This window comes from Pyrus communis, chromosome 3 (assembly GCF_041283825.1).
Source record: "Pyrus communis isolate YQ-2024b chromosome 3, ASM4128382v1, whole genome shotgun sequence".
Classification (NCBI taxonomy): domain Eukaryota; kingdom Viridiplantae; phylum Streptophyta; class Magnoliopsida; order Rosales; family Rosaceae; genus Pyrus; species Pyrus communis.
This window is the reverse complement of record NC_142567.1, coordinates 21,585,421-21,656,430: the sequence shown is the minus strand read 5'-3', so window position 1 is coordinate 21,656,430 and position 71,010 is coordinate 21,585,421. Positions and strand designations below refer to the sequence as shown.

At 37.0% G+C, this 71,010-nt stretch overlaps 8 protein-coding genes across 20 annotated transcripts; 6 read left to right on the top strand and 2 right to left on the bottom strand.

Annotated features, from left to right (window-relative positions):
* The first annotated feature begins 2,717 nt into the window (after positions 1-2,717).
* LOC137714325 (uncharacterized) lies at positions 2,718-3,257 on the top strand. The gene has a single exon (XM_068453566.1). It carries the CDS (start codon positions 2,718-2,720, stop codon positions 3,255-3,257), a length of 540 nt encoding a protein of 179 aa, XP_068309667.1.
* A 5,825-nt stretch (positions 3,258-9,082) lies between these two features.
* On the top strand, positions 9,083-9,736 carry LOC137714326 (uncharacterized). Its single transcript, XM_068453567.2, has one exon. The coding sequence runs from the start codon at positions 9,083-9,085 to the stop codon at positions 9,734-9,736; it is 654 nt and encodes a 217-aa protein (XP_068309668.2).
* A 3,519-nt stretch (positions 9,737-13,255) lies between these two features.
* On the top strand, positions 13,256-13,909 carry LOC137714327 (uncharacterized). The gene has a single exon (XM_068453568.2). The coding sequence runs from the start codon at positions 13,256-13,258 to the stop codon at positions 13,907-13,909; it is 654 nt and encodes a 217-aa protein (XP_068309669.2).
* Positions 13,910-23,678: 9,769 nt separating this feature from the next.
* LOC137714329 (uncharacterized) lies at positions 23,679-24,332 on the top strand. Its single transcript, XM_068453569.2, has one exon. It carries the CDS (start codon positions 23,679-23,681, stop codon positions 24,330-24,332), a length of 654 nt encoding a protein of 217 aa, XP_068309670.2.
* An 11,477-nt stretch (positions 24,333-35,809) lies between these two features.
* Positions 35,810-37,390, top strand: LOC137716334 (lysM domain receptor-like kinase 3). Its single transcript, XM_068455774.2, has one exon. It carries the CDS (start codon positions 35,965-35,967, stop codon positions 37,255-37,257), a length of 1,293 nt encoding a protein of 430 aa, XP_068311875.2. The 5' UTR covers positions 35,810-35,964; the 3' UTR covers positions 37,258-37,390.
* A 1,239-nt stretch (positions 37,391-38,629) lies between these two features.
* Positions 38,630-45,605, bottom strand: LOC137714756 (uncharacterized). Its single transcript, XM_088691296.1, has 10 exons — positions 45,255-45,605; positions 45,032-45,082; positions 43,345-43,464; positions 40,804-41,304; positions 40,046-40,485; positions 39,847-39,946; positions 39,659-39,718; positions 39,420-39,509; positions 39,227-39,340; positions 38,630-39,137 (listed from the first exon to the last, which is right to left on the bottom strand). Exons 1-10 carry the CDS (start codon positions 45,588-45,590, stop codon positions 38,826-38,828), a joined length of 2,124 nt encoding a protein of 707 aa, XP_088547422.1. The 5' UTR covers positions 45,591-45,605; the 3' UTR covers positions 38,630-38,825.
* A 1,906-nt stretch (positions 45,606-47,511) lies between these two features.
* Positions 47,512-57,929, bottom strand: LOC137715872 (ABC transporter G family member 28-like). 12 transcript variants are annotated; one of them, XM_068455225.2, is made up of 14 exons: positions 57,425-57,929; positions 57,273-57,349; positions 56,634-56,909; positions 55,697-55,760; positions 55,438-55,584; positions 55,070-55,104; positions 53,460-53,533; positions 52,260-53,191; positions 50,794-51,090; positions 49,727-50,218; positions 49,126-49,274; positions 48,325-48,614; positions 48,089-48,219; positions 47,512-48,001 (listed from the first exon to the last, which is right to left on the bottom strand). In XM_068455225.2, the coding sequence occupies exons 1-14, from the start codon at positions 57,649-57,651 to the stop codon at positions 47,845-47,847; spliced, it is 3,348 nt and encodes a 1,115-aa protein (XP_068311326.1). In that variant the 5' UTR covers positions 57,652-57,929; the 3' UTR covers positions 47,512-47,844. The 12 variants fall into 12 exon arrangements, with proteins under 12 accessions (XP_068311326.1, XP_088547410.1, XP_088547411.1 ...); XM_088691284.1 differs by having other exon boundaries at positions 55,438-55,578; positions 57,425-57,905; XM_088691285.1 differs by having other exon boundaries at positions 57,305-57,349; positions 57,425-57,892.
* A 4,524-nt stretch (positions 57,930-62,453) lies between these two features.
* Positions 62,454-65,696, top strand: LOC137714710 (ruBisCO large subunit-binding protein subunit alpha). Of its 2 annotated transcripts, none has more exons than XM_068453856.2 (8): positions 62,454-62,693; positions 63,118-63,298; positions 63,464-63,585; positions 63,710-63,917; positions 64,012-64,157; positions 64,252-64,558; positions 64,685-65,136; positions 65,263-65,696. In XM_068453856.2, exons 1-8 carry the CDS (start codon positions 62,640-62,642, stop codon positions 65,548-65,550), a joined length of 1,758 nt encoding a protein of 585 aa, XP_068309957.2. In that variant the 5' UTR covers positions 62,454-62,639; the 3' UTR covers positions 65,551-65,696. The 2 variants fall into 2 exon arrangements, with proteins under 2 accessions (XP_068309957.2, XP_068309956.2); XM_068453855.2 differs by having other exon boundaries at positions 62,464-62,693; positions 63,115-63,298.
* The last annotated feature ends 5,314 nt before the right edge of the window (positions 65,697-71,010 follow it).

Here is a 71,010-nt window from a genome sequence, read left to right as displayed (position 1 = left end):
CTTACTCCAACTATTTCTACTTTTAACTTAAAACACTTCAAAAATTTTGCCAAACCATAATTTTTCACATGTAAGCGCTTTTAACTATTTAAAAGCATCTCTCAAACAAGGCCCCGTAATTCAAGTGCTTGGTTGTGGGGTACTATAAAAAGTGAGGTTGGGTGAAATTAAAGTTGGCCATAAGTGTTCCTAACAGTGTGAGTTTGCTTGCCATTTTTTTTACAAACAATAGGATAATTTACATTAAATTCATCCAAATTACGAAAAGGGAGAGAAAGGGATTGTTAAACCTGAGGTGTAGTGAGTTGATTCTTTAAAACTAGGGCAATCCAGCACTTGGAAGTTTATTAGTTGTGATTCTTTTTAGTTAGGGAGCATCTCCACCCATCACCAATTGCAAGGGTGAAATTGCCTTCTTGCCCAAAAGAAGTTGCTCCACCGGTGAAAAATGGGAAGGGCAATTGTCTGAAAGCCAGGTGTTTTGGTAGCTGCCTTGCCAATTATTACAGGGGCTTGCGCCCGGTTGATGAAGCAACGGACAGGGGGGTCCACCCCACGTGAAGGAGATAGAACCAAACGACTCAAACGTGATGCAATAACAGCAGTTGGATTTACCAACGGTCTATTGTTGGGTTTAATTCGAGGTGGTTTAGTAGTTGTGACAAATCTAGATTGAGCCCTTGCTTCTTTTTGGTGTCTCAAAATTATAAACATAAAGTCGTCCGTCGTTGCTAAACAGAAAAAGGAGAGAGAGTGCTTCTATCATCACATCCTTAGCAAGCGGCCGTTGGATTTCCAATAGTAAAAAAATATATAAAAAAATTAGATGTTGCGTCACGTGGCGCATTGTGATGCGCCAAATTCTAAAAATTTGAACGGCTAGGATTAATTCAACTCCAAAAAAAAATTATTCAAAAATTCTAAAAAATTGCTTTTTAAAAAAAAAAATTATTAAAAAAAAAACTTACAAAGTTCATACTTAAAAAATCTTACAAAGTTCAATATACTTGCAAATTAAACATTATTTTTGTTGTTGTAAACAAACGATATTATCTTCTAAAGAGGTGGGGGTATAGGCTAAGCCTCACAATAAGCTAGTACAATGTGGTTCAATTTCACATTTGATAAGAATCAAACCTAAGACCTTTCAATTACAAGTGAAGAAGAATACGACTAAACTGTATTACTAAGTGACAATTAAACATTTAAAATTAAACAAAAATCTACGGCGATAATGTCATGTAGGAATAAGATGACGAAAATATTGTAAAAATTAAAATATATATTTGTGAATAGTAATTGCTCTTGCTCTTGCCCTTGCCTTCCTTCTTCCCAACGTGTAGACTTACACAAAGGGAATTGAAGTGAATAATACGGACAATTTTGTTGTCCTTACCTTCCAATTGTCATTGCTTTCCACCAATAGAGGAAAATGCTCTTAGGGCTAGTTTTGAGATTTTAATGCCTAAACTGGAGCGACAACGGAAATGCCTCTTAACTATTTATGCCTAATTACAGATGCACACAAAAAAAATCTTTGAGTATTTTGTTTTCACTTTTGGGGGAATGTAATTATATCTTGATTATTTTGTTTTGACTCTTATAGCAGTCAATGCAATAAAAAAAAATCTTGATTATTTTGATGGATTATGCTAGGAAGACTAAATTTATAAACCAAATTTTGTAAACTAACCGAGCCCATAGAGTTGGCCGGACTCGATTCTTCAAAAGTAGATGGACAATCATACTCCAGACACTTTGAAGCTCTTGGGAAATGACCTTGCCTTGGCTTCCTTTAGTTGGGAATAGCATAATGGAAATGCAAAGGAAGTTCTGCTGGACCCTGAGAATGTCTAGAAGACGAATTCCAACTCTGCAAAGGAGGTTCCTGTCTAGAAGACGGACTCCAACTCTAAATCGAGGGTTTAGCGGATTGTGCTTCTTATCTAAGTTTTGCTCATGATTCGTATTTGGACATGCAACTAGCACAATCGGAGTTTATTTTAGGGCCAAGAAAACTTCAATTCAAGATAGCTTTAGGACCAAGAAAGCATTGTAGTGTTATTAAACGCCCCATTCGGTTACTATTTAAATGAGGCCGAAAAAGTAAACTTCAGTACCGGTTAATTTTGAGGAAAACTAATGAAAAGGGAATGAAAACTTTGAGTTTTAACGAAAAAGATAAAATAAAGGGTAAAGTGAATAGTACCATGATTGACTTTTTAGTGTAAAAATGTGATTTTTCGTTAAAGTGAATAGTACCAGGAGCTTTTCGTTAAAATTCCCTTAATTTTAATCAATTCTCAATCCGGAAAGGAAAAGGATTCCTAGACAAATAAGGAAATCTAGTCCACCATGTCCTACACGATTTAGGTTTTCCTAATTTAACCCTATTTCAACTCACCATGAATGCCTGACCCAAAAAAAAAAAAAAAAAAGAAAAAAAAAAAACCTAACTCAGAATCTCTATATATTCCTCCACCCTACACGATTTAAATCAATTCCCAATCTGGAAAGGAAAAGGATTCCTTGACAAATAAGGAAATCTAGTCCGCCACGTCCTACACGAATTTGGTTTTCCTAATTTAACCCTAATTCAACTCACCATGAATGCCTGACCCAAAAAAAAAAAAAACTCACTTAGAATCTCTATATATTCCTCCACCCTCGTAAGTTCACACCTCAAATTGTCAAGTTCTCTTACGCGCCTCGACAACATGAAGCTCATCGAGAAATTGAGGCGTAGGCTTTTCAACGGGGCTTTCGACTCCACAAAATGCGACAAAACAACAGTGTTGGCGGTGGATAGGATACGCAAGTTAAGGAAGAGGAAAGAGGAGGACATTGCGAAGATGAGGAACAAAATTTGTGCTCTCTTGCAGTGTGGTCAGGACCCAATTAATAAAACTTGCACTGCTCGTATTTTGATCGAAGATCTGATAAGAGAAGAAAACATTTTGGAGGCGTACGTGTTGATCAAGGGTTTTTGTAACTTAGTTAGGGGTAGGCTCTCAGTCATTCAAGTGCAGAGGGAATGCCCTGAAAATTTAAAACAAGCGATTAGTAGTTTAATTTTTGCAGCTAAAAAATGCTTCCACGAGATTCCAGAATTATTGACACTTGAGAAATTTTTTAAGAAGAAGTATGGAAGTGATTTTGTGCTTGCGGTTACTCAAACCAACTGTGTTGCTCCCGTGATGGTTGAGAAGCTCTCAAATAGAAACTCTACAGACGAAGAAATAGAGAAGATTATTTAGCAAATAACCAAGCCATGCAACATAAATGGAGAACAAGCAGCGTGGAACTGTCATCCCACATCACCATACTTATATGATGGAGTTGCGTACAATGCTTTTATCAATTATAAGTGAAGAAGTTGTAGTATCCAATTTGGACTAGTTTACTCTTTGCAAAAGAAATTGGCGGTTTACTATAATGTAGCTAGGAATCATTTATGACAGCAGTGCTTATTACCAATTTTTTTTTAGAGTAATGTTATTCTTACTATCTAAATATATCACAATTTCATACCAACTTATACAGAAATTGAAGTGGACTAACACATCAATTTAAAAAAGATCTTGTACCAGTAGAGGTGAATAATCACATTAATTAAAAGAATGATCTTTTTTCTTTTTTTTTCTTTTCAAAGGGAACAATTGGTGGCAAGTCACAGTTATCCACCCTTTTTGAGGGACGAGAAGACTCATAGAGGCATTTTAACCCTTTTTTTTTTTTTTTTTTAAAGAAATTGATGAAACCCTAATGTTCAAGTTTTCTAGGCTCACAGTTGCCTCTTCCTTCCTCTCATCTCTCCATCGTCATTTTGCTTTTTCGATGACTGATGGTACCCCTCCACCTCTGCCGACAACTGATCAAACCTCCACAATCACAAGTGAGAGGCTCAAGGTAAGAAGACAGTTCATCCCAAAGATCTTTGAGTTTGGTGTAGTATGCGAAGATTGACCGCTGTCCCTGGCGACATTAGCCAATTTCTTGTTGAATCTGATAAATCCTTGAATTATTGCCTTGTAAGAATCGATCCTCAAGATCCTTCTGTTTCCTACCTATGTTCGCCATGGGCCTCGCGGGCATTTCGAAACTTTACTCAAACAATAAACTGGTGGGTGCAAGCCTGCCACTACTAGATGCCGCTAGTGGACGGGATTTGAATGATTGAGATTGTGCCTGAGTACGACTTATAACCAAGAGGTTGTGCCATTGAGTGGGAGTGGCTCCAATCAAGGTTCTTTCTTTGCCTTAAAGATAAGGACTTCACTTATGTGGAGAAATGTAACAATATGTAAATGACAAATGAAAGTGAAAAATATAAAAAAGGGTAAATTACATTTTCATACATTAGGTTTGGGGTCTATTTCAATTCCTTACAACATCTTCAAAGCATTTCACTTTCATACCTTAAGTACTATTTTATTTCAAAATAATACCTTCCATACATTTTCCATCCACATGGCAAAAAAATAATTAAAATTTTTTTTTTTAAAAAACCTGAATTTTCTCAACACAAAAAAAAAAAAAAAGAAGCCATCCCATCTCCCCGCAACCACCCCCCACATCCCTAAACCTGCAACAACAACAACAAGAAGCAGGAGGAGGAGAAGGAAAAAAAAAAATGCCTGAACCGAGTTCGTCCCTCCACACCCAAAAACCTACAACCTAGAAGAAGAAGAAGAATGCAACTGTAGCTCCCATTCTCCCACCCCAACCACCAACCAGTCGCTGTCGTTTGAGTCAAAACCCAGGTCCTCTTTCGTCCACCCAAGAAACCCCAACCACCATCTATGTTCGAACGCCACCCAAAACCACCAAAGACAAAAAAGGGGGATTAAGACAGAGAGATGAGAGTGAGAAATGGATTTCAATTTCAACTCCAACAGAGCGGAGGTGGCTGGTTCGCGGTCCCCCCGGGGGGGGGGAGGGGAAGGCAGCTGGGTCACCGCGGGGGGAGGGGGGAAAGGCAGCTGGGTCGCATGCCGGCGACTTCTTCTTCATCTTCTTCGACTGGGTTTGGGCTGCTTTTTTTCCTTCATTCTTCTTATTGTTGTTGTTGTTGTTGTTGCAGGTTTAGGGATGTGGGGGGTGGTTTCGGGAGTTGGGATGGATGGGTTTCAAGGTTTTTGTTTTTTTTTTTTTCCCTTCCTTCCTTCTTCTTGTTGTTGTTGTTGCAGGTTTAGAGGTGTGGGGGGTGGTTGCGGGGAGATGGGATGGGTTTCTTTTTTGTTTTTGTGTGTTGAGAAAATTCAGGTTTTTAAAAAAAAATATTAAATTTTTTTTTTTGCCACGTGGTAGACATTTGGCGGCCATGTGGCATATATGTGGCAGCTACGTCAGCACTTAACGAATCAATGGATGGAAAATGTAACGGAGGTTTTATTTTGAAATAAAATAGTACTTAAGGTATGAAAGTGAAATGTTTTGAAGATGTAAGGAATTGAAATATACCTCAAACCTGATGTATGAAAATGTAATTTACCCTATAAAAAATTTTGATGTTACACCACGTGGTGCATTGTGGTGCGTCTGATTCTAAATATTTGAACGGCTAGGATTAATCCAACTCTAAAAAATTCTAAAAAATCTACAAAATCGCTATTTAAAAAAAATTATTAAAAAACATTAAAAAAAACTTATAAAGTTCATACTTAAAAAATCTTACAAAGTTCAATATACTTGCAAATTAAACATTATTTTTGTTGTTGTAAACAAACGATATTATCTTCTAAAGATGTGGGGGTGTAGGTTAAGTCTCACAATGAGCTAATAACAATGTGGTTCAATTTTATATTTGGCAAGAATCAAACCTAAGGCCTTTCCATTACAAGTGAAGAGGAATACGATTAGACTGTATTACTAAGTGACAATTAAACATTTAAAATTAAACAAAAACCTACGGCGACAATGTCAAGTAGGAATAAGATGAAGAAAATATTGTAAAAATTAAAAAATATATTTGTGAATAGTAATTACTCTTGCCCTTGCCTTCTTTCTTCCAAACATGTAGACTTGCACAAAGGGAATTGAAGTGAATAATACGGACAATTTTGCTGCCCTTGCCTTCCAATTGTCATTGCCCTCCACCAACGGATGAAGATGCTCTTAGGGCAAGTTTTGAGATTTTAATGCCTAGACTGGAGTGACAACAGAAAAGCCTCTTAACTACTTATGCCTAATTATAGATGCACACAAAAAAAACTTTGAGTGTTGCAGTCCTATTAGAATAGGAATGTGATTGTGTAAATCCTAGTAGATATGAGAATATATCTTATATTCCTATTAGGAGTAAATTACCTATTAAATGTTGTAATCCTAAAGGGTAAGGAATTAACCTTCCCTACTACTATAAATAAAGGCAATGGGGTGGAATAACACACACACCCACAAATACACATCTCTTTCTTTCTCTCTAATATTGCCGCACCTCTCTCTCTCTCTCTATGGCCTCCATAATTGTTCAGTAAATTATGCCTACAACAAGTTATCAGCACGCCCTTGACGCTGCGCTAAAGAGAGTTTATTCTTCAATAAGGGGATTATTACGTTTTAATCATTCTTTTTATGATTAATTTATTATTTTGAATTGATCTACATGCTATTGATTCAATTTAATTTTTTTTCTGTGTTGAACGTGATACAACGCATTGAAGATGCAATTCTGGCTTACAGAGAAAGATCTTCTACAAATTCAAAGGCTATTATTTGTTTTTTGCCAATCAGGTACTTTTAAAATAAAGTAAGATATTTGAAACAACCATGAAGCATGAAAACATTCCTCATGATGCATGAACCCCCCTATGTTTATACTTTCCTTCTGATATATATATATATATATATATTGTATATGTTCATATATTTGTCAATATATATATATATATATTTGTTTCATGCATCACACAATTAAATTGTTATGTGGAATATGTGAGTCAAAGTATCAAATTAAATTAGAAGCAATTCTAGGGTTTCTTAAACCCTACATATGTTGAAAAAAAATTTGGGAATGGTATGGCACCACCCATTGCGGCACAAACTGGGCAGCATCTCTCTTGGCTTTGCTGCTCCCACATGGACCTTGACTGCAGCTTTGCAGCAAGCATATACACACCCTAGGCCTTTGGCCTGGTTGGGTTGTCTCAGGCTCGTACTCCCCAATCACGAAGGAAGCTTGCAACTTTCCTTTTGAACCTCCCTCTGCTCTCGGCCCCTGCCAGCAAGCTGTCATGCTTGCTGGGTTACTGTCTCGCATGCACTAAGGCTTATAGCCTGCTCCAGTATCAGCCCATATACATGGGTTTGGTCCTTAAATAACGCCAGCCCACTGTGGCTGGGCTCCCGTGCATTAATAGGCTAGCAAATCTGCTGGGTTTTGTCCCATGCCATCCCCGAGGCCCAACCTTGAAACCCAGTTGCGGCTGGGGTTTCTCCCTCACCCGATGACGAGAAGTTCACACCCGAGGTTCTTTTTTGGGCCATGCCTTTTACTCAAGGTACCCAACCCAAGCCCAATTATCTTTTGGGCAATTTTTTCGACCCACATGCTATTATTTTAGCATTCTAAATAGTATTAGCCCGTATGTTAACATTATTTAGCTTCTACAATCGACCCTGTTTCGTCCTGATCTATTGAATTAATTAAAAGTGACCTGTAGTCCATTAATCTGATAATGAATCCAAAATTATTGACCTGAATATCACTTTTGGATATTAACGATTCAATAATTTATTTTTATACTTTGAACCATTGACATGCTTTCGTAATAACGAAATAAAGGCACAATGGAGTGGAATAACACACACCCACAATTACACATCTCTCTCTCTTTCTCTCTCTTTCTCTCTATTATTGCTGCACCTTTCTCTCTCTCTATGGCATCCATAATTGTTCAGTAAAATATGCCTACAACATTGAGTATTTTGTTTTCACTTTTTCGGGAATGGAATTAAATCTTGATTATTTTGTTTTGACTCTTATAGCAGTCAATGCAATAAAAAAAATCTTGATTATTTTGAAGGGTAATACTAGGGAGACTAAATTTATAGACCAAATTTTGTAAACTAATTGAGCCCATAGAGTTGGCCAGACCCGATTCTTCAAAAGTAGATGGACAATCATACTCCAGATACTTTGAAGCTCCTGAGAAATGGCCTTGCCTTGGCTTCCTTTAGTTGGGAATAATAGAATGACCACAACAGCTGAAGTGCAAAGGAAGTTCTGCTGGACCCTGCGATCGTCTAGAAGATGGATTCCAACTCTGCAAAGGAGGTTCTTGTCTGGAAGACGGACTCCAACTCTGAATCGAGGGTTTAGCGGATTGTGCTTCTTATCTAAGTGTTGCTAATGATTCGTATTTGGACATGCAACTAGCACAATCAGAGCTTATTTTAGGGCCAAGAAAGCATTGTAGTGTTATTAAACGCCCCATCCGGTTACTATTTAAATGAGGCCGAAAAAGTAAACTTCAGTACCAGTTAATTTTAAAGAAAACTAATGAAAATGGCTTGAAAACTTTAAGTTTTAACGAAAAGATCAAATAAAGGGTAAAGTGAATAGTACCAGGATTGACTTTTTAGTGTAAAAATGTGATTTTTCATTTAAATGAAAAGTATCAGGAGCTTTTCGTTAAAATTCTCTTAATTTTAATCAATTCCCAATCCGAAAAGGAAAAAGGATTCCTAGACAAATAAGGAAATCTGGTCCGCCACGTCTTACACGATTTGGGTTTTCCTAATTTAACCCTAATTCAACTCACCATGAATGTGTAACCCCAAAAAAAAAAAAAAAAAAAAAAAAAAAAAAAAAAAACTAACTCAGAATCTCTATATATTCCTCCACCCTACACAATTTTAATCAATTCCCAATCCGGAAAGGAAAAGGATTCCTAGACAAATAAGGAAATCTAGTCCGCCAAGTCCTACATGATTTGGGTTTTCCTAATTTAACCCTATTTCAACTCACCATGAATGCCTGACCCAAAAAAAAAAAAACTCACTCAGAATTTCTGTATATTCCTCCACCCTCGGAAGTTCACACCTCAAAGTGTCAAGTTCTCTTACGTGCCTCGACAACATGAAGCTCATCGAGAAATTGAGGCTTAGGCTTTTCAACGGGGCTTTCGACTCCACAAAATGCGACAAAACAACAGTATTGGCGGTGGATAGGATACGCAAGTTAAGGAAGAGGAAAGAGGAGGACATTGCGAAGATGAGGAACAAAATTTGTGCTCTCTTGCAGTGTGGTCAAGTCCCAATTAATAAAACTTGCACTGCTCGTATTTTGATCGAAGATCTGATAAGAGAAGAAAACATTTTGGAGGCGTACGTGTTGATCAAGGGTTTTTGTAACTTAGTTAGGGGTAGGCTCTCAGTCATTCAAGTGCAGAGGGAATGCCCTGAAAATTTAAAACAAGCGATTAGTAGTTTAATTTTAGCAGCTAAAAAATGCTTCCACGAGATTCCAGAATTATTGACACTTGAGAAAATTTTTAAGAAGAAGTATGGAAGTGATTTTGTGCTTGCGGTTACTCAAACCAACTGTGTTGCTCCCGTGATTGTCGAGAAGCTCTCAAATAGAAACTCTACAGACGAAGAAATAGAGAAGATTATTCAGCAAATAGCCAAGCCATGCAATATAAATGGAGAACAAGCAGCGTGGAACTGTCATCCCACATCACCATACTTATATGATGGAGTTGCGTACAATGCTTTTAGCAATTATAAGTGAAGAAATTGTAGTATATCCAATTTGGAGTAGTTTACTCTTTGAAAAAGAAATTGGCGGCTTACTATAATGTAGCTAGGAATCATGTATGACAGGAGTGCTTATTACCATTTTTTTTTTTTAGAGTAATGTTATTTTTATCATCTAAATATATCACAATTTCATATCAACTTATATAGATATTGAAGTGGACTAACACATCAATTTAAAAAAGATCTTGTACCAGCAGAGGTCAACAATCACATTAACTAAAAGAATGATCTTTTTTATTTTTTATTGTTTATTTTCTGAAAAAGGGGACAATTGGTGGCAAGCCACGGTTATACATCCCTTTCGAAGGACAGGAAGACTCACAGATGCATTTTAGCCTTTTTTTTTTTTTTTTTTTTGTAAAGAAATTGATGAAAGCCTAATGCTCAAGTTTTCTAGGCTCACAGTTGCCTCCTCCTTCCTCTCATCTCTCCATCGTCATTTTGCTTTTCTGATGACTAATGGTACCCCTCCACCTTTGCCGATGACTGATCAAACCTCCACAATCACAAGTGAGAGGCTCGGGGTAAGAAGACAGTTCATCCCAAAGATCTTTGAGTTTGGGGTAGTATGTGAAGATTGACTGCTGTCCCTGGCAACATTAGACAATTTCTTGTTGAATTTGATAAATCCTTGAATTATTGCCTTGTAAGAATCAATCCTCAAGATCCTTTTGTTCGCCCCTAATATTCGCCATGGGCCTCGCGGGCATTTCGGAAATTTACTTGAACAATAATTTGGTGGGTGCGAGCCTGCCACTACTAGATGCCTCTAGTAGACGGGATTTGAATGATTGAGATTGTGCCTGAGTACGACTTCTAACCAAGAGGTTGTGCCATTGAGTGGGAGTGGCTCAAATCAAGGTTCTTTCTTTGCCTTAAAGATAAGGACTTCACTTATGTGGAGAAATGTAACAATATGTAAATGGCAGGTTTGCCGGAAGTGTAAATGACAGAGGAAAATAAATGACTGGTATTGTAGATTGCTTGTAAATTAAATGACTGGAAATGAGTTGTACAGAAATGTAATTATTTAAAGTACAAAACATTATAAGTACAAAGGGATGCCAAATACAAGGTTCGAGCTTGTTCCCAAGGGATCGGGCGAGTTGCTCTAGTCTTGTGGCAAGTTCTAGTGGTTTGGGGAATGGCTTTGAAGGTTGTAAATAAAAATACAAAGGAGATCAATACTACCGAGTGAGCAGCAGAGCTAAAAACAAGGAAAGTAAAGGGTGCTTGGCTAAAAGTAAATGTTTACAAGGAAATTGAGGAGCTGATTTAAGTAGAGTTGCTTGATTGATTGGTTGAGTGTCCATAATCCTTTTGCCTCTGCTTCTTTATATAGAGAACTAAGAGAGACCCACTTGCTGAGAACATTGAACATGTTGAGAGAAATCCACTGCCAGCTTGTATATAAAATAATATTAAAAGATGCCAACTCACATTTCCACCACATGTCTATTAAAATCATATTAAAAAAGGCCAACTCACATTTCCACCACATGTCTATTAATTCTGCTTGCAATAGATTAATATTTAAAAGAAGCAAGTTGGCTTCTTTCCTCCACATGTCCATCTCCTAAGTCTACCAACATCCTTACTCATAATAAAGCCATAGCTTCAAACCATGTGGAGAAACATTCTCACATGCAACTTTTTGTATATTTGCACACTAGTCCCCCAAAATGTCATATTTTGGCTTTTAAACCCAATTAAGTAAAATTGTGCATATTTTAGGTGCAAACACCTTCCACACGGCAGTCGCGATTTGCAGTAGAGTTTACTGCCAACAATAGTATCGTGCTTGGATTGCAAGGTCCACAAGAGTACCATGTCGTTGCATCTCTGCCAAATGGGAAATTTTGCATCAGACATGGATCCTCTCCGGATCCATTGGTCTTAATCCACCAAGTCACATCATCTAAATTATTGAAATTTGATCTAACGACTAAAGTTATTATAACTTTTAAAGTGGGCCCCTGTTTGTAGCCGTTGGATTAAATTTCAATGACCCGGATGATTTGACTTGGTGAATTAGGACCAATGGATCCGAAGAGGATCCATGTCCTTTTGCATCGGTGGTTGCAGGAGCTTTATTTGATAGACCCATCAATAGACTCGAGCTTATTCTTTGCACTCTGAGGAATGCGCATAGAATGGCACCATTGTCCGTAGTTTTGTCATTCGAGGAGTTTTGAAACTAGAACAAGATTCGATGAATCCGAGTGATGTAAGGTGAGAGGATCGGATGTGTTTAGCACCGCCTCTGTTAGCTGTGTCTGTAGTAAAGGTTGGTTGTGTTTGTAGCGGAAAATGAATGGGTGTCGAGAGTCACCAGGATCGTGCTGATCTGATGCCATATAAATTGATGTGTGAATATGTTTGTACTGGATATTTGTAACTGTACAGAGACAATCCTTTCCTCCAATCACTGCAAGACGGATCATGATTATATGATCCTACAATCACTCCATATCATATCATGATCAGATCGCTCACTAGTTTGCTTCCCTTAACAGACGCAACTATTGTATCTTCATGCACAACCTTTATAGTTAACCACTTTCACATCTACATAAAAGGCGAACCTCATTTAGGCATTCAACTTATTTATCAATTTCATTTATAGCATTAACAAGTCCTTAGTATATTTAGACTAAGGGAGTGAAACATTGTGTTTCAGTAAGGCCTTATGATTTGACTGCTACTCATACCAGAAGAGAATGTTTGGAGGGGGAGAGAGAGAGAGAGAGAGAGAGAGAGAGAGAGAGAGAGAGAGAGAGAGAGATGTTGAAGAAAAGAAGAAACACTGACTTGTATGATATCAGTTGAGAATTACAACGCACCTCACTTTTTCTATATCAACTAGAGAGCACATTAGACTTGATAGCTAACTCTTGCTATAAGAAACAAACTTTTCCTCTAACAACCTGTTATTCATCTTAACTTATCATCCCAGGATTCTGATACATGGCACCTCACAGAATGATGACAATTGTCGCCAAATACCCCTCAATCTCAGCAAAGAATTTCAGCCTGAGATTTTAATCAATATATTCCTTCACCCTGCACGATTTTAATCAATTCCCAATCAGGAAAGGAAAAGGATTCCTAGATAAATAAAGAAATCCGGTCCGCCACGTTCTACGCGATTTGGGTTTTCCTAATTTAACTCTAGTTCAACTCACCATGAATGCCTAACCCAAAAAAAAAATATAAACTCACTCAGAATCTCTATATATTCCTCCACCCTACACAATTTTAATCAATTCCCAATCCGGAAAGGAAAAGGATTCCTAGACAAATAAGGAAATCTGGTCCGCCACGTCCTACACGAATTGGGTTTTCCTAATTTAACCCTAATTCAACTCACCATGAATGCCTGACCCAAAAAAAAAAAAAAAAAAAAAACCCACTCAAAATCTCTATATATTCCTCCACCCTCGTAAGTTCACACCTCAAATTGTCAAGTTCTCTTACGTGCCTCGACAACATGAAGCTCATCGAGAAATTGAGGCTTAGGCTTTTCAACGGGGCTTTCGACTCCACAAAATGCGACAAAACAACAGTGTTGGTGGTGGATGGGATACGCAAGTTAAGGAAGAGGAAAGAGGAGGACATTGCGAAGATGAGGAACAAAATTTGTGCTCTCTTGCAGTGTGGTCAAGACCCAATTAATAAAACTTGCACTGCTCGTATTTTGATCGAAGATCTGATAAGAGAAGAAAACATTTTGGAGGCGTACGTGTTGATCAAGGGTTTTTGTAACTTAGTTAGGGGTAGGCTCTCAGTCATTCAAGTGCAGAGGGAATGCCCCGAAAATTTAAAACAAGCGATTAGTAGTTTAATTTTTGCAGCTAAAAGATGCTTCCACGAGATTCCAGAATTATTGACACTTGAGAAAATTTTTAAGAAGAAGTATGGAAGTGATTTTGTGCTTGCGGTTACTCAAACCAACTGTGTTGCTCCCGTGATGGTTGAGAAGCTCTCAAATAGAAACTCTACAGACGAAGAAATAGAGAAGATTATTCAGCAAATAGCCAAGCCATGCAACATAAATGGAGAACAAGCAGCGTGGAACTGTCATCCCACATCACCATACTTATATGATGGAGTTGCGTACAATGCTTTTATCAATTATAAGTGAAGAAGTTGTTGTATCCAATTTGGACTAGTTTACTCTTTGAAAAAGAAATTGGCGATTTACTATAATGTAGCTACGAATCATGTATGACAGTAGTGCTTATTACCAATTTTTTTTTTTTTCTTTTAGTTTTTTTAGAGTAATTTTATTCTTACCATCTAAATATATCACAATTTCATACCAACTTATATAGAAATTGAAGTGGACTAACACATCAATTTAAAAAAGATGTTGTACCAGTAGAGGTGAATAATCACATTAATTAAAAGAATGATCTTTTTTTTTTTTTTTTTTTTAAAGGGGACAATTGGTGGCAAGCCATAGTTATCCACCCTTTTCGACGGGAAGACTCACAGAGGCATTTTAGCCTTTTTTTTTTTAGGAAATTGATGAAACCCTAATGTTCAAGTTTTCTCGGCTCACAGTTGCCTCTTCCTTCCTCTCATCTCTCCATCGTAATTTTGCTTTTCCGACGACTGATCAAAGCTCCACAATCACAAGTGAGAGGCTCAGGGTAAGAAGACAGTTCATCCCAAAGATCTTTGAGTTTGGTGTAGTATGCAAAGATTGACCGCTGTCCCTGGCGACATTAGCCAATTTCTTGTTGAATCTGATAAATCCTTGAATTAGTGCCTTGTAAGAATTGATCCTCAAGATCCTTCTGTTCGCCACCTATATTCACCATGGGCCTCACAGGCATTTCGAAAATTTACTCGAACAATAAACTGGTGGGTGCGAGCTTGCCACTACTAGATGCCGCTAGTAGACGGGATTTGAATGATTGAGATTGTGCCTGAGTACGACTTATAACCAAGAGGTTGTGCCATTGAGTGGGGGTGTCTCAAATCAAGGTTCTTTCTTTGCCTTAAAGATAAGGACTTCACTTATGTGGAGAAATGTAACAATATGTAAATGACAGGGGAAAGTAAAAAATATAAAAAAGGGTAAATTACATTTTCATACATCAGGTTTGGGGTCTATTTCAATTCCTTACAACATCTTCAAAACATTTCACTTTCATACCTTAAGTACTATTTTATTTCAAAATAATACTGCCGTTACATTTTCCATCCATTGATCCGTTAAGTACTGACGTGGCTGCCACATATATGCGATGTGGCTGCCAAATGTCTGCCTCGTGGCAAAAATTTTTTTTTTTTTTAAAACCTGAATTTTCTCAACACAAAAAAAAAAAAAAAAAAAAAAAAAAACAAATGAAACCATCCCATCTCCCCGCAACCACCCCCCACCCCCCACATCCCTAAACCTGCACTAACAACAAGAAGACGCAGGAGGAGGAGAAGGAAAAAAAAAATGCCCAAACCTAGTTCGTCCCTCCATACCCAAAAACCCGCAACCTAGAAGAAGAAGAAGAGTGCAACTACAGCTGCCATTCTTTCACCCCAACCACCAACCAGTCCCTGTCATTTGAGTCAAAACCTAGGTCCTGTTTCGTCCACCTAAGAAACCCTTACCCTTCATCTATGTTTAAACGCCACCCAAAACCACCAAAGACAAAGAAGGGGGAGTGAGACAAGAGAGGAAAGTGAGAAATGGATTTCAATTTCAACTCCAACAGAGCGAAGGAGGCTAGTTCGCGGTCGCGGGTGGAGGGGGGGCGGGGGTGGCAGCTAGGTCGTGCGCCAGGGGGAGGGTGGGGGGGGGGAGGCAGATGGGTCGCGCGCCGGTGGCTTCTTCTTCTTCTTCGACTGGGTTTGGGCTGCTTTTTTTCCTTCCTTGTTGTTGTTGTTGTTGTTGCAAGTTTAGGGATGTCGGGCGTGGTTACGGGGAGATGGGATGGATTGGTTTCAAGGTTTTTTTTTTTCCCTTCCTTCCTTCTTCTTCTTCTTGTTGCAGGTTTAGAGGTGTGGGGGGTGGTTGCGAGGAGATAGGATGGGTTTTTTTTTTTTTTTTTTTTTTTTGTGTTGAGAAAATTCAGGTTTAAAAAAAATCAAAAATCAAAATTTTTTTTTTGTCACGTGGCAGACATTTGGCAGCCACGTGACATATATGTAGCAGCCGCGTCAGCACTTAATGGATCGATGGATGGAAAATGTAACGGAGGTATTATTTTGAAATAAAATAGTACTTAAGGTATGAAAGTGAAAAGTTTTGAAGATGTTGTAAGGAATTGAAATAAACCCCAAACCTGATGTATGAAAATGTAATTTACCCTATAAAAAATTTTGATGTTGCGCCACGTGGCGCATTGTGGTGCGTCTGATTCTAAATATTTGAACGGCTAGGATTAATCCAACTCTAAAAAATTCTAAAAAATCTAAAAATTTGCCATTTAAAAAAAATTATTAAAAAACAGTAAAAAAAAACTTACAAAGTTCATACTTAAAAAATCTTACAAAGTTCAATATACTTGCAAATTAAACATTATTTTTGTTGTTGTAAACAAACGATATTATCTTCTAAAGAGGTGAGGGTGTGGGCTAAGCCTCACAATGAGCTAATAACAATGTGGTTCAATTTCACATTTGGCAAGAATCGAACCTAAGGCCCTTCAATTACAAGTGAAGAGGAATATGATTAAACTGTATTACTAAGTGACAATTAAACATTTAAAATTAAACAAAAACCTACGGCGATAATGTCATGTAGGAATAAGATGAAGAAAATATTGTAAAAAATAAAATATATATTTGTGAATAGTAATTGCTCTTGCCTTTGCCTTCGTTCTTCCAAACATGTAGACTTGCACAAAGGGAATTGAAGTGAATAATACGGACAATTTTGCTGCCCTTGCCTTCCAATTGTCATTGCCCTCCACCAATGGATGAAAGTGCTCTTAGGGCTGGTTTTGAGATTTTAATGCCTAGACTGGAGCGACAACAGAAAAGCCTCTTAACTATTTATGCCTAATTACAGATGCACACAAAAAAAATCTTTGAGTGTTGCAGTCCTATTGGAATAGGAATGTGATTGTGTAAATCCTAGTAGATATGAGAATGTATCTTATAATCCTATTAGGAGTAGATTACCTATTAAATGTTGTAATCCTAAGGGGTAAGGAATTAACCTTCCTTACTACTATAAATAAAGGCACAATGGGGTGGAATAACACACACCCACAAATACACATCTCTTTCTTTCTCTCTACTATTGCCGCACCTTTCTCTCTCTCTCTCTCTATGGCTTCCATAATTGTTCAGTAAATTATGCCTACAACACGTTATCAGCACGCTCTTGACGCTGCGCTAAAGAGAGTTTATTCTTCAATAAGGGGAGTATTACGTTTTAATCATTCTTTTTATGGTTAATTTATTATTTTGAATTGATCTACATGTTATTGATTCAATTTAATTTTTTCTGTGTTGAACGTGATATAACGCATTGAAGATGCAATTCCGGCTTATAAAGAAGGATTTTCTACAAATTCAAAGGCTTTTATTTGTTTTCTGCCAATCGGGCACGCTTAAAATAAAGTAAGATATTTGAAACAACCATGAAGCATGAAAACATTCCCCATGATGCATGAACCCCCCCCCCCCCCATGCTTATATTTTCCTTCCGATATATATATATATATATATATTGTATATGTTCATATACTTGTCAATATATATATATATACATATATATATATATATATATATATATATATATATTTGTTTCATGCATCACACAATTAAATTGTTATGTGGAATATGTGAGTCAAAGTATCAAATTAAATTAGAAGCAATTCTAGGGTTTCTTAAACCCTACATATGTCGAAAAAAAACTTGGGAATGGTATGGCACCACCCCTTGTGGTACAAACTAGGTAGCATCTCTCTAGGCTTTGCTGCTCCCACATGGACCTTGACTGCAGCTTTGCTGCGAGCATATACACACCCTAGGCCTTTGGCTTAGTTGGGTTGTCTCAGGCCCGTAGTCCCCAATCATCAAGGAAGCCTGCAACTTTCATTTTTGAACCTCCCTCTGCTATCGGCCTCTGCCAGCAAGCTATCATGCTTGCTGGGTTACTATCCCGCATGCACTAAGGCTTATAGCCTGCTCCAGTATCAGCCCATGTACATGGGTTTGGTCCTTGCACGATGCTAACCCACTATGGTTGGGCTCCCGTGCATTAACAGGTTAGTAAATCTGCTGGGCTTTGTCCCATGCCATCCCCGAGGCCCAACCTTGAAACCCAGCTACGGCTGGGGTTTCTCCCTCACCCTATGACCTGAAGTTGACACCCGAGGTCCTTTTTTGGGCCATGCCTTTTACTCAAGGTAGCCAACCCGAGCCCAATTATCTTTTAGGCGATTTTTTCAACCCACATGCTATTATTTTAGCATTCTAAATAGTATTAACCCGTATGTTAATATTATTTAGCTTCTATAATCGACCCTGTTTGGTCCCGATCTATTGAATTAATTAAAAGTGACCTACAGTCCATTAATCTGATAATGAATCCAAAATTATTGACCTGAATATTACTTTTGGAAATTAACGATTCAATAATTTATTTTTATACTTTGAACCGTTGACATACTTTCATAGTAACGAAGCTCTCACACTTGAGTTCCCGAAGAACCTCAAATCCACTACACTTAGTTGTATATTGCATTCTATGTTTATTGTAGGAACCTCTCTTTTATGAACTAAACGTTCATTAACTAAATTGAACCTGTAGTTTCAAATTTAGTGCCTTTGAAACCCGAACTTTTCATAAAACAATACACCCATGAAAACCCGAATTTTTCATGAAAACCATGTCTTAGAACCTGAATGTTCTAACTTTGATGCTTATGGATGATTTATTCCCATAGCACTAATCACAATCTTGTTCCATCCAATTCAATGGATTGTCAAACTGTCACAAGTTCGATTTTCCTGATTTGGATGTTTCTATTAGAAACCACTTTATGTGGGTACAAGACGTGAATCTCCACTTGGCTATCAAGAAGTTGAAAACCATTGTAGCCAACAATGGCAAGGAAGAGTTGAATACGCCTCCGCCATGATCTTCATTTGAAGACTTGTGCCCGAAGCACTAAAAATGGAAATAGCTCATGAACGAGGATTTCATGGCTCTTTGGCTCGCTTCTATGGACTGTTTAATCATGAAAGACATTGCCTGAAGCACACCATGATTACGCCTATGAATGAGTATAATTCTGAAGTTTATAAATCCGATCGAATTTTAACTAGAATACTTTTCTCGTCCATCATGTTTCTAACTTGCCACTGAAGCAACAGTGTAGAAAGATGAAGTTTACCAAATTCTCGAATCTGATTACTACCACAAATGTGAGAGAAAGGTATAGACCCAGTTCGGCTGGAGTCTACCGAATGGCTCGACCCAGTTCGATCAAAGCCTAACCGAATGGTGATGCACTACTTTGATATGGATACATTGAATGGCATACTTTCTCACTATCCAATTTGGAGTTTGTTTTTACAACATATGATAGAATCAGGGCCTGCCAAGGTGTGGCATCATGCCCGAAGTGTGATCCTTGGCACCTAAGACCTAAAACTTCAAGAATAAGGGATAGTATTCGCAAACCTTAAACTTGCAGAATCTACTTCCATCTTGATGAAATAGATCATTGGTTATGCACTTGTTCGTGCCCCTACCAATGTTGTTAAGGAGTATCATTCTAGTAGTCAATATGTGAGGCTAATTTTGCTCCACCAAACATCGTTGGAAAAGCAGAATTTTGACATGGATGGCCTTGTTGGCTGAATCCACCCTAGTAACTTTGGTTTACTTTGTGAACATTTTTCCATGTTCTTGGATTCAAGTTTGGTGTATGTTTTACTTATGGATAATCTTATTGATATTGTCCACGAATATGAGTTAATTGAATCATGTTTCTTAATACATGTGACCAATTCAATTAAATGCGTGATTAGGTAGGAATGTGGGAAAGTTAGTTGTCTGGATGAATGCGTATTATGCACACTAACAACGACTTCAGGTTTATCCAACCTAATTAAGAGCATTAGCACACTCTTCATTGTATGAATGGTACTGCATCACCCTTTAAGGGACCTTAAATTCTCCTTGATGTTGAGTTTTTAAGGATATTCGAGATGACAATGATCATAAATGAAACCACTAAAGAAAATAGAGTTAAATATCTATGCACCACCTCCAAAAATGAGCCTGAAGCTTTGATTTGGGGCCAGTGGGTTATCTTCCAACTGGGAATACACCACATGGGCCAGCTTAGAGCCTGGTGATCGAGCAGTTTACTTGCTTTGGCATGACCTTTTGGGACACTGAGGTTGAACAATGATGCTACAACGCATCTCCTTATCTGAAGTAAGGATATTGTGCCTACAAGCACCCTTTGCCAAGCATGCTCATTAAGGAAATTGATTTTCTATATCATTCCTCGCAAAGATATGACACGACTCTCTTTTCACAGTGGATTTAAGGGAATATATGTGGACTAATCCAACCAAAATACGGACCATATAAATACTTATGGTTTTGGTTGATGAATCGACAAACTGGTCACATGTTTGTCTACACACATTACTGCTAAACCTCCTGGCCGATTAAGGTTTCACCACCCTACTTATCCCTTAAGGTTCGAGAGACTAGATAATGCCAGAGAGTTTATATTGACGGTTTTCGATAAAGTATTGCATGTATTTTGGGTTTATAATTGAACATTGAATTCCCATGTTCACCCTAAATAGCCTCACCTAGCGATCATAAAGCGTAAATTTAAATGATCGCCCGAATTTTGGTAAAAGTACCAAGTTTTCGGTTTCTGCCTAGGGCTATGCAATCCTCGTACGCAGTTATGTTGGACCGCCTTGAGGCCCATTGCCACCTAACCTATATGACATTACAGTTTATTGGGTACGAACCTAACGATTTTTGTATCTAAGTGATTATTTGATCAATAAGAGATATGCATTATGCCCTTGCGTGTTAATCTATGAAGTCTTATTCCGAATTGCTAGAATTACAGTTTATGTCGTTAACACGAATCTCACTAAGACTCCGGAAGAGCTTTAGAAAATTGCCTTGCACCTGAAGATGGAATTTGAGATGAAGGATCTTAGGAAAACTCGTTTATGCCTTGACCTGAAGTTCAAGCGTTGTTCTGACGGTACCTTGGTTTACCAATCGAACGACACCCCAAATGTGTTACTTTTGAGTATACCTTTGATCGTCCATATGTTATATCCAAATGAAACCCTTGAAGAGGTTATGGAATTCGAAATTCCATATCTAAAGTTCAACTTTGCGCTTCGTTGTACTTAGCTCATTGTATTTAGACAGTACATCTCATTCGCTGTTGATCTTGGTAAAGATGCAGCATCGCGCCTATGCGCAACCACTGAATTAGTATTAAAGACGTCTGAAGGTACTACAAGGGCAAATCTCAACACATCTCAAGCGGATCCAACCCCCTGATCCTCGAAATGATGCTTGCCTTGTTGTTATGTTGACGCAGGTTACTTATCAAACCCACACAAGGCAAAATCCCCAAATGGTTATGTCTTTACTGATAGGGATATCACAATATCTTAGAGGTCCACGATATGACCTTAGTTGCGAAATCTTTGAATCGTTCCAAGACTTACCTCACTTCACTACGCCACAAGTGAGATATGGTTAGGAGTTCTTGTTGAGCATATTCGAAGTACTTGCTATGTTTTCATCCATCCTTGAGTCCCGACGACGATCCATGAAGATTATGCCACATGTATCCACCCAACTAAGACATGATACATCAACAAAGTCAATGGCAAGACATATTGCGTCTACATCTACATCAGCAGAGCATCAAGAGGTTGAAGTCATGCAAACCGATCCCAGACAACCTTGTTGACCTCTACACGACATCACTGCCAAAGTCAACCTTCCAGAAGCTTGTCCAAGGAATTGGTATGCCTAATTATCATATGCAATGCTTGTAGTTCTCATTTGGAAGTTATGTCAAGCTCAGGGGGAGTATCCAGAAGTATACTCACTTGATCTTAATGTACTCTTTTTCCCTACGATTAGAAGCATTTTTCCTGCTGGGTTTTTTCTACCTAACTAGGTTTTAACGAGGCACCCATTTGGGCTGATCATACCCTTAAGAGCTCTTCTACTTGCATCCAAAAGACGTATAGTTTTGACTTAATGCAACTTTTCACTTTTCTCTTTAGTCTATGGGTTTTTCTCCCACCTTGGGTTTTACCATAGCAAAGGTTTTGTGAGTTTTACTTTTTATGCATTCTTTCATTGATTTGAGACTCGCATTCGCTCATTGGGCCGACGACTTCATCAACTGTACTTGCTTCATCACTGAAGACCTGATGCGCCATTTACTTAAGTATTTACACACTCAAGGGTGAGTGTTGCAGTCCTATTGGAATAGGAATGTGATTGTGTAAATCCTAGTAGATATGAGAATGTATCTTATATTCCTATTAGGAGTAGATTACCTATGAAATGTTGTAATCCTAAAGGGTAAGGAATTAACCTACCTTACTACTATAAATAAAGTCACAATGGGGTGGAATAACACACACCCACAATTACACATCTCTCTCTCTCTCTTTCGCTCTATTATTGCTGCACATTTCTCTCTCTATGGCCTCCATAATTGTTCAGTAAATTATAGCTACAACATTGAGTATTTTGTCTTCACTTTTTTGGGAATGGAATTAAATCTTGATTATTTTATTTTGACTCTTATAGCAGTCAATGCAATAAAAAAAATCTTGATTATTTTGATGGGTAATACTAGGGAGACTAAATTTATAGACCAAATTTTGTAAACTAACTGAGACCATAGAGTTGGCCAGACCCGATTCTTCAAAAATAGATGGACAATCATACTCCAGACACTTTAAAGCTCCTGGGAAATGGCCTTGCCTTGGCTTCCTTTAGTTGGGAATAGCAGAATAACAACAACAGCTGAAGTGCAAAGGAAGTTCCACTGGACCCTGCGATCGTCTAGAAGATGGATTCCAACTCTGCCAAGGAGACTCCTGTCTGGAAGACGGACTCCAACTTTGAATCGAGGGTTTAGCGGATTGTGCTTCTTATCTAAGTTTTGCTCATGATTCGTATTTGGACATGCAACTAGCACAATCGGAGCTTATTTTAGGGCCAAGAAAACTTAAATTCAAGATAGCTTTAGGACCAAGAAAGCATCATAGTGTTATTAAACGCCCCATCCGGTTACTATTTAAATGAGGCCGAAAAAGTAAACTTTAGTATCGGTTATTTTAAAGAAAACTAATGAAAATGGCTTGAAAACTTTGAGTTTTAACGAAAAGATAAAATAAAGGGTAAAGTGAATAGTACTAGGATTGACTTTTTAGTGTAAAAATGTGATTTTTCGTTTAAGTTAACAGTACCAGAAGCTTTTCATTAAAATTCCCTTGATTTTAATCAATTCCCAATCCGGAAAGGAAAAAGGATTCCTAGACAAATAAGGAAATCTGGTCCGCCACGTCCTACACAATTTGGGTTTTCCTAATTTAACCCTAATTCAACTCACCATGAATGCCTGACCCAAAAAAAAAAAAAAACAAAAAAACAAACCCAAAATCTCTATATATTCCTCCACCCTACACGATTTTAATCAATTCCCATTTCGGAAAGGAAAAGGATTCCTGGACAAATAAGGAAATCTGGTCCGCCACGTCCTACACGATTTGGGTTTTCCTAATTTAACCCTATTTCAACTCACCATGAATGCCTAACCCCCAAAAAAAAAAAAAAAAAAAACTCACTCAGAATCTCTATATATTCCTCCACCCTCGTAAGTTCACACCTCAAATTGTCAAGTTCTCTTACGTGCCTCAACAACATGAAGCTCATCGAGAAATTGAGGCTTAGGCTTTTCAACGGGGCTTTCGACTCCACAAAATGCGACAAAACAACAGTGTTGGTGGTGGATAGGATACGCAAGTTAAGGAAGAGGAAAGAGGAGGACATTGTGAAGATGAGGAACAAATTTTGTGCTCTCTTGCAGTGTGGTCAAGACCCAATTAATAAAACTTGCATTGCTCGTATTTTGATCGAAGATTTGATAAGAGAAGAAAACATTTTGGAGGCATACGTGTTGATCAAGGGTTTTTGTAACTTAGTAAGGGGTAGGCTCTCAGTCATTCAAGTGCAGAGGGAATGCCCCGAAAATTTAAAACAAGCGATTAGTAGTTTAATTTTTGCAGCTAAAAAATGCTTCCACGAGATTCCAGAATTATTGACACTTGAGAAAATTTTTAAGAAGAAGTATGGAAGTGATTTTGTGCTTGCGGCTACTCAACCCAACTGTGTTACTCCCGTGATAGTTGAGAAGCTCTCAAATAGAAACTCTACAGACGAAGAAATAGAGAAGATTATTCAGCAAATAACCAAGCCATGCAATATAAATGGAGAACAAGCAGCGTGGAACTGTCATCCCACATCACCATACTTATATGATGGAGTTGCGTACAATGCTTTTATCAATTATAAATGAAGAAATTGTAGTACATCCAATTTGGAGTAGTTTACTCTTTGAAAAAGAAATTGGCGGTTTACTATAATGTAGCTAGTAATCATGTATGATGGGAGTGCTTATTACCATGTATATTTTTTTTTTAGGGTAATGTTATTTATACCATCTAAATATATCAACTTATACAGAAATTGAAGTGGACTAACACATCAATTTAAAAAAGATCTTGTACCAGCAGAGGTGAATAATCATATTAATTAAAAGAATGATCTTTTTTATTTTTTATTTTTATTTTTTAAAAAAGGGGACAATTAGTGGCAAGCCACGATTATCCACTCCTTTTGGGGGGGACGGGAAAACTCACAGAGGCATTTCAACCTTTTTTTTTTTTTTTTTTAAAAGCCTAATGTTCAAGTTTTCTAGGCTCACAGTTGCCTCCTCCTTCCTCTCATCTCTCTATCATCATTTTGCTTTTCTTACGACTAATGGTACCCATCCACCTCTGCTGACGACTGATCAAACCTCCATAATCACAAGTGAGAGGCTCAGGGTAAGAAGACAGTTCATCCCAAAGATCTTTGAGTTTGGTGTATGTGAAGATTGACTGTTGTCCCTGGCAACATTAGCCAATTTCTTGTTGAATATGATAAATCCTTGAATTATTGCCTTGTAAGAATCAATCCTCAAGATCCTTTTGTTCGCCCCCAATATTCGCCATGGGCCTTGTGGGCATTTCGGAAATTTACTCAAACAATAAACTGGTGGGTGCAAGCCTGCCACTACTAGATGCCGCTAGTAGACGGGATTTGAATGAATGAGATTGTGCCTGAGTACGACTTCTAACCAAGAGGTTGTGCCATTGAGTGGGAGTGGCTCAAGTCAAGGTTCTTTCTTTGCCTTAAAGATAAGGACTTCACTTATGTTGAGAAATGTAACAATATGTAAATGGCAGGTTTGTCGGAAGTGTAAATGACAAAGGAAAGTAAATGACTAGTATTGTAGATTGCTTGTAAATTAAATGACTGGAAATGAGTTGCATAGAAATGTAATTATTTAAAGTACAAAACATTATAAGTACAAAGGGATGCCAAATACAAGGTTCGAGCTTGTTCCCAAGGGATTGGGCAAGTTGCTCTAGTCTTGTGGCAATTTCTAGTGGTTTGGGGAATGGCTTTGAAGGTTGTAAATAAAAATACAAAGTAGATCAATACTACCGAGTGAGTAGTAGAGCTAAAAACAAGGAAAGTAAAGGGTGCTTGGCTAAAAGTAAATGTTTACAAGGAAATTGAGGAGCTGATTTAAGTAGAGTTGCTTGATTGATTGGTTGAGTGTCCATAATCCTTTTGCCTCTGCTTCTTTATATAGAGAACCAAGAGAGACTCACTTGCTGAGAACATTGAACCTGTGGAGAGAACTCCACTGCCAGCTTGCATATGAAATAATATTAAAAGAGGCCAACTCACATTTCCACCGCATGTCGATTAATTCTACTTGCAATAGATTAATATTTAAAAGAATCAAGTTGGCTTCTTTCCTCCACATGTCCATCTCCTAAGTCTACCAACATCTTTACTCACAATAAAGCCATGGCTTCAAACCATGTGGAGAAACATTCTCACATGCAACTTTTGGTATATTTACACACTAGTTCCCCAAAATGTCATATTTTGGCATTTAAACCCAATTAAGCAAAATTGTGCATATTTTAGGTGCAAATACCTTCCACACGGCAGTCGCAATTTGCAGTGGAGTATACTGCCAACAATAGTACCGTGCACTGATTGCAAGGTCCACAAGAGTATCATGTCGTTGCATCTCTGCCAAATGGGAAATTTTGCATCAGACATGGATCCTCTCCGGATCCATTGGTCTTAATCCACCAAATCACATCATCCAAGCCATTGAAATTTGATCCAACGGCTAAAGTTATTATAACTTTTAGAGTAGGTTCCTGTTTGTAACCATTGGATTAAATTTCAATGATCCGGATGATTTGATTTGGTGAATTAGGACCAATGGATCTGAAGAGGATCCATGTCCTTTTGCATCGGTGGTTGCAGGAGCTTTAATTGATAGACCCATCAATAGACTCGAGCTTATTCTTTGCACTCAGAGGAATGCGCATAGAATGGCACCATTGTCCGTAGTTGTGTCATTCGAGGAGTTTTGAAACTAGAACAAGATTCGATGAATCCGAGTGATGTAAGGTGAGAGGATCGGATGTGTTTAGCACCGCCTCTGTTAGCTGTGTTTGTAGTAAAGGTTGGTTGTGTTTTTAGCGGAAGATGAATGGGTGTCGAGAGTCACCAGGATAGTGCTGATCTGATGCCATATAAATTGATGTGTGAATATGTTTGTACTGGATATTTGTAATTGTACAGAGACAATCCTTTCCTCCAATCACTGCAAGACGGATCATGATTATATGATCCTACAATCACTCCATATCATATCATGATCAAATCGCTCACTAGTTTGCTTCCTTTAACAGACGCAACTATTGTATCTTCATGCACAACCTTTATAGTTAAACACTTTCACATCTACATAAAAGGCGAACCTCATTTAGGCATTCAACTTATATAGAAAAACTATTTTGAAAAGAAAATATCTTCAATCGTAGATAATTATTGCTAAATTGTAGCATTATTGTGAAAATAAATTGAATCTAACCAACTTTTTTTTTTTTTACAATTATCTCTAACGGAGGAAAGTGTAATCAAAATGCTAGATTATAGGAAATTTGTTACAATATAATGTGCATATAGCACCAAAATTATGACAAAAAAAGTTTAATCAAATCACTAAAAGGCATGGATGTTTGATCTAAAAAATTCAAAATTGAGGTGTTTATATCAAAAGATCCCTAATTTAAATTATTAAAATGGGGATATGAGACGAGGACGGACATGAGGATGGCATTCCCATTCCCCCACCAACATTAGGGCAAGCTCAGCCGGGAATAACGAGAATCAGGAATAAATTGCCATCAAAGATCGGGCTTCAACATATAGTAATTGCATACAAGATTTAGAAGGAGTGAAGACCAAGACTTTGACTTTATTTCTTTTTTAACAACGATATATTTACACTAAAAATGTCAAAATAAATTGTTATCGAACTTAATATGAACTTTGAATTTTTGCTTCTTATATTTGTTACAAAACTTTGGAAAACTAAACCGCGTAGAACAAGACTTGAAGGGTGAAGACCAAGACTTCCAAGTCTCGTTGGTGAAGACCTATTTACTCCTGTAGGCCCTTTCCGCTGGTTTCCATCCCACCTACCCCCCTGCTACCACGTCAATATACGTTGGAAAAGAAACAAAACTGAAGTCTTAACCAAAGGATAAGTTCATTTAACTATAAAACAGCATGCAATCTCTCTTTCTCTACTCAAACATCACTACGTACGATTTGGAACTTCCCAAATGGCAAATTTAGTGTTTATGTTGGTTTCTCTTTTCCTCATATTAATCAGTATCATCTGCCTCCCTCACCCATCAATGGCCATCTCCTCCTGCAACGGCCCATGCCAAACCTATAACGACTGCGCTGGTCAGCTCTGCATCACCAACGGCGACTGTAAAGACGATCCTGATGTTGGGACCCTGCACATGCAGCAGAGAAGGTGCTCGTCGTCCACAAGAGCCAAACTTATTCTCAATTATTTCGACAAAGGAGGAGATGTTTATACCCATATTTGGTACATTCTACATAGCATGATCATCATCTTTAATTGAGGTCAACCATGGCAACCAAGGAGGAAAATGATTACAGATGTGCAAATTAAAGACTAGATTGCCATTAATTGGGCGGAATGAATTTAAATATATGTAACTGTTGAAAGAAATGAATCAAGGTTGAGGAGGAAATTAAGAATTGGATGCTTTAACCTAGTATAAAAAGGACTCTTTAGGTCGTTGTTAGAAGTCCCCGACAAAACCATTCAACTTATCTTTTTAGTTTCTTTGCACCGTGTCCTTTTATCTTACTTTTCTATTCAAAATGTAGCAATTTCTTACAAATTAGTTTCAATTCTTGCAAATTATTTTTTTTCGCACAAAGTAATTTTCAATTTCTTGCAAGAGGAGTGTTGTAATTAAAATAAGAGTACTGTAATTTAGTTACTTATCAATTCGATCAATTCGACTAGTTCATTTGGGTTGGTGCAATTCAATGTGATTCACCTTCTCATACATTTCATCGTACCATATCAATCACCAAACTCGGTTCCACCCGCCCATTCACTCATCATGTTTGCACGAACAACACTCATCTCAGCGTCCATTTAACGCACATTTAAAAGTCCTTGCAACCAAGGTAGAAAAAATATTTGACCGAGACGTGTTCCTTTCCTTGGTCCCCGGTCACACTGAAAAAAGTCAAATCACATCACAACCAAAATCAGAAAGACCAAGAGATCTCGAAACCCACAGACCGATCGCCGCGTCGCCGGGATGGATTTTGAGACCAACAGGAGATGGCGGTGGCCAATCAATGTGCGACAAGCAGTACCATGCAAACAGTGAGCTAATGGTGGATGGAGGTGTGGGATGGATACACAAATAACGGCAAGTAATTGGAGGAGCGTAACTCTAACTTGCATAAGAACCGACTTCATTACCGTTGTGATTCTTCTTAATCCCTCTCAGCATTATTGAAGATCCAATTGCAATTTTTTTTCATAACCTATGAGTTTAGGTTGCCTTGGATATCAATTTTGTTTTTATCTCTTAGGTTTTGCATTTTGTGGTTTATATATGAGCAAAGTAATTGGAGGAAAGAAGAAATGAGGAAGGTTGGTGGGATGCATGGAGAGAATAAAGAATAATGAATCAAACCAAAAATCTTAAAATTGAAAACAACTTCAAATAATTTTTAGTGGGATAGGATCAAGGAACTAAACTATTAAAATTGAAAATAGCTCCAAATGTTATTGTCAACTCCCGATAACCTCTCTGCACTTCCCATGATCAAGTTCTACTCAAATTCAATTACTTGATAACTGAAGTCACATTACAATGATGACCAGTCGAATGATGACTTACTATCATCAGAGAGAGTCACTTATCGAGCATAGTTATTTGGTCAAAGGGAGTCTCAACAGTATGGTATAATGGACATAAAAGTGCATTGTACTCTTTTCCATTCGACCAAGTTTTTATCCCACTGAGTTTTTCTTGCCAACGTTTTAGTGAGGCAACATTATATTGTCTTTTAAAATTGTGCTCGATTTTTCTCCTTCGCTTTTGATTTTGTCCCATTGGGTTTTCTAAGTAAGAATTTATCGAGGCAAATTGATATACATCCAAAAGGGAATGTTGTAAATATCGTTTACTATGTGGTTGTCCATATTCTAAGACAATATGTAATATGTTAATAGTTTAGTTCCTCGTTGATGTAAATAGTGAAAACTCTACACACACACACACACACACACACACACATATAGGGATTCTAATGAATAGAATAAGACAATCGGATTTATTTTCCCCATCTTTATATTGTCTTTATTTTCTCTCGTATTCTCTCTTGTTTCATAGTTTATTTCCAACAGTATGAGTGTTGTTGATCTAAATAAGTGAGGGTCATTAGTTTGATTTGGAACATTCTAGTGTTGTTCTAGTTCATAGTATTGGTGCATGTAATTCCTCCATTTCACCCCAAGGTTGATGCATTAACACGTTGGTCACATGTCTATTTATTGTCCACACACAATGCTGCCTAAGTGTTCAACATCTTGATTAAGTCAATTCGACTAGATAATGTTGGAGAGTTTATGTCGCAGTCTCTCGACGATTATTGCATGTTTGTTGGGATTGAAGTTGAACATCCAGTACCCATGTTGACTCCCAAAACGGCTAGGCATAAGCGTTCCTTAAACGCCGTCAAGTAAAAGTTCAAACCTTAGTGATGTGGACCAAGCTGCTGGTATCTTCCTGGGGCTATTGCATCCAGCCATGTTGGTTTGCCTGAGGCCCGCCGCTAACCAATCCTATGAACCGTTACAGTTGGTTACTAAGTATGAGTTTGACATCTCGCACTTATGTGTGTCTGCGTGCGTAATTTACATGCCAATAGGGCCGCCACTACTTACTCAAATGGGTTCTCATAAAAGAATGAGAATCTATGTTGGTTATGATTTGTTAGTGTTTGTGTGTTTTTGATATGTATTTCAATGGAGGACCTGTGCTGAGAACTAGAAAATGGTTGAGAGGAAGATGATGGAATATGTTTCGTTAATTTCTCACAATCTGCACGCATACATTTTGTTACCGTTATACATGGAAGGAAGGGAGATCCTTCACTCTCCAACACACAATACAATCTCAACCATTCATTGGTATCATCCTATGAGATGATGCCACTTGTCTTATTCTATTACTTAAGCTAGATACATCATTGAGCAGCCATGTGGACTATGATCCAATGGCTCACATTCAAATTGAAATATAAAGCATGTAAATTGATCTCTGCCACCAATCTTCAGCTGAAGGGTTACACTCCAACATGATTCACCATCAATTATTCGTTATTTAAAGCCATTGATATAAGATCTTTTTACCGTACGTTTTGTAGTTTGTCACTTTGATGAGATAGTCTTCCCGTCATCAAGGAAAGATAATAACGTTAACGTTCCTAAAAAAATGATTGTCGTGGATTAACCTCACTATATCCCATTTAGATCCCTGCACTGCCCATTCTGAAACTGAAGTTTGTTGTAATAGATGATTTCTGCTACCTTATCAATTTGGTAGTTTTCGAAAAACTGAATATGTAGCTAATGAACATGGTAATTGCGTATCTTTATGGAATCTTGCATGGGACTCAACTGAGCCACACCTACACTCAATATTTTCACACTCCTACTTCTATGAAGACTCGATTGAACCAACCTTGTCTTGGGCTATAAACCTGCTGGCTTGAGGGATATTTACTAGGCTAAGCATTGTGGCCTTTTCAACTTAGGTCAACACATTCTTAACCCAAGTTGTTATTTCAAGCCAAACACAAATACAAAATCGAGCCTTTTCAACTCGGGCCTTGTTATCCAAAATGGTCCCTGAGATTTGCATAACTCCTCATTTTGGTTCCTGAAATTTGAAATCGATAGAATTGGTCCCTGAGTTTGTCCACCATCAATCATTTTAATCATTCCGTGAAAATTTTCCATTAAATAAGGATAAAATGACAAAATACTCTTCATTTTTGTCAAATTATTTTGGCCTATTGTTTATTAAATTGAGGGTAATTTTGTCATTTTAATCTTTATTTAACATAACTATTTACGGAATGACCAAAATGATTGATGGTGGACAATCTCAGGGATCAAAATAAGGAGTTATGCAAATCTCATGAACCATTTTAACTAAAAACCTTCTTCTTTTTTCTTTCTTTCTTTTTTTTTTTTTTTTTTTTTTTTTTATTATTATTTTTTTTAATGAGAATGCATTTTTTTTTAAATCCAAAATCAAATAGCAAAAAGAAACGGGAGCTGTACTTGCAAACTGCTAATTGTTTATGTCGTTTTAATTTTACTAGCCTACATGCACGCGCGTGCAGAAAGCATTTTTTTTGAATCACGGCATGCTATGCGCGACTTACACGTTTTAAATCATGTTAGAAGAAAAGTCAATTATTTGAAGTAAATGAATAATCTTAGATCATGCTAGAAGAAACCCCTCATAAATCAATTAAAGCAGTTGAATTCACATAATAAAATCAGTCTCTATAGAATTTACATTAAGAATAGAGAAAATAATATATAATAAACAATTGATTGAATCACATTATTATTAACCCATTGTGAGGCAAAGCGCACCCCCTCCCCCTTAGTTTAGATAATATCATTTGTTAAAAAAAAAAATCATTTAACAACTAATTTAATCACATTATTATCCGTATTTAATAAACAACTAACTGAATCACATTATTGTTAGTCCATTATGAGATTAAGCCCACCTCTTTTCCCCTCATTATAGATAATATCATTTGTTACAAAAAAATAAAAAAATAAAAACATTAATTTGACATCTAATTTAATCACATTATTATCCGCGTGCGAATTTATAACCGACATTACACGCCTCTTAAAATGTTTTGAACGTGTTTAAAAATAGATAAATTGAATCACATTATTGCTAGCCTATTATGAGGTACTAATTAAAAAAAAAAAAACCGATTAAAAAAATACTATTAAAATGACGAAAATGCCCTTACCTTATTTGATGCATTATTTTGGGATGCCTTTGAAGTTTTTCGTTTTGGAAGTATTTTTATCCAATTACTTTTGGTAAAGCACTATGACACCAAAACACTATTGACCTTTTGTGTTCTCTTTATATACAATAGATAGATATAAAATTGTCATGGAAGTGTATTATAGCATAATTGCAATTGTCGTCTTAACCTGATAACATTATACTCAGAAGTACCTTTTGATAAAAACAAAACATCATAACTATCACTCCCCTCTTTTCCCTCTCTCACTTTCTATCCTCGTTGACAAGACAAATTACACTGGGGAGCGATTCCATAGTGTGATAACAATTTCACCGATACAATCAACGTCAAAAAGCAAATCGATTAAAATTCAAGTCTAAGACAAAATGATCACGAAATAAAATGCACAAATGGGTGGCGTTTTAGTTAATTAACTTAACACAGTTTGAAACATTGCTCGATACATTAAGTGTAACAATATAATTGAAAAAAAATTTATTTTTTAAACTTTTAATCAATTTTATTGTTACACTTCACATGTTTAACTGTGTTTCCGACACATTAAAAATTATTCTTAAAACATAAAAAGAAAATTTTATTTGAACCCATACAGCCTCACTTTACACCCAATTTAAATGTTAATTGTGAATTGTTTTCTTAGCCCTATTGTGTAATTATCATCAAATACAAGAAGAAATAAACACAATCAAAATTTACCAATAAACTCACATTCAATAATCACACCCTTACAATCACGCAATAATTCTTTTACGTTCTGTTTTGGTTAAAACCCTAAGATGTTGTCAAAGAGAAAAATAAGCTCTTTTTAACAAATGGATGATAATTTTAAAGTTTTAAATCCTTCAAATAAAATATGAATCAATTTATGTTAATGTTTTTATTTGATTTCAATTCTTTATTTTTAGGTTTTAGTAGCAATTTTATAATGCCTGCAAATAGGCTTGAAATCAAGGATAATAAAGGTGGATGATGTATTTTCTGGTATATTGTTTCTCTGCCACCACATGTTCTAGTTTTTTCAAAGATCCATAAATATGGCTAATCATCTTTACCAAGGATCACCTTGGAGACAAGTTTTAGTGGTAGTGTCCCGATAAATATATGTCAGAACTGAATCTTTCTTGTTAAGAGGGAATAGCCAACACTCGAAGAGAAAATTGAAATCAAGGATTATTGAAATCAAATAATTGAACTGGGTAATTATACTTGGTAAAATCTCATTGAAACAATAACTTGCTCAGAGCATTATGTGCGAAAAAAACCTTTACGATAACCCAATCCAATTTTCTCACAATTCTCCACTAATTCAACCTCTAAATCACTACACTCTGTACGATTAGAAAATGCTAAATTTCTCCAAACTTAAAAACATTTTGAATACCTCAACTCTTAGGTTGGTTAGGTGCAGAAAACGAGCAATGCGAAATATGCAACAAAAGAAGGATTAAACATGAGACAAATATGTAAGATATGTTGTTCTCTTTACGTTTGAATGAGTTGTAGAAAATTGATTTTGTGTTTTTATTTTATCAATAGGTGTAAAGATAAATTTACATATTGAATTGGGTTTGTGAGAGTAGTTTAGGTAGTAAATTTGGATTTAGAGAGATATTGATGGTTTAATTAAAATTCATATGGGTGCAGTGGCAGATCCAGAATTTTAACCTTGGGTAGTCCTAGTATAAAATATTCAAGGATTTTGTAGATGAAAATAGTCCGCAACATGCAAAAGATTTTTCCCTATTTTTTAAATGAAACATTTTGTCAAGTGCTTTTTGTATATATGAACGGCCTTGTTTTGTTCTTTGAAGACTAAAAGTCTTGTAAAATTTTCAATGTCAATTTTTCTTGACATTTAATAACTTAAAAAGTCTTTTTTGAGAATAGGTAAATTAAGGGTTTTTTTTTAATTTTATTTATTTATTAAGATACTCTTAACTTGAAAGGGGTTCTTTCTTTTGAGATATTAATAATTAAGAGGCGACGTCTTACTAGTAATTTAAAAGGTTAAAAAAACATATCTAGCATATAATACTTCTGCAAGGGATAGAAAGAAGGACGAACGGCAAAATTGGGATAGAAAAAAAAATATTTAAAGAGAAGATTGTGGGTCCAATTTAGAAAAGGGATAGAAAGAATGCAAAACGACAACATTTCTTGAAAGTAAAAAATGCAGGGTGCAAAAGCACAACCCCCCCCTTCTTCATTTTGCCAGTTCTGCAACTCAAGCCTTCCAACGAATAAAACCTAGCGAAAGGTGGCTCTTATTTCTATTATATTATCCTATTAATTCACTATAATTTATCCTATCGAGTCCTTCATAGAGCTTCGCCTAGGGTTTAGGGGGGTCCTCCAAGGTTCTGCACAAGCATTTCTTCGATGTGTGGTGGGTCCCGGGACCACCTCGGTCCCTATATAGTGTACGAGTGTAGAGAGTAAATTGGGTGTAGAAATAGGTTATGGGTTCACCTCATCAACCTCGATTTCGAAGGCACAAGCTTTGGGCGCGGCTTATCTCCGATGATGAACTCGTCGATCGCTTCATCTTCGACGATGACCTCGTCGACTGGGTCATTTCTGCCATGGTTGCTCCGTAATCTCCGTCTATATGACTTTTTACATTAGAGAAATTGGGGATTCGTCTTGCAGTTAGAGAGGGGAGATTCATCGTGCTAATTGGAGATTCATCTGGCATCTTTGGGGATTCTTTTGGATTCATCTTTATGCCATTTCATGGATCTGCAGACAACAAGTTAAGAAGAAGAAAAAACAAACAGAGCAGGATGGAATAAAATTTTAGTTTTTTTTTTTTTAATTCATTGAATTTAGAAGATGATTGGTGTCTGAATTGGTATTTAAATTAATGAAAAAAAATGTTGATTAATTTTTGGATCTGAGTTCTCTGAAATAAGTATGATGTGGGTTTTCTAAAATAAGTATGATTGTTGGCTTGGCAGTTCATGAGTTCAATTAGAAGTTTTCATAAGAAAAAATTTAGTCCTAACTAGTTCGATAGTGCACCAAATGTTTCACAATTTTAGTATTGCTTAATCCAAGCCAATCTAATTTAGTCTCTGAAGTTAATTCAGTCCGAGATAATCTAGTACAACAAACGCACTTTTATAGTACTTCTTAATCCGTGCCAAGTCAATCCAAATTAATTCCCTAAACTAATTCAGTTCGAGATAATCTAATGCAATAAATGCATCTTAAAAGTCACTGCTCCCATCATCCAATCGGTCCTCCATCCCGCTATCATGCGCCGTTGTAGTAGGCGCGCACAATGGACATGCGCCAACCACATCATTACCCAGTCGCTTCCGCATCCACGGCGTCGAACTCTAATATTAAATGTCCTTGAAATCTCGGCATAAAAAAGTATTCCCCCATTCTCGGTCTCCACCCATATGTGCAAATCCAAAATGTCAGTCGACGCCGCCCAGCCAGTCTCCACCCCTCGCCGGACCCCACGCACCCATCAATCCACTCAATCCACCCACCCAACTTCCGCCGCCTCCTCCTCCTTCGAACATCCTTCCACCTCCAACACCCACAGCGGCGGCCACAACACCTCCATCACAAGTTACAAGCTCTCTTCCTCCACTTCCTCCTCCACCTCCGTCTCCAACCTCAAAGACTCCCTCCCCGTCCCCGAAAACCCCATCCTCTACGACTTCTCCGAACTCTGCGCCGCCACCAACAACTTCCTCTCCAAACGCCTAACCGACACCTCCACCCCCTCCTGGCGCTGCAAACTCCGCGGAAAAGACGCCGTCGTTTTCCAGCGCAAGTTCCGCGTCAAGCTCTCCGCCGCCGAACTCAAAAACCGACTCTCCACCCTCTGCCGCAGCCACCACACCTCCATCATCAAGCTCCTCGGCGCGTGCATCTCAACCGACCATACATTCCTCGTCTACGAATTCGTCCACGGCGCCAGCCTGGCAGCCTGCCTGCGGAACCCCAACAACCCGAATTTCACGGTCCTGTCCACGTGGACCTCACGTATGCAGATCGCCACCGATCTCGCTCAGGGCTTGGACTACATCCACAACAACACCGGCCTCAACGTCAATTTGGTCCATAACCACATCACAAGCGGCAGCGTTTTGGTCACCGAACCGCACTACAACGGCCGCATCTGCCATTTCGGGGCCGCCCAATTGTGCGGTGAGACCGATTCCTACACCCGCCAAAACTCTAATCCCAGACCGGGAGACCAAATCGAAGGCCCCACGTCGAGATTGAGCCGATCCGACAGCCGGAAAAACCAGTTCGAAGGCGTGAGAGGGTACATGTCGCCGGAATTCCAGACCACCGGCGCGGCGACCCAGAAGTCCGACGTGTATGCATTCGGGATCGTAATCTTGGAGCTTTTGTCGGCTCAGGAGCCGTTCAAGTACAAGTTCGATAAAACTCGGGGCGATTTTATCAGAACCTCGGTGGTCGACTCGGCGCAGGCCGCGGTTCTCCGCGGAGGTCTGAGGACTTGGGTGGATAACAAGCTCAAGGACTCGTTTCCCGTGGAGGTGGCTGAGAAATTGACACGTTTGGCATTGGAGTGCGTACACGTGGACCCTGATCAACGGCCCAGCATGGAACGCGTGTCGGGGAAGATCTCCAAGCTCTATTTGGAGTCGAAGTTTTGGTCCGACAATGTGAGAGTTCCGGCGGGGATTTCGGTCTCACTTGCCCCGAGATAAAACGCTGTCGTTTTGGTGGAAGAACAATATTCTCATTCTGTACTTTTGTAATTAGGAAATAGGGAATTTGAGAGCGACATAAGTGATTATTTTGAACATTTAAACGATGAATTTCAGTGATTTGATAACGATACGAGTGGGTATATGTTTTTTTTAAGTTTTGAGTTTGAATATTTGATACATTCACAAATATGTTCTATCAGTCTTACGCGTCAGCTACGATTAAAAAAATAAAAAACTAATGATAAAAATAAAAATAAAAAAATTAATGAAAAAAATTTGAAAATTTTAAGTTTTAACGATAAAGATAAAATAAAAGGTAAAGTGAATAGTACTATGATTGATTTTTTTACTGTCAAAATGAGATTTTTTGTTAAAGTGAACAATACAAAAGTTTTTTCGTTAATATTTTTTTTTTTTTTATATTCTCGTAATCAAATATAAATCAATATATTAAAATTAACAACTAAAGTATTAAAAGGTCATATTACCTCCTAATCATCCGATTTTATGTACCTTTCTCTTTAAACACATATGCAACCATCTCATTTGCTGCTTTGTTGCACCTCGAAATAGAAAACTTAGAGACAACAAACTTTATAACTGTAACTTGTCACCAATTGTGTTTACCACCAGTTGTCCTCATTTTTAGAGAAAAAAACAGACAATCGGAAAAGGTTAGTCCATGGACTGCGTTTACAATTTTGTAAAGTCAAAAGCTTAACTGAAATATACGAAAATTCAAACGTCTAACGTCAAACAACATAAAGTAGGAACTTGGCCAAGTTGGCCAACTGGCAATAATAAGCGCTGACCAAATGACAGTGACCACAACAATATGTCAAAACTGAGTTGCATGCAGGGGCGGAATCATTTAAGCGACTCGCGTGGTCTCCGATTCATGCATGACATGGGAGGAAATGGACCTCTCTTTCCCTGTCGATTGTCGATCGATGATTAGAAAAACAACATTGTATTATGCTGGTGCCAGTCGTCAATGCATGTGTGTGTAACTGTGAGATGTTAATGTATTAAAAAATTGAAATTCACATGCATCTATAATTGCAAAACAAATACCAAATTAGAAGAAGTGCGATATAAGAATAGAAAACATAAGTTGTGATACCACGCAGAACTATGGAATTCAATTATTGTATTGATAGCACACTAATCTCTTTATTTTTAGTCCATCTTCCCTGCTCCACACTAAGAAACATCTTTGATTAACTTCGTCGCTTCAAAAAAAGTCCAAGCTACAAATATGCAAATGATAATTATTCAAGCATAGAGTCCTGAATCGAAGCAGCTCATCATAGATTATTTCTGTCTGCTATCTTTTCGAGTATATTTCTCCTACATACACACTCAGGAATAAAAGAGAGAATGAGGTATATGTTAGTAAACGTCGAGAGATTCATGACTAGTCCAGGTAATACAAGTGGAAGTGGTATTCAACTAATGGGTATAATGACCAATATATCCATAATCCAACCCTTGATTTATTCATGTACACACTTGATATACTTGATAGTCAACACCAACTCAAGAAAAATTAACCAGGGACTTGATTACATGGCCAATATGTACTGAAACTCAAAATCATATGGCATTTTCTCAACAGTGGTAGTAATATTGCCACTGCTAATTTGACCCCTGAAGCAGTCCACCATTGATTTTCTCAATGACCCAGATGTTGGTAACTGGTGGCAAACCCACTGAACTAGTGAGTCCACATCCACAGCAAAATCAAACATGTTTCCTAGCAGCAGTTCTGGGAACACAATTTTCTTTGAGCTGGTCACCACAATTGATGCTTGCAGGTACTCCAACTTTGATCTCTCCAACTCAGCTACAACACCGTCGGCCGTGTATATCCTCACCTGAAAAACGTAACATTAATTTCCGGAAAAGATGGTAGCATTAGTACATTAATCAAATGCAATGTTGGAACATTCTATATCAATTGTACCGCGGGAGAAGAACGAGTTCCACAACACAGTGCAAATGTAACATTAGGATCCATGGACTCGAGACCGTAGAGTTCGCGGATGCCTTTATCATCTTTCTCACCATTCCGAAAAGCCTGTGGAAAATGACATGATATGAGAACATACTAGTACACTATAAACCAAGCATTTGATCATAAGATCAGTCATATTTACCTCTTGCATACCGGAAGGTGCTGGCTTCCTCAAAATGTAATGCTCTATGGATTCAGCATTTAAAATCTTACCCCCTATGTTCAGAGTTGCCTGAATCAAATATTATTCGTTACTCGTGAAGATTAGTAAGGAAATAAACTTTTGAGCAGATATATCTAAAATTTTTTTCTGCCAGTCAATGCCTATACATTCATATATGCCAATTCGATGCTTAATTTCAGCTAAAGCTTGGGGCTTACCTTGTTCATCAATGCGAATAATTTTTCCACGGACGAAGGCACTCCGTACTGGAGAAAACCCTGGAAAATAAAAAAACTTCAGTAATCCAGCATGAGAGCTTGAACAGGATTAGGCACACTTCAGACTTGCATCTCTTAATTGAATATTAATAAGCAGAAGGAAAAAATGGCATTTTTTGTATACATACATTCATTATACAAGCATTGTAAATGTTGACCCAGAATGCTAGCTTCTGTTGGTATGTCAAGGACCCCAAATCCACCACCTGGAGATAGTTCATCAATACCCTGATGCACAAGGACAATAGGAAAATAATATTAAAAAGTCATGATATGAAACCACGTGATAGTGTTACGATCACAAAGACGAAAACAACTAGTAAGTACCTTAATTTTTTTAGTAAAGGAATAGAGTTGGAGGCTGAAATGGATTTTGGATCCATGGAGATTGAAGTGAAAGTAACCAAGTTTTTGTAAGGGCCAATGTCTCTAGGAATACATTCTTCCACATTGAAGATGCCATAAGGGTCTTGTTGCCTTGACTCCTTTTGTAACAAAAGGCTTGACTTTGCGTTTGCGCCAGTATCGTCCCTGAAGCTTCTTGAGGTTATGGAAGAGTTGACAGACCTGGAAATGGGGCCTGACTTCTCTATTTCCATTGTTCTTGTTGCTCTAAGCAGCCTAATGTATATGAAGTTTAGACACTTCATGATTTCCTCAGAGAGCTTGTTTGGTTGCCAATTCTGGCTGTTCTCTTCTAATTGTGTTGGAATTGGTACAGATTTTGGTGGGAGTTCTGAAGTAATCCCCGGATTACGTTCTTTTAACTAAACAAAAAAACAAAGCCATGCATCAATTAATTGGTGATAAGCATCTTCAGGCATGAAACTTTGAAATGAAATGAATTAGTCTCATCAAATTAACATTAGTAGCTCACGTTACCAAGCATAATAAACTAAAAGTAGGAATAATAATCTTTGGGTGCAGCACGTTATACGTAATCTCCCTCTCAATACATGCCTGTATACTATCAGTAAGATCTACATGCACATTATAACAGAGAGTTGTTACATATAACTGATGCATACAATCTTTTTGAAATTATAAAGACGGAATAAAAAGGAATGTAACAAGTTAGGGCGCACCTTGGGTGACGGATGTCTTGGAGCTCGCAAGGGCGAGGGTGCCCTCAAGGGCGAGGGTGATCTCAAGGGCGAGGGTGCCCTCAAAGATCCGTTGTTTCTCGGAAGCTTATTTTGAAATTTAACATCCTCGTAGAAATAATTTTCTTTCTGGTCAGAAAATCCTCTCGAATATCCGATTTTTTCGTTTGGACTGAGGTCGTTAAGGTGATCATAATCACCCTTGATTGCTTTACTTATGAAATGCAATGCCTTGGTCTCATGATACCCCATTCTCTGGCTCTCATTGTTAACACTTCTGTGTATGGGGCTTGGCATTGCTACATTTGATGCACGAGGAATGGGGTTACTAACTAGGTTTCCGTGCTGCCATTGGTTTGATAGTTTTGATTCCTTTGTAGCTTCTTGTTCATGCTTCAATCCAAGTTGAAGTTGGCTAATTTGGCCTTCAAGTCGACCAATTTCTCCTTCAACCATAGCTAGCTCTGCCAAAAGCTCCTTCATCTGCGTTACTCATAGAGGAGAGTATTATATTTACTCTTTTATGAACAACGAAGTAGTTACATACTAGTAGAACTATGATCCCAATAAAGTAGTTATACCAGTAGAAGTTAGAACAATAACGTAGCTTCATTAACAACTTATTTTTTGGTAGATGTGTATATGCAATGAGCCTCAGTTGAGTCAGTTGAGGGATTCCTTAATAATTTTGTTTGAGGGACGCTTTTGTAGAGCTTACTCCATTGCATTTCAACAATTGGAACTATTTAATTTTTAGGTTTTCTTTCAAAGATCAGCTTTACAAAAATCGATCACCCAAATCGGACATACGAGTGATTTTAGGTCTTCTTATAGCCAAATTTGAAACCAAAGATCATCTCTGCAATGCAAGTTTAAATGGTGGTCATTTTAGTGTTTTTTGAAGGGTTCTTTAAATAAACAAAAACCCATATAAATTTAAATCTCTAAATAAAACCCAATTTTCAAACAAACTGACATGTAAGCAAAAAAGTGACCTATTGTTATAATATATTTACAACTTATGCCACAACTCCCTAATTAAGTCAATAAAGGTTATCATAACTCACCCTAATTATGATGAGCAACAAGCTCCTATACTGTTAATATATTATACCAACAAATTTACCTATATTTTGTTGATTAAATAATAAGTATATTTATCTAAGAAATATCAATAGTATGCCTAATAAGTGTATTTATGTGAGAAATATCGATAATATGCCTACTAATAGAGGCTCAGAATGCATGATAAACATGTATGAAATATTATACTAATTTACCTATATTTTGTAGATTCACTAATGTAAATAATAAAATATATTTTATACGAGAAAAATCAATAGTTTGCCTAATAAGTATATTTATATGAGAAATACCAATAATATGCCTACAAATAGAGGCTTGGGATGCATGACAAACATGTATGAAATATTATACTAATTTACCTATACAAATTAATTTACCTATATTTTGTAGATTCACTAATTTAAATGATAAATATATTTTATACGAGAAATATTAACAATATGCCACCTAATAGAGGCTCAGGATCCATGATAAACATGTATGAAATCTTATACTAATTTACCTACATAAATTAATTTACCTATATTTTCCAGATTCAAAAATTTAATAACAGGTGCATTATTTTTCAAAATGACCAAAACTATTGGTACTAAGTAGGTACACTAATCTTTTCAAAACAAAAAAAATAGGTACATTGATGTTCGAAAAATAAAAAAAAACATACTAGACACATCATTTTTTACCCCTTTTGTTTTAAAGAAAACAAAAGCATGGTTTTTATTAAATCGCAATAGGGTACATTAATCTGAAAATTTATTGTTGAATTCAAAACGTTTTGAATTTTTATTCCTACGTCAACTAAAATTTCAAAGCCAGTACACACGTTACAAGAACATTAAAAAAGCTTTCCATTTTAATTTTGATATCAACATAAACTGCTATAATGACTTAACTAAGGGTAATTTGGGAAATCCAAATAATATTAAATACGACGCACAATCTCGATTAGGTAATTTGCTTAGGTGGAGCCTAGTCATTGGGTTTTTGTTAGAAAAATATATTATTGTGGGTTTTATGTAAAAAAAAAAATTGAGTTTTAAGGGGTAAAGTCACATTTTCAGTTTTTTGAAGCACCGTATTCGTATATATTTTTGTCATTATAATCGAATCTTAATTATTTTGAATTTATCTAATTTGTTGTGAAGAAGATCTACGAGTGATGAGTTAATACATAAGCAACACATATATGCTGGCAAATTGTAAATCATGACTATTTAGGTGGAATCATATATAAATGTCCAATGTCTAATCTTGACTTACTTAGGATCTAACCATATAAGATGCATGCCATGCAACATACAAAGTTATTCTTTAATTAATATGTTACAATTCTTAACATCTGTAGTATAACTTTGTATAAATTGTCTAACTGTCAAAAAATCCCATGCATAAAAAGGTCAGCCGCATGAGGTAGCTTAAAAGGAAGAAGATAAATACCTTGGGAGGAAGAAATCTTGGGATAGAAATAGCAGAGTCACCATTTTTCCGATTGTGGACTTGGTCCAAAACCTCATGTACTTTCTCTTCCTGATGAAGCATTCTTTTAAGCAAAGAAACCTACAAAATAAATAAGGAACTTGTCAATACGACTCTCTCATCATACATTATATGACTCCTGAACTTAGAGTATGAGAAAAGTTTAAGACCAAAATTTAGATTATGAAAAAAATTTAAACTCCTAAACTTGTTTTTTATACAATGATATATTTACACTAAAGAGTGACGATTTAATTAAGGGGTATGGTTTTCTTTGCTGTAAAATGCTGGTAGGGGATTCAATTATGGGTTATGGTTCTCATTTATTGCTTCATGCTTTTGGGTAAGAACTGCTTTGTCAAAAGTTGCACTTCAATAGTATGTCACAGTTTCAAAAAAAATTAATTTGGTTTCCTTGACAAAGAACATGTCCTAATTAAATTGGCCTTGGGAATCCAATGGATACTAAGTACATATTCTCCTTGCAAAATATGGCTCCCCAGCTGGAAGAACCAAAAGTTCGAAAGATAAACCATGAAACCTTGAAGAAATATAATGGTAGATAGTTATGGATGCCTAAAAATGATGTGTTCATAAACATGATTCACCCCTATCAGTTTTAGCTATTTTGTTTATCCTGGTACGTAGACCAGGAAGGTGACCCCATCACCCTATGATTGCAAATTTTATGGGCTAGTGTCAGTCCGCCGGTGAATATTATTTCGAGTGGTGTTATCTACGCACTTATTTTTATTTTTTATATTCTTTTTAATTTTCAACCGTCGAATCGAATAAACAAAAAAAAATCAATGAACAAAATTAATAAGGGTATGTGAATAATATTATTCATTATTTATACAACCCGACAAATACCCTGACAGATGTGGGTTCTATTATTGAATGTGCAATGAGATGGTGCAAGTGTTAGCAAGCATGTTAATTTTGCAAGTATTTGCAACTCTTATTACGTGTATAAATCTATCTTATTATTAAGAGAACCATCCTTATCAACTTTTTGTCATTTTTTCCTATTTGCAACTCTTAGTATGTGTATAAATCTATATTATTATTAAGAGAACCATCCTTGTCAATTTTTTGCCCTTTTTTCCTATTATGCACTCACTTTTGATGCACACTATTGACAAAATGAGGGCAAAATAGTAATTTTGTACCTTTTGACAAAATGATAACCATATCCCTATTCTTCCTATTTTACCCTCTTTTTATACTTATTTTTTCAATTTTACCCTCACTTTTGATACACAATATTTACATGAGGAGGATAAAACAATAATTATGTAATATTGAAAAAAAATATGCACTTATTAAGAGAAATTGTTCACATACACAAAGTGTGTGCTCTATGCTAGTATATATAATAAATACTTGCTTTGAGTGCTAATAACTAAGTGAAGAGAATTTTTTATGTATTTGGAATATGAGCTGGTACACTATTATCATAATATAAGTAGAAAGAGGTGACATATTTTTCAATACTCCTTCATTTGTATTATGATAGGTGATATACCACTTGTGTTCCGAATATACATAAACAAATAGTGCCGCAAAATTGCTAGATAGTCTTCGTTAAAACAACTTTAATCAAATATTAATATTCAGAGAAGGACTCGAGTCCCATCCTACGCACCTCTCTTTCAAGCTCCTCTTTCTTTCGTTGCCCAGAAAGTTTCTTTTTTCTCTGCATTTCCAAATTAACAAACTCTAATGCATAAGAAATTGATCATGAAATAGCTAACTACAAAGAGTACAACTCAAGGCTAACCAAAATAAACAGTAAAATATTACAAATGATTTACATTATGTAACATTTTTTAACATCATCAAGCGTCACAGATTCAAATGGAACTTACAATGTCCGACGGAGTGCGAACGGACAAGTCGCCGGGGCTCGCCATGAACAAAACCTCAGTGCAGCTTAGCTTGAGCCAACTCCAACGCTTACAAGAGGCAACATAAAGCCAAGAGGGTAAGATGTTGTTGGCAGTATTTTTGGTGAGGTTTTGAATGTGTTCAAAGCAGTGTTGACGTGAGGACTTAATAAGCTTAGTGCCAAAGCAAGGGTGGCAGCTACTGGTTGTTTCTGCTGTTGACGTTTGGTTTGATGAATGAAAAGAATTTTGAGGCGTTGAAGAAGAAGATGAGAGAGAGCTTTCGGGCTGATGATCATGTTGTGGGTGGGACATCATGCAGGGAAAATAAGAGGGGGTGGTGTGGTGGTGGAGTGAGAGGTACGTGGGAGGGCTTTTGGGTTTGGCGTAGCTTGCAATTCTGGCTTTTGGAGGGGGGGTTAGCGGTTATACCTTACAATTACAAAGACCTAAAGCTATTTATATAATTATAGCAAACAGTAAATACAATAATGTATGAATGATCATTATCAGTAACCTTCACTACCATATCTTTTTTCTTTTCTTCTACTATAGATATAGAGGGACGAACCCGAGACTTCTAATGTAAATGTGAATGTTTTTAACTAATTGAATTATAAGTCTTTGTTACTTTTAGCCATAGTTAAAAGAACGAATTTTGTAAAATTTGAGATATATGAATAGTAAGATGTCTAGATGCTTATGTTGTCAAATTATCATTGTAATCCACCTTAAAATAATAGAATTAAAAGGGATGAATTTCCTTTATAGCTAATCCTCTTCTAATCCCTCCAAATGAAAATTCCTTCACTTTTACTTTAAATATGCCTTCAAATTTTAGAGTTCTTCGTTGCAATCAAATCTTGTGTACTAAACAAGCCCTAAGAGACTTGTTTTTGGTTATCCGAAACGGATGAAAGATACAAATATGACCCTGGTACTATGAGAAATTCAAACTAATACATCTTATGGATGTAGATGTATTAACATTCTCACACATGCTAAGCATGTAGGATAGCATGTTCTTCACATTCCCACCCCGCCCCGTCCCATCTCGTCCCGTTAGGACGGATGACCAAGGGCGTGGCGGGATCAGGAGAAACTTGTCGATCCAACTGCTTCATCTTGCTCATTTGTCAGTTAATTGTAGGGCCTATTTTATGGTATGAAATACCAATGATTGTAAAAGCAAATTATCACAAATCGATGTAATGAAATTCCTAGAGGGCACTTCCCCTTCCATGAAATAATTAATGGCCCTCTCACTCTCTTTAATAATTAGTGTGATTGGTGTATAATAATGTAGATCAAAACAATCCCTAGAGGAGGAAGGGTTAAGTATAATAATGTGGATCAATACAAACCCTAAACCCTGCTATGGCCATCACTACTTAATGTGATTGGTGTTTAAAACCATAGTTAGCTGGCGATGATGGTTTCTTGTCCCAACGTACATCAAATCTAGTGAGTTATCTAAATCCAGACACCAAACAAAGCTGAGTCCCAACACATAGTTTGACAACTAACACCAACCATGATCATTACTCTGTACAATGTTGTTGACCATAAGATTGTTTAGGCCAATTACATTATCTAAGTTTGAAACAATTACCCAACATTTGGATAGAGAAAATAAACTAAAAATTCAAAAAAAAAAAAAAAAAAAAGGTTTTTTTTTAAATTAATGCGCACTAATTCTTTCATTTAAATTCATTAAGTAAAAAGGCAAAAAAAAATTGCGTATACAATAATAAACTTAAAATTTCAGGAGTTTTAAGATGAAAAACAAAAAATCACGTACAACACCGCCGATATCACAACCACCTTGCTATGGCCATCACCACCACCATTTTGGATGTTCCACATTCTCTCTTCTTTCTATACATGGTGGTGCAGAGGGCTCAGCACCAAAAACAATCCCAACTTCCCCTCCCCCTCCTTTGAAGTGTAAGTGGACTCCTCCATCAAACCAAAACCAACCAAAAGATTGTTCTCTTCTTTCCCAAGTGGTTGAGCTCCACCTTCACATGAATCTTGGGGCCGAGGCCTGAAACGCCGGGCTCAGGCCTTGAGTCCTACAAACCGTGGATGGGTCATCCAAACATGATAAAACTTTTCAACCAACATCTCCTTCCTCGATTGCATTCGAATTCTCATCTCACTCTTCGCAACGAAACACAACAAAACAATCCTAAACAAACATTTCTCACAGTACACAGTACAGGCAAACGTCGCGAAATTTCAAAAAACACAACCGTGTGGATACAAATCATATAGAAACAAGCGATATTGTACATCAAATGCGTAACAGGAAACTTTACGAGGAAGAGCTACACTGAATAAATAAAATGCTCTGTTATCTGTAAGCCTATATATTGGAAAAGCTACCTAAGGGAAATGCCACATTTACTCTTATCTACAGGTTGCCACTATATTAGTTCTTCTGTACACAACAATCTTGTAAATCTTCGGTCATCTTCTCGATATGTTTAGAGACTCCAAGGGTCAAGTAGTGAGACAAGCGTCTCCATTCATGTACGGAGGGAAGGGGTTGAAAGGATCAAGACTGATTTTACTTCTTTTGCAAGAGCACCATTAAAAAGTATGCAATCCCTCGAAAAACAATACCGGTGATGACGAGGAAGATTATACTACGGTTCCAATGATTGAGATCATAACCATTTTTCATAAGTGAACCGCATCGCGTTATTAGCCACACTCCAGAGTACCTAAAAATAAAAGAAAGCAAGAGGCTATAATATCTTCTCGAAGGATGATGCACAATAATTTTTTAGAAATAACAGGTTATTACAAACCTTTTGGCATTTGATATGACAAAAGCTTCCAAAGCCCACTTAGTGTAGCACAAATCAGCTATTCTTGAAACAAATTTGTTCTCGTTGTAGTTTGCAATCAGAGTCAAAACGACTGGAAGAAGTACTGACCACTGCATGACACAACAAATGGCTTAAAACCAGAAGGGGAAAAAAAAACGCAAGCAGATACATTTACACATTCCATTAATAATTTCTCGATGTGAAAAAATTCTTACCAGTTGGGCTGGACCAGGTGCCAGGTAGATGGACAACGCATAAGCTATACCGGTAACACAGTATACCAGACAAATCAAAACAATGTAATTATCTATGATAGATGATCGTGGATTGTTGAAGAAATAGAACATAGAAAGGTACACAAGAGGCTTAATGATTGTATTGAAATGGTCAACTGTATCCTTTGAAAGAAAGTACGCCAAGCTACTCATGCCAGAAGAGCTCTCTCTCCAGTAGTGCAACTTATCCAGTCCAAAGGTTCTCAAAGCAGCAATCTTGCACAGGAGAGCTGAAATGCAAACAAATTAGGAGGGGTGAGAACTAAAATATGTCTTGGTAAAAAGCTATTATTTGAGGACACGAACATGAGTAGTGATTTGACATGAATGTGGGTATCAAACACGTCAATTTCCAAACATACATAATGGCAAGCAAATAGATATAGGGTAATGTTCTTTTCACAAGCAATCCAGCATTACTAAGAATGTTGCAGACTGTCAATTGAGATCATATGTCCAAAGGGCAGAGAGAGACTATAAAAATATAATTTACTTACTGTCTTACAAGAGAAATTATAAAAATATAATCTAATGACTTATGTGAGATTTGGGTACAAGTTTAGGGACTATTACTCTATTTTAGTCAACAAATTATATACATCTAAATGGCATGTCCTGGACTTCCAGAGTTCCAGTAACTTCCCAAAGAGGCAAGTTGATTATGAAAACATCCTAGACCATAAAGTAAAATCAGAGTTTAAGGAAGCGACGCATAAACAAGCAACAAAATAGTTTACTTACAAACTGCTATGACTGTGTATGTATAACCGAGTGCACCAAAGGTTTCATCGCTCACTTTAGCAAGTGTTCCTAAGCAGATTCCAGCTAGCAATAAAATAAGAAAATCTACAGCTTGTGTTCTAGCTTCTCGTAACCGCTGCTTACCTCCCCTGTAAAATCCAGAAATACAACAAATCAAGTTGAACCATTAGAAGCAATATAATCTTAATAGCAGTTAGCAGTTGCAGGAAATAGACTCTGCTGAGGGTAACAGGTACACTGTGTGACAGTGGCAAGCCTATGGATACTTCATTGTTAATTGTCTAAGCCTTCACAGATAACTAATTAATATTGTCTTAGCATCTTGCTTCTTTTTCAAGTATAGTGGAAAAGTAAAGATGATAAGTGCCATCCTTACTAGCTAAATATGTATGTGCAACAGTGCAAAGAATTATCCCCACCCGCTCTTTGGTTATCCTAGTGCTAAATGTCCCAAGGTCTTAACTTCTCTTGCATAATAAAACTCAACACATTGATACAACACTCATCATATCCATATGGTTGATATCTATAGAAAAATAGAAATTTTTGTGAACCAAAATACTAAAAAGAGAATATCCACCTTCCGAGGAAGTATCTATATTGCTGGAACACGCCAGGGGTAGTCCGCTCAGATAAGTCATTTGACTTTAAAAAATTATGTTGTATAGCGTCCTTATTCACCTCAACATGACACTTAACATCCTGCCAAAAGTCTCCAGAAAAGGACTGTCCCTCAGATCCAGCATTTGGAGTACTTCCTCCATGAGCTGAACTTTCACCGGCAGATGCAGCCATCCCATCAACACTCTGAAGCATATCCATAGGAACTGGGTACCCATTATGAAGCATCCATCTAACAGGTAGTTGCTTATAGGTCACCCCTGTGGTTGTATTTGGTTTTACTATGCCTTCCAAAATATCAATGAAATAGTCTGGAGGGTTGACACGCTCAGGGACAGTAATCCCAAGACTAGCAAAGTACTCTTCAACTTTCTTCACTGATCCATGATACACCGTAAGTCCCCCTTTAGCCAGAAGGATCAAATCATCAAACATCTTGAACAAGGTATAGCTGAAGCACCCAAAAAAAGACAATAAGGAAAACGAACTACTTAAAAATGACTAACAATGAAATTCAAATATTACTTTTCCTTCAATGGTCCACAAAGTTTGGTACCCCAATTTCCAAGACATGTTTTATGTATGCTCATTGTTTTACAAAGATTTGTAGTAAATGTTATGAGTTCTCACTTTCCTTCTCTGAGGAATCAATCTCATCCTAAGCATTTAGGAGTACAAATTGTAGATTAAAAAATTTAATATAAAAGTAAAAGCTAGCATACAAATAAGTGTGTCCCGCAACCTATAACCAATTGTCTTTTCTACCCACCAAAGAAATAACTTCGACAAGAAATCAAATTTAAATAAAATGATTTCCGAATCGAAATGTATCTGAGTGTGATCCAAAATGTAGGGACACATTGTGAATTTTTCAAGTAAAAGAAAGGCTTTGTGGTCCAGGATATATGTGAACCATTCAGAATGCTCTGAAGGATTTAAAAGACCATCAAGGAAAACCATGCAAATGTTAAAATAAACAAGTTACCTCAAAATGTGCATTCTAGAACTTACGACAAGTTATATTACCTAGGTTGGTGGACAACCATGCAAATGTTAACTCCTTCAAGAGCCTCACGTCGAAGAGCTTTCAGTAATAAATTAGAAGACGAACTATCCAAACCAGATGTAGGTTCATCTAAAATTAGAAGTGATGGTTCCATGACCATTTCTAGCCCAACATTTACTCGCTTTCTTTGACCTCCAGAGATACCTCGCTTCTCCACTGTTCCAACCAGGGAATCCCGCACTGCCTGCAGGCCCAAGGATTCAATAACTCTTTCAACGACTAAGACCTTTTCTGGTTTAAGCAGATCAGCAGAAAGTCTACAATAACCAGAAAACAGAAGAAAAGATAGTAGAAGAACTAATGTCAGTACCAGTAAAAGAATGTCACCAAGGACGTAAGAAGGTGATAAAATAAAAAAGAGAGATGCTAAGAGACTTTCGAAGTGAGACTCTCCATGGACTCTCTGCCACGTCACAAATTAACGTTAATTCCCATGCCAACGTTATAAAACATTGTGCCAAAAAAATATGACGTGGTAGAGAGTCCATGGAGAGTCCCACTTTTGAGAGTCTCCTTAGCATTTCTCAAGAAAAAAGGAACAACAGAAAAAAGCAGAACAGTCCAAAACTGATCAGTGTCTTTGATATTGCCTAGTAAGTGGCTCTGTAAGCCTTTTCGACCAAAACAAAAAAGCGGTTCTGTAAGCCTAAGTTAAATAGAATTTTGATCATATTTCGTGTTTGTTCCCAAAAATAGCAGACATGATATGCACATGAAATTCAAACAAAAAATGAAAAATATGTATTAAAAAAACATTTAGAAATTCAAACAAAAAATGAAAAATATGTATTAAAAAAACATTTAGAAGCTTAAAAGCTTTACTGTTTGATTTAAGAATCCATACTTTGAGTTAGTTGTTGACTCCACATCACTATTTGGTAGGAGGTGGGCAACTATTCGCAAATTCACTTCAGAATTAAGAATCATTTACATGTCAGTTGTTTTTTTTTTTTTTTTTTTTTTTTTTTTTTTTACTACAGACCACTCCTAGAACAATAGTGCTACTTCAAGATTATTAGAGTCCTATTATTTCTTAAAAAATGGACCTAAAGAAAGGAATCAAGAATTTTGTTGGATACATAGATTGTTGCTTCAGAGATTGAAGTTGTGAATCATAGGGCTTAATGAAGTAATTAAAAATCAAACAAAAACCAATAGATTCCCACACATATACATGCTAGTCGGTAATATATTTTCACAAGATCATTTTGGAAGCTTTGTACTTGAAATGTCAATGTTAGAAAACCACCCTGCATCATCAGATTGACAAATAAGAGGCGAATAGGAATGGGAAATTCCAAACCCAAAGACCTCTTGCAACCAATATCATGTTAGACAACCATTGGACCCAAAGTTTAAGCTGTTAGAGAATGGACCAACCATACAAACAAAACTAGCAGCAACTATGCAAACTAAATGTGCATACCTGCATCTTGCGCTAAACCAGAGATTCTCTTCAACTGTCAAATTTCCATGCACAATATCATCTTGTGGCACAAAGCCAATGATTTTCTTGTAACAATGGATAGATTCCATCTTTCCATTTACAAGTATCATACCAGTCATTGTGCACCCCCTCACTTTTCCAACCAAGGCAGACAGAAATGTTGTTTTTCCAGCCCCAGATGGACCCATGACAGCTGAAACCCGGCCAGGCGATATTTTCCCAGTCACACACCTCATAAGATGTTTATTTTCCCCTTTCAACGTGAGAGTTAGATCTTTAAAAGCAACCTCAATTGGAGGTCTCTTGCTGATTTCAATATCACTGGCCATTTGTATGACCCCAGAGAAGGTTAAGTTTGCATTCTGCTCCTGTAATGCCTTTTCCTTCTCAATTTGGCCATATGCATACTTGAAAATTTGACTCTGAGTATGCAACTGCTTACCTTTCGGTGCTTTCGGTACTTTTGGTGCTTGCTTTTTAATGTTTTTATCTCCTATTTCTAGATTGAAGCCTTCATGACTATTTGGGTCTTCCTCGATTGCATTTATCATTTGTGTGAGGTTGCTTTTTTCCTTCATCTTTCCTTTAGATGTTCCAGCTGATTGCTCACCTATCCCGGTTGGCATAGGTGGCAAGGCACCATCTGATCCAGGTTTAGCCTGTCTGAATCCTTTCAGCGGGTCTGACTTGGTAGATTTTCTGCGAGAAAATGTACGTGAAAACTGTGTTGACAGTCCAACTGCATGCTTCTTGGCAATGTCTTTCGCAGATTTCCATTTTTCACGTGCTTGTGCATTTTCTCTAACACTTTGAACTGCTTTTTCCCTGGATTCCGCTTGTCTTTTTTCTCGGGTGGCGAGAACTTGGTCAGAACAATTATATATAATGAGAAGGATGAAAATTAATCCAGCCTGCATTCACAAAGAAAGTTCATCAGTACAGATGTTCTAAAAAACATTGTGAAAAACATTTATGAGACAACCTGTTAGCTCCTTGAAAAATATTGTGTTTGACACATATAATAGAAGGGAGATAAGAATGTAAGTACTCCATGAATAGGTCATTCCACAAATTTAAATAGCCACCAGGGTACAAATTTAAAGAACCACGATTCTGATCGTGGTTCTAGAAGCTTACATTTGTCATCTCAATATTAAAGGAGTAAGTAAGACCACTCACAAAAATCATGATACCATATGCAGTAATATTTTGATTTTCTGATTGCGACTTACAAGTTGCCATCCGGAAACATTCTGCAAGTTAAACAACAATGGATATTATCACTAGATTCAAAAGCATAGATAACAATCAGACTCGAAGCTCAAAAGCAATAGACCATTGTAGAAAACAAAAGCATTATCTGACATCTAACATGACCAATGTTTTAAAAAGTGAAGGCGAAGCCAAGGCATTTCATGGATAGCCTCGCCTAGGTGATTGTCTTGAGCCTTGAGGTGTGAGGCAAAAGCCTCACGGTACCTAAAATTATTATAATACTTAATGTACATAATATATATATATATATATATAATACTTTGTAAAAAAATCAAGCAAGCATGTCAAACAATCAAATATTGGACTATTATTATTATTGCTCTAATTCACATGCCGTTCTGGGTTTGGGCTTAAAAAGAAATAAAAAAATCAAATGCCCAGGTCGCCTAGGCCCCTGAGGCAATAGCCTAAGCATTTAGGCTACTCTGTAGCCCACTCCCTCTGGCAAGAGACGCTTTCTTCATAGCCCCGCCCCAAAAACTGCCTAGATGAGTCTTAAAACTAGTTTTTTATAACACTGAACAGCAAAGGAAATCATACTATTAACCTGATAATACTCCAAACTAGTTTTTTTTTACAAGTTGCCATCAGAATAGTACACCAAACTGACATTATGTTTACTCTGACAAAACCAAGCAGCTGTATCCAAGTCATAAGTATATACAGAGAAAGATGAAAACAAACTTATGCAGTTTGCCAACTTGCCTATCTGAGAGTAGTTTGAAAATCCACTATTGCTCAAACAATAACAAGGATTTTCATACCTCTCAACCTCACAACCCATCTCCCTATGTACCCAATCTCACCTTTCTTGGACTCCACTCCCCATACAATTTTTCACTCGAATTCCTCAGATGTTCCCTTTTTGTGTCATCTCATACCCTTGCAACCCTTGGTTCTTGTACTTCTTGGAGCTACCACCCTCCCCTAGTGTTGACCCTCTTTTCAACACAGAAATCAATGGTATCTCTGACAACAACTCAGAAGAATCAAGTTTTGAGGATTAGGTCCAAGATAATCACCTTGTCATAATTAACACCATTAACTAGCGCCCCCACTGAAAACTCCTTGTTAAAATTTCTCACACAAATTGTGAAATTGTGGATACTAATTTTCATAAAGATCTTTATTCGTGTGAGTAGAAGGAAATATTTGCTCCGACAGGAGTTTCATGTTGCTTTTAGATGCATTTCTACCATTTTCTAAGATTTATATTTCAAATGTTAGTATCAGAAATTATGTCTTCCTTCACAGATGAACAAGTCGCACACCTACTATGGAATTGTTCCCTTCTTCCGTGCCGTTTTTCTTTTTCTTCTGAAAAAGTGTAACTGGCGGTTATTCTTTCAAGAATCATGTTTCCTATAATTATTATCAGATTTAGGACCAAAATTCAGATCGCTGTTGCTGAATTTCGCCTTACTAATTTAGTTTTTTCAATTTTAGGTTACTATTGAAACGAAATGAGATTTGGTATCTCTGATTCTATTACATGCCTGAAAAGAGAAACTAACCTTCCTGAGTTGTGGAACCTTTCCTGCAAAAGTATCTGCAATGGGCAGAAATTGTCGCGTAAGAATAAATAAAGTGAACAACTGATGGATTCTCTGTTTAATGAAAAAGAATCATCTGTTCAAAACCAGATGATGGTAATCAAGAAGCCCATGTTTTCAGTCGAAATGTACAAACATGCAGCAATGAAGGAATAAAGTAACAACTGGTAAATGTAAGGGCAAAGGACCATTTGGTCTAAGCATCCCTCCACTTTGTTAGAGGAGGTCCTAAGTTCAAATCTCATAAAGGATTGCTTACTGAACAAAACAAAAAAAAAACTTTCAAATGTAAGGACAAGTGCTACAAGTTCCGGGATAATTATCAATACCCACTACTGCAAGGGATTTTTTGGATGGTAGACGGACAATATGATCCACCCGTACAGAATACCTCTTTACTACTAAGGACATCAGCCCACTTATCTGCTCCTCCACAAGTATGGTTTCGCTTCCCAGGAGGCATCTGATAGCTGTATCTGTAGAATATTTCTGCTGATAAATATTAATGTATGCTAAGCATAAGGCAACTTGAAAAGTAGATAGAATTCAGAAGAAAAAACAAAAGTTACAAAAAGAATATGAACTTACGGTTCACATATACCAGATCCATTGTTCAGTTTCGCAAGTGGGCAGTAAGCACCCATTGGGCAAGCTTCATTGATACAGATGAGAAAAGTTAATAACGAAAACCAACAATGCTAACGACTTATATATTACAGAAGTATAGCTTTTCAAAAGGAAAGGATCAAACAAAATTTAGTGGAAGACCATCCTCTGAAGCAGTGGGTTCTCGCATTTGTTCAAGTTTTAACCAGCCCTTTTAAGATTGGCTCCTCATCTCAGATGCAATCTTAGATGTCTATAGAGGTATCTCCACTTTGAAGCCATGAGAAGTTTGATAGCGGTGGAGTGTATATTGGTATTGAAAATCAAAAGTTTTTATAAATGACTAAGATGACACAAAAGTTTCAAACAAACATAGTTATGGCTTCAAATCACAATAGTCTCTATGGTTTCGCCTAGATGTCCAGGTATGGCTTATGGTTTTAATTTTGTTGAACACCTTGTGGTCTATGTTCATTACCAATACCAATCAAATCTCCTATTTTTGTCAATTTGCACAAAGAGCATCCAAAACACGTCACTTGCAGGGTATAGGGTCATATCGCATACATTTATTGATTGGGTCTTCGTGACTTAGGAAAATAGTCGCGAAATGATTGTAATACCCCTTCACATATTAATTGAGATGGGAGATTTGACTAAAGACTGGTAGCAAATGAAGACCACAAGGGTGTTCTGAACAAAATTAGGAGCACAGGACTTAGCTTGACATATAAGAGAAATCATATATATGGATCATTGTGGTTTCAGGCCTAACATGGATATAGATAAAATTCAATGGAAGAAGGATAGATATCACATAAGAACGAACTAAGATGTCAAGAACTGCACTAACAACTAACAAGTATTAAACACTAGTTATTTTGAAAACGTAATCATTTAGCAGGTTTGAAATACTCACGGAGCATGCAAGTAAGACCATGCGGGCAGAAGAAACCCTCACAACAAGGTTGACACTCATTAGTTCTGACAGGCACATACGTTCGATTTTCCAGGTCAACTTGCTCAGCAGAAGCACAAGCCCACCCAGGCTCACATCCAGAAATCCATACAGTCAGATTACAGTTCTTGTTGGGTTTCAAGTAGGTGGTCTTCTGGGTTTGAAATAAACCTTCAGCGTACATCCTCATTTCTGCGGCTGTGCACAATCGACCCATAACCTCTCCAATTGTTCCACCTACAAACATGATCAGAAATGACAAATGAAACTGACTGAAATGGTTATATAATTATCAAGAGAGAGGAGATTGCGCAACAGTGTCAGCATGCTTTACACAGCATACTTTATGTTTAATGCCAAGTTAACCATGTCCCCATTGCCTCCTAAACTCTATATCTAAGTTCACTCCGGCGACCTCACACTTTGTTCTGCAACATTACAACATGGAATTTCATTCAAGTTTCGTGCTTTCTCTATCCCACTTCGCTTAGAAAATTTCATTCAAGTTTTCTCCCCCTCCTATTCGTAACATTTTTTACAACCGGTGTGACCCAAAATTAAAAAATTGATGAGAATGGTAACAACTAAGGCTGTATGTACCTGCCATTTTTTTAGCGCAGTTGGTTACGAACCTTGAATCTTTTGAGAAATTGAAAGCCCCATTCAAATCCTCGTCTCTGTAGGGTAAAGGAAAGTAAATTTTCACTATACCAAATCAAAATTAAGAGAGAGAGAGAGAGAGGCAAACTCACACGTCGATAATGCAGAAGCCAAATTTTTTCAAGAGTTCATCACGGAAGACAGGGGTGAGATTGGAGTAGCGGCTCAAGATGAGCTGGGTGGCGAGATCATATCCTCCACCGCCGCCTTCGGAATCCTGCCCCGCCGCACGGGGCAAAGGCGAGCTGGAGAAGAAGCTGGAAAACACGAGCACAGAGAGAACCCTAACAGAGAGAATTTGGAGATGCTCTCTGCTCATATCGACCGCCTTCACCCTCCAAACGGAGAAACCGACTGGCTGGTTGCAACGTAGCGGCCCGATTGGAGGCTGCGACCGATTGAGGGAGGCGATTCGGTGAATGCAGAGAGAGGGATGGGGAATGCGGTGAGAGGAGGGAGAGTGGGAGAAGAAGCGAGAGGGTTGGTGGGGGATGGTGGGAGGCCATGGTGGGAGGCCATGGTGGAAACAGAGAGGCTGAGGAGCTTTGGGGTTTTTGCTTGTTTTTCGGGGCAAAGAAATGGCGGGGAGAAAGAGTCGGCGACGGAAATGGGAGGGAGAGAGGTGTGATTGTTTGGACTGTTTGGGTGTCCTGTGGTCAATTCAAACGTCGTCGTTGTTCGGGCAACGGCCCATGGGTCCATTGGGCCTCTTCAAACATTGTTCTGGACATCACAAAGTTAGCCCTTTCAATTTTTTTTTTCTTTTTGCCAAACGATAAATTTTATTAGATAAGCCACCGAAAGGGTTTGAACCCACGCCGTCATTGACTAAGAATTTTCACTACGTACACTTTTGGTTGACCTAAATAAAAGACTTATCAACTAGCAGTAATCATCCTGATAAAACTCATACAATTACGTTGGATTAGATATCAATATATAGCACTCTTAATTAAAAGCCTCCAAATCACTCTCAATTAAGAATCTTATTTATTATGGAATCAACATGCTAAATATTATGATCATGTAAGTGAGAGGTTTTATGTTCGATTCTCGTCAAAGGCGAATTTAAACCACATTATTGTTAGTCCATTGTAAGGCTAAGATCATCTCCTCCCCTTTAGTGTAGATAATATCTTTTTTTAAATATATATATATATATTTATATATTGATCATCACCCTATTACGCATTCTTTTACAACGATCCGAGCTCTCTATTTTTTAGTCTTTTCATTGATTATCCTTAAGAAAAATTAATTCAATTTGAAACCATTTATATGTTTAAGTATCATCAAGAAATTTCATATTTTTTAGAACACCACATTTTTCAATTTCGTTGTCCAAATTAGATGTCTCAATCATTTCTAATTTAGCTAATATTTTGCAAGAATAAGATAATTTAAAAAGTATAATTTTTTTAAGAAAAAATAGACTATTATGATCATGAAAACCAATATGAAGTGTACCACACAAGAATCCCCATTTTTAAAACAAAAAAAAATTATTATTATTATTATTATTATTAAAAAAAAAAAAAAAAAACATGCGAATACTTTGATGGTGGCTTTGCTTTCAGTGGCGGCGGCAGTATTCATAATTTAAGCTTTGGGTTTGTTTTATAATTTTAGTAGCTCTTGGGGTCGATAAGCTTGACTTAAAGATAAATTTTAATCTTAGCGGTGTGCGTTATTTAGTTGTTTGTGAAGCTTTTGTTCATAGTTGGTGTAAATATTGATTTCCTGTTGATTAAAAGTTCTCTATTTTGATTAAATAAATAAATACAGTCGCAAAACGACATTACCAACATCCGGTCTTTTGTGTCACCATCTTCAACATATCAATCTATTCATGTGAGAATTTCATAGCCATTAGTTCATACTCAAATGGATAATAAAACGATAGGAAAACTAATGAAAAAAAACTTGAAAATTTTAAGTTTTAACGATAAGGACAAAATAAAAGGTAAAGTGAATAGTACTAGGATTGAATTTTTAGTGTAAAAATGTGATTTTTCGTTAAAGTAAACAATACCGAAAGTTTTTCGTTAAAATTCCCTAAAACGATGGCACACCTATCAATTTAGCACACTCCCTTTCAGAAACTACTTCGTCTGCGTGGTGGAGTACATAAAGTAGTGCTAGAAGGGGTACTACCTGAAGTGACACCATTTTGTGTGATAGCCATAACACATCGTTCAGCTTTCTGTAACAGCCACTCTACTGTCTGCCCTTCGGTCTTGCAACCAAGCTCGCATGTGAGTTGAAAGAGACGGTTCGGCGCATCTCGGTGTTAGGTGAATACGAGGTTCACGACCATTTACCTTAGTACGAAGGCGTTTGGTAGATTTTTCATGGCAGAGGTTTGTGGTTGATACATTATTTGGTGACATGGTTTTCCTTCAATTCTCTTGAGGAGTGATAGAGAGGTAATTGATTTCCAAGTTATTTTCTCTGAAATTTTTGGTGGTTTGTTGAGATTTATATATGTGCCCCGTATGTATAAATTTGGTAATTTTTATAGATGTGAGTTCAAAATATCCTTGTTGTAATATGTGTGTAACTTTCTTATTCTTCTTCTAATTTATATTGAAATTTAAATGCTTCATTCTATTTTTAGTGGGTTGATTCATAAAAATAACATGTATTGTACATGCATGAATGACTATGTATGGAAAATCGAAGGAAAGGAAAATTCCAACGTATGGCTTGCGGATTTTCCTTTTCATCTATTTTTAATAAATTATTAGTTTTATTATATTTATCATAATCCCTAATGTGAAGGTTCAGATGCTAAGGTGTTGACCCCTTCAATCATGATGGTTTTTTAAGTTGAAAATCGATTAATGTAATCCTTAATATTAGCCCGTAAATCAATATTGTCATTTCGTCGTTATTCTGTCTAAATCAACGTTGAAAATGGTCACGTGCCCCCACATGACCACATTTTCATGGCCAATATTGTTAAATAACTGTACTCCTTATAATTTGACCAACTACCTCCCTTTCCTCAATTCACGTCTGCTTTTTCCTCCATTTTTTCATAACGTCATTTGTTAAGCAACCTCAAATTAGCCCTTACATAGACCAATTACTAAGCTTTGTTCTGTTACTTGCCACTAGAAGGGGACTTCACCGAGCTCCTTGGCTCTTTTTTTTCTTGGGCCTTCCCGTTTGCTTCTTGTACACTATAGGATCAATTAGAGTAAGTCTGATCACATGATTAGGTCATTGATCTAGGGTAGGCATTAGGGTTTTGACGGGGGGAGAAAGCCCTTAGATATGATGTTTGCTTTTAGCAATCGTCCAAATACATTTGTGGGTCTTGTTGCTTCAAAATTTCAATAAACCACTCCCATGTGTTCTGGTTTTCAATCTCCACAATTGCATATGTTATAGGAACATCTCATTAATTGCATCAATCCCAACTACAATTAATATATGTCAAGGATATTGGCCTCTAAGCATTCATTTAAGGGCTGGTTTAAGGTTGCTTAATTTTTTATAAAAGTAGCTTCTTAAAAAATTGGGGACCTTAATTGTGTTCAGCAAATGAAATAAAAAAAGTTTTTTTTTTTTCCAAAAAATTGGTACAAAATAGTATGAAGCAGAAGCAGCTTTACACATGCTTATAAAAAACGCTTTTTCTATCGGAGGTATATGAACCATACTAATTAATGAAACTTTCACATTGACAATCTTACCCCTTATCTTCTTTTTTTTTTTTTTCTTTTTTTTTGGCTAAAAGCACTTTTAGCACTATAATTTACTAAAAACACTTACCTACATTTTTACTTAGCTGTTGTTGGAACCAAATCTGCGCATCGTCGTGGATAGTGGAGACACAAAGTTGAGCAACCTGCAAAACAGGAACAACCATGGGCAAGCCTACGACTGGGGTGGGCAATTTAAGAAAGGAAGCCAAGCCTCACAAACATACATGCACCTTCGTTGAAACAGGTTGTGCCTCATCCTAATGCCGGCCAAGTGCTCTTCGACGGTCAAGTTAGTAAGCTATTTCAGACTCAAGCAGTGGGCAAGAGAATTAAAGTACATAGATTGTGTTACTAGAGACAAATCCTAGATGAGTGTATTTATATTTTTAGGATAGAATCCTTCTTCTAAGCTAGGAGAATCTGAGATGATATCTAGGAGTTGTGATTACTTGCAGCACATGTCAATTCCTAGATTGTAGCAACTCCAAGACTTACGAAGGATTTGATTGAGTCCATATTCGGATTAGATCGCGTATCTTGCGGAACAAGTGTAGTCATACCAGTAAAGTCGTTTAGACTTCGCCTATTACCCTGGAACAAGGTGATGGTGGTACCGCTGCTCCGTCTAATCCCACTCTACTTGGAGCTAGTGAGTCCATGACTGGACTTCTGAGGTAACGGTCTTCAAATCAACCTTACTCCAAACGTAGAAAATCATGGTCCCACAAACTGTTTATTTTGCCTTATATTTATTTATAATTTTTAAGTAATTGACTACAAGGGTAAAATCGTCATTAAGTGATTTTTTATGCTGATATCAGCAATTATTTTTAGTTTTTTTGGTTAAATGTGTTCTGTGAAAGTGAATGGAAATTCAATGAGTGTTAGAGCAACTTTTCAAACTTGAGAGATTTTGTAAAAACACAATAAATTTCAAGGAGTGTGAGTAAAATCAAGAGAGGAATGACTATAAATAAATATTTTAAATGGGATGGTGCTAGCAGCCCTCGATAGGCCTTCTATAGTTGGCTGAAAAATTGAGAGTAATATCAATAGTACAAGAATCAAACTCTTATAATAGATTGCAAAATTTAAGTGTGATAAGAGTAATTTATTTAAGAAATTATTATTAGCACTCTAAAAATCTCATTCTACACTTCAAACTTTCTATATTAAGAAAAAAATACATTTATGAAGAATGTATAATGAAAATTTTAAAGTACGAATAATACTTTCGTTTATTTATTTATTTTAATATGAATGAAACTCTCTGTACCTGATTATTGTATACAGACATCGAACTCAACCAAATCACTCCAGCAAAACCACGAAGATGGGCCCAATCCATAAGCCCAGTTAAAAATATAAAGTTAAAATCTCAAAACTCATGTCGCACGTTAGCACCGGGCCTCAGATCAAAGTGTGTTGTTTCTGGAAGCGGGAGAAGGTTCTGGAACGTCATCGCTCTGTCCCCAATAATAATAAAACCCAATATGGCAAAACCCTAGTAAAGCAAAAGCTGCGAGACCCTCTTATCCACACTCTCACACTTCCTACTCCCTCACTAAAGCCTGCGACCCTTGAAGCTCTGACAATGGCGTCCGCCAACGCTCTTACTTCCGCTTCCCTTCTCTGCTCTCCCAAACAGGTAACTGGGTTATATTGGGAAACCGTTTGAATTTCTGGGTTTTGTGCCTCATTTTTTGGTTTATCATTTTCCTGTAAACCAAACATGGTTTAAGGTCTGTGGGCTGATTTGATTGTGTTTTTGGGCTGCATATTCTGATAATTTGAGGTTTATTTGCTTTAATCTTTCTGGGTTTTGTTTGGTTGGTTAAATTTTCACAATTTCGTCTTTGGGGTGAATTACTGGTAGCTATGTAGCTTGAATTACCGGATAGTTTTGTGATTGCTAGTTGGTTCTTGTTGGAAAGGATGGAAAATGCAGCGTTTATTAATCTGGGGTTCATCGTTTTTGTGGTTTTTGGGTGCTTGTTAATAGCATTGGAGGATTACTATATTTAATCGGTTTCAGTTTTTCGCTTTGATCTAATTTTGTGATATTTTAGCAGAGTTTGAGAAGGGGAGTGAGTCATCAGCAAAGCAATAGGGTGAATTACAGGCAATCAAGGGTTCGCTTCGTTGTGAAGTCCTCTGCAAAAGAAATTTCTTTTGACCAGCATTCACGGCGTGCGCTACAGGCCGGAATTGATAAGCTTGCGGATGCTGTTGGCCTTACTCTTGGTCCTAGGGGTATCTTTCTGTCTTTATCTTAAGTACTTATCTCGTGTGCATTTGTGAAGAAAAGAAACCCATTTCGCATGTTCAACAGTTTCTAGTACTCAGCGGTTTGTTTTCATGGTATGCTATTTGAACTTGAGTAGTTCCGAATATTGATGTGCGTTTTATGTTTTGAAGGGAGGAATGTTGTGTTGGATGAATATGGTAGTCCTAAAGTTGTGAATGACGGAGTCACAATTGCCAGAGCTATTGAGTTACCTGACGCCATGGAGAATGCTGGTGCAGCTCTCATTAGAGAGGTTTGACCTTTATGTTTATAGTAATTTCCCCAGAGTAGTACCATACTATAGCATGTTACGCAATTTACATTATTGTGGTTGGGTTATTTTTGTTTACCTTGTTTCCTTGTTTCAACTGATTTAGGTTGCCAGCAAGACCAATGACTCTGCTGGTGACGGAACAACAACTGCATCAATTCTTGCACGGGAAATAATCAAGCTAGGGCTCTTGAGTGTGACCTCTGGTGCAAATCCTGTTTCAATAAAGAAGGGTATTGAGAAAACGGTACAAGGGCTGGTGGATGAACTAGAGAATAAGTCTAGGCCTGTTAAGGGTCGTGATGATGTTAAAGGTACTGTGCTTTGATGAGTGTCTGGTTATTTCATTACGTTTAATAATTTACTGAAAGCCCCACATTCTTATCATGATCATTATTTTTCTTACAGCTGTCGCATCTATTTCTGCCGGGAACGATGAGCAAATTGGGACAATGATTGCTGATGCTATTGACAAGGTTGGACCTGATGGTGTATTGTCCATTGAGTCATCATCTTCATTTGAGACCAGCGTCGAGGTAGAAGAAGGAATGGAGGTGGGTTTCCTTTCTTTGGTTTTAGTTGCAGTTCAACTTTTCCTAACTGTATTTTATGATTATCACCTCTTGACGTTGTTGTCTTTGGTTACAGATTGACAGAGGATATATCTCTCCTCAATTCGTTACAAACCCTGAGAAGTTGGTTGTTGAATTTGAGAATGCAAGAGTTCTGGTTACTGACCAGAAGATTTCAGCTATCAAGGACATAATTCCTCTATTGGAGAAGACCACTCAGTTGAGAGCCCCTCTGCTCATAATTGCTGAGGATGTCTCTGGGGAGGCTTTGGCGACTCTTGTTGTGAACAAATTGAGGGGTATACTGAATGTTGCCGCTATCAAAGCTCCTGGTTTTGGTGAACGGAGAAAAGCTCTCCTCCAAGATATTGCCATTTTGACAGGTAAAGATTTGGCTTCGTTTATCAGTTTATAATTCTACAGCACAAGTCAAAGTTTGATATCTGGTATCCAATTAGATGTTGCTTGGTTAGTTTGATACTCATTCGGCTAGTTCTCCATATATTCAGGAGCTGAGTTTCAAGCCAGTGATCTGAGTCTACTGGTTGAGAACACCTCAGTTGAGCAGCTTGGTTTGGCCCGGAAGGTGACAATCTCAAAGGACTCCACTACCATTATCGCTGATGCAGCATCAAAAGATGAGTTGCAGGCCAGAATTGCACAGCTGAAGAAAGAGCTGTCTGAGACGGATTCTGTTTATGACTCAGAAAAGCTGGCTGAGAGGATTGCCAAATTATCAGGTGGAGTTGCTGTTATAAAGGTCGGTGCTGCTACAGAGACCGAACTTGAGGACCGTAAACTCCGTATTGAGGATGCCAAGAATGCTACTTTTGCTGCCATAGAGGAAGGGATTGTGCCTGGTGGTGGCGCTGCTTTGGTGCATCTCTCAGCATACGTTCCTGCCATCAAAGAAAAACTTGTCGATGCAGATGAGCGGCTAGGTGCTGACATTGTCCAGAAGGTAACAATCATTCTATGATAATTCTCTTTTCTAAGACTACTATGTACGTAATTTGGTATCATCTGGCTAATTTGCACAAATACGTATCTTTAAATCTGACAACGCAATCTATGTTGCTGCTTGCAGGCACTGGTAGCACCAGCAGCATTGATAGCCCAAAACGCTGGAATGGAAGGCGAAGTGGTGGTGGAGAAAATAAGGGATAGTGAATGGGAGGTTGGTTACAATGCAATGACAGACAAGTACGAGAACTTGGTGGATGCCGGTGTTATTGATCCGGCAAAGGTAACAAGATGTGCTTTGCAGAACGCAGCTTCGGTGGCCGGAATGGTCCTGACCACCCAGGCCATTGTGGTGGAAAAGGCTAAGCCCAAGTCGACGGCGGCCGCGGCCCCACAAGGCATGACTGTGTAATGTGTAGCATGTTTAGAGTCAGAATTTTTGGTAGCGTGGATTCCGTGCCTTCGGGTCAAAGACGTTTGTTAAAACAGCTGTTATCACTATGAATGAACTTATATAAAAGATGTGATAAAATTGAGAGCTCTGTCTCGTTGCGTTCAGTAATTTTCTTCTGGCTACAGCTTTATGCAGAAACAAGTTTATTTTTTTTACCCGGGTTAACAAACATGCCGAGTTGTGCGTGGAGTTCGTTGTGTTTAAGCCTTCAAGGCATGGTTGGAGAGTGGAAAAACAGAGACTTACATTGCTTAAACCATGGACTGTCCAGGCCACTTTGTATTACGGTTTATGTTATTCGGGTTTTAGGTTCGATTCTCGTCAAGGCGAATTTGAATTACATTATTGCTAGCTCATTATGATGTTACGTTCACCCCCTTCTTCATTAACGTGGATAATATCGTTTGTTAAGAGTATGGATTGTCCAACGATTTCAGGGAAATGTTTTCTCGTTCCTTTTGTTTGTTCCTTATTCTCTGCTGTTAGAAAAAGAGTAGGAAAAAAATAGAGCAAAGAGTGCATGTTAGAAATAAAATATAGAGAAAGAGAAAATCATAGAGAAACGAGAGAGAGATCGAGAGAAAAATTAGACGATCATTGCCTTCTGGTAATAATAACAAATTGCTTTCTTGTCGAAGGAAATGATACTCTAATTTATCTCTCTATATTTTATTTGATTAAAGAAAAAATAAATAAAACCCCAGATTTCTCTCCCACAAGCCACCACCTCCGCCACCGCGCCCAACCCTCCCTTCCTTCTTCCTCACCACTCTCTCTCTCACCTTCTCTTTCTTTCTCTCTCTTCCGCTTTTTCTTTCTCCTCCTCTATTAAGCCGAGAAAGGACAAAAATGAACACCGGCAAGTCTGTGTAAGCTCTTGAGTTGCCACCGACCATCGCTCACGCCGATGTCGAAGTAAGAGTGGGATGCACAGAGGGAAGATGAGCAAGAATAGTAAAATAAAGTCGTCGGTGAACTCGCCGACCGACGATGAAGGTGGATGGTTGCTCTGTGATGGGAGCTCGGCATCAATGGCGAGGGGTGGGGGGGGGCTAGCAATTTCTAAATTTTCTCTTACATTAGGTTAGGGGTAAATTAGGAATTTTAGTTCAAAAAAATCTAGATGGCATATTTTCATTTAAGAAAAATAAACAAACACGTATCAAGCCTTCATTCGTGAGGAACATCAGCTTAGCTAGGGTTCCTAGTATCCAGAAAAATTTCTCCGCTCCACCGAGGAACATCTTTATCACGCAGCCCCACGTACGACGCTGCCTTTTGTCTTACCAACATGGATTCTCTCTCTACATTGCTTGTCCTGTGTTGGAAACAATTTTGTATGCAACGGTGCATAAATGAGGTGCAATTATATGCTACTTTTAGAAAGTAATTTAAGTTTTTTTTAGTATTTACTTGCATATCTATAAATAATTGATTTTAAAAATAAGGAAAATATTATTGGCACTTCAAAAATCTAAAATGAGATATTTGAAGTGCCAATAACAATTCCCGGCATGAGATATTTTACTTTTTAAATATAGAAAGTTGAGAATGAGATATTTTACTTTTTAAATATAGAAAGTTTAGAGTGTAGAATGAGATATTTGAAGTGCCAATAACAATTCCCTAAAAATAATTCTATTAAAAATATTTGAGTAATTTAAAAAGCACTTTTAAACCAATTCAACATAAAAATGAGAGGAATTGCTGTGAAAGTAAATGAAGTGCAAGTTAACTGATATTTAAGAGGGAGAGGGAGGAGAGAAGAACAGGCCTTTCCGTATGAAAGCTAAGTGAACGAGTCAAATCTTTCGTATCGGAAATTAGCAACAAAGCATTGTCGCCAAGCAAAAGATATATGACGGTCGAAAATCCATTTAAGCTTGCCTGTCGTGGTCATCGGATCAGCCTATTTAGGGTCATTTTGGGGATTTCAATTTTTTTTTTTTTTTTACAGAAAATGTTATCTACATTAAGATTGTTAGAATTCATTTATCCCACATCGGCCAAAAGGCTTGAGAACAAGCCCTTTAAATAGAATTACCCCATTCTAACTAATACAGAGGCCTTTTGAATTAAAACCTCACATTTGATGGATTGAGCAGATGGTTAAGTGGGGACAACAATACCATTGGTTTTGTTGGAGTGGGCCCTCGGCCCGTCTACCTGAAATTTAACATGGTATCAGAACAAGGTTGTCCACGTGTGAAGCCCAAAGGCCACACTCGCTCCACGTCACCCAATTGTTGTCCACGTGTAGGCTTAAAAATCCGCCACACGTGCGGGGGCGTGTTGAGAGTTGTCCCACATCGGTGAGGGACAAGGTTTGCTATGTGTTTATATGGTCTTGGGCTACTCCTCATATTACCAATTAGTTTTATAATAAAACCTTAATTTCAACATGGTATCAGAGCCAGGGAATGAGCCTGTACATCCACGTGAACGGGTGGGTCCCCTTTGACCTTGCGCGAATGGGTGAGCCTCGACTTGGGTCCACGTAGGCCAAGAGATGCCACGTGAACGGGTGGGTCCCCCTTGGCCCCACGCGAACGGGTGAGCCCCGGCTTGGCTCTACGTGGTTACCGATGTGTGGAACTTCACGTGTGACCCATAAAATGGGGTCTCACGTGCGGGGGAGTGTCCCATATCGCCCAGAAGGCTTAAGAACAAGCCCTTTAAATAGAATTACCCCGCTCTAACTAATACCGATGCCTTTTGGATTAAAACCTCACACCTGACGGATTGAGCAGGTGGTTAAGTGGGGACAGTATCGGTGTTGTTGGAGTGAGCTCTCGGCTCGTCTACCTGAAATTTAACAAAGATGGTGGGGATGGGGCTAGTAATAATATGATTCAAATTCGTTTTTAGTGAGAATCAAACTACTTCTCACTTACAAATGAAGAGAAATACCAATAAGTCATAGTATTAAGTGGCTAAATTTGAACTTCTGAATGCGATGATTGCCTCTATATGGTAATTGATAGATCAAGGACTTGAGCATCCTTTTTCTTTCCTTTTTTATTGATGGGATTTTTCTTTCCTTGTTTTCCTATCGACCTTGGAAGCTGAAACATGATATGAACATTACTACTTTTGATTCATCTTCTTTAAATTCAACGTTTGAATAAGATATTTTGTTCCAACCAAATGAAAAGACAGAAAAAAAAAGCGAAAGAATAAAGATGTTTTGTTCTAGATGGTGGTTGAACTAGTTTCACATGAGTGCACTTATAAAACATTTCGAACACCGCCACATGCGATTGTTAATAATTGTTTGACCACATCTACAAGAAAAAGTTACAAGTTCAAATTTGTTAATTTCGATTTATATTACTTAGTAATAAGATAGAGAGAAATTCAGCTATTTTTACGATCCAAATTTAGGGGTATATTCAATTGGGATTTTGATAGATTTTAATTGTTTTCATAAATTCAGTAGTTTTCAATCATGATTTTAAGTAATTCTCTGAAAACCTAGGTGTATTCAATTAGAATTTTAAAAGAGTTTATAACATTCCAAGTGTATTCAATTAGAATTTGATTTTAAAGGATTTTAAAAAACTGGGGAATTCGAGAGAATTGAAGAAATTTCAAAGTATATTTTAAATTTTCTCAAATTTAATATCTTCCCCTGAGAATTTGAGGAAATTCACTTAAAATTTTACCTAAAATCTCTAAAAATTAATTAACTATATCTAAATTCATGAATTTAGAAATTCATTGAAATTCCTCCAAATTGCAATGGAATACACCCCTCAAAGTGTAAATTTTTTAATGGTGCACTTGGAATAAAGTATATGTTTCCTAAGATCTAGTATGCACATGAACATCCAGTCGAGCAATTCCTGCCGTTATTGCAATTTGACTTTGATTTGTTCTAAAATCCATGACTCCTTTGGTCCATCACACAAATTAGGCAGGCATTGAAAAACCAAAATTCACGATGCCTTGTAACATGCAACTTAATACTACGGTTTATAAGTATTTTTCTTAACTTGCTAAAGGTAAATTTGAACCACACTATTGCTAGTCCATTATGAGGCTTAACCCACTTCTCCACCTCTTTAGTGTAAATAATGAAGTTTTCGTGTATATATATATATATGTATGTATGTATGTATGTATGTATGTATGTATGGCAACCTATGTTTATATTCGTCAAGTCTTTTATTCAATTAGATGTTAATGTCGTAAATGAACCATAACTATGCAACCATGTTCCTAAATTCCTAATAATTAACCCCAAAATAGCATATCCAAATTATAGGAAAGCCCATTGAGGCCATTATCACTTTCTCCATCGCCCTTACTCAATAATAAAAAGAATTTTTTAGTTATATTATTTATTTTATATTATAAAGAACAGGTCGTTGAAACTAATTGATTAAGTTTAAAATGTTTTTATAATTTTTAAACCATTATTTGGGGTTTTAGAAATTATTATCATTATCAGTTGTATTTAATCAGAATTTTAATTGTCCTTTTTAAGAGGAAAACATTCACACCTTTTTGGATTTTTTTATTAGTATTCCACAAATTGTTAAGCACACCTGATGTAAAAATTTATTATTAAATGAATGTTGTACTCTTTTATGAAATAACTATTTAAACCCCTTTAAGATTTTTAAAAAAGAAAAAAAATCCAAATGTTAAAAAAACTTATATTTATCATGAGGCAGTCCATCAACATCAATCTAAGATAACAACAATTGTTTCAAAGCAACCAAATTAGGTGAAGTAAAGCAACCAAATTAGTTGAGTGAATAAATTTCAATATGAAGAAACCCTAAAATTCCTAATTGACAAAGAACGTGGGGTGTGACAGTAGTATTAGAATATGTGAGATGTATTAAGATAAATTTTAATCTAAAAAATATATGTGGAATGTCTTAAGTACGTGAGTGTAGTCAGAAAATGTGGTGGTGTACATAATATAGCACTTTTTTGTTTTAATAAATTTGAGGAATCATATTGTCTTGCCAAAGATGCGGTGGTGTTGCTGTTGTCATGCACTCATACTTGTAATCATTTAATCGTGTTATTGTTCATCATCACCATTAAAAAAAGGGTAATTTCCGAGAGACTAAATGTGTAAACTAAACGACATAGAAGTTGATGATTAGATTATTACTTAAGTGTTGATTAATGTGCTTATTTCTTATTGGTGGCACATCATTTAGTTTGCAAATTTATTCTACAAATTTAATCTTTCTAGCATTACCCTTAAAAATAAAAAATAAAAAAAAAAAGTTGTGACAAGTGGCCAATAGAATGTCTTGCAATGATCATGGTTTATCAATTCCTTTGAAGTTTGGAACCATTATTCTAGGCAAAGCAAAATTTTAAGAAGAGAAATGCTACGAAGATTTTCTCAAAATGAGACTTTTCATGAATTCTTTGTGATTCTACAATTTAAAT

Excerpts from the sequence above, each read along its gene's own strand:
- LOC137714325 (XM_068453566.1), top strand. The coding sequence starts at position 2,718 with ATGAAGCTCATCGAGAAATTGAGGCGTAGGCTTTTCAACGGGGCTTTC.
- LOC137714326 (XM_068453567.2), top strand. The coding sequence starts at position 9,083 with ATGAAGCTCATCGAGAAATTGAGGCTTAGGCTTTTCAACGGGGCTTTC.
- LOC137714327 (XM_068453568.2), top strand. The coding sequence starts at position 13,256 with ATGAAGCTCATCGAGAAATTGAGGCTTAGGCTTTTCAACGGGGCTTTC.
- LOC137714329 (XM_068453569.2), top strand. The coding sequence starts at position 23,679 with ATGAAGCTCATCGAGAAATTGAGGCTTAGGCTTTTCAACGGGGCTTTC.
- LOC137716334 (XM_068455774.2), top strand. The coding sequence starts at position 35,965 with ATGTGCAAATCCAAAATGTCAGTCGACGCCGCCCAGCCAGTCTCCACC.
- LOC137714756 (XM_088691296.1), bottom strand. The coding sequence starts at position 45,590 with ATGATGTCCCACCCACAACATGATCATCAGCCCGAAAGCTCTCTCTCA. Across the intron at positions 45,083-45,254 it reads TTCGCACTCCGTCGGACATT|AGAAAAAAGAAACTTTCTGG; the intron begins GTAAGTTCCATT and ends TTGGAAATGCAG. Across the intron at positions 39,947-40,045 it reads CCTTTACTAAAAAAATTAAG|GGTATTGATGAACTATCTCC; the intron begins GTACTTACTAGT and ends CTTGTGCATCAG.
- LOC137715872 (XM_068455225.2), bottom strand. The coding sequence starts at position 57,651 with ATGAGCAGAGAGCATCTCCAAATTCTCTCTGTTAGGGTTCTCTCTGTG. Across the intron at positions 53,192-53,459 it reads CATATGGTATCATGATTTTT|GCTGGATTAATTTTCATCCT; the intron begins GTGAGTGGTCTT and ends TTGTGAATGCAG. Across the intron at positions 48,220-48,324 it reads CACCTGGTCCAGCCCAACTG|TGGTCAGTACTTCTTCCAGT; the intron begins GTAAGAATTTTT and ends TGTGTCATGCAG.
- LOC137714710 (XM_068453855.2), top strand. The coding sequence starts at position 62,640 with ATGGCGTCCGCCAACGCTCTTACTTCCGCTTCCCTTCTCTGCTCTCCC. Across the intron at positions 62,694-63,114 it reads TTCTCTGCTCTCCCAAACAG|CAGAGTTTGAGAAGGGGAGT; the intron begins GTAACTGGGTTA and ends GTGATATTTTAG. Across the intron at positions 63,918-64,011 it reads GGGTCGTGATGATGTTAAAG|CTGTCGCATCTATTTCTGCC; the intron begins GTACTGTGCTTT and ends TTTTTCTTACAG.